This window comes from Carassius auratus, unplaced genomic scaffold (assembly GCF_003368295.1).
Source record: "Carassius auratus strain Wakin unplaced genomic scaffold, ASM336829v1 scaf_tig00033295, whole genome shotgun sequence".
In the NCBI taxonomy this organism is placed as follows: Eukaryota; Metazoa; Chordata; class Actinopteri; order Cypriniformes; family Cyprinidae; genus Carassius; species Carassius auratus.
Window position 1 is genome coordinate 9979 of NW_020526067.1, and position 72089 is coordinate 82067.

The following is a 72089-nucleotide window of genomic DNA, read 5'->3' on the forward strand; positions in this document are numbered from 1 at the left end:
CTATGCTGTATAAATAACGAAGCGTTTAATATAAGAGATAAATGATGAGTTTAATCCCGTTTATTATAAACCTGCTATCAGATGCTTCATTAGTGGCCGGGTTTCTCTACAACGATTGATCTGAGAGTTTAAGAGCGTTTTCTGAGAGTCATTTTACGATCGTTCGTTATTGATTCACGTGTGTTTCCCAGAAATGCACTTAACACAATCTCAGTATCTGTGCTTTAAGAGCTGCTTAGAGTCGCTGTCCGTTTGTCAAGTGCTGAAATCTCATCTTATAGAGTGACTCGTGATTGTAGCACACGCTCGTTTACTGAAATGTTCATCTAATGCTGTGTTCAGACTCTGTCAGCAGATTGTCATTTGACTGACAGCTTCTGATCAATGTGGAAGCAGCCAAATATCTCCAAATGAAATGAAAACTCGGGTTTATCTTTGCAACAATACCCTTCAAAAGGCGTTCGGATGAAGAAAAAAAGAGGATAAAGGGGCTTGGATCAGATCGACTCAACTTGTGAATTCATCAGTAGTCAAGTGATCTCGATCGAGCTTACACTCGGGGCTTTTCCATCACTTCTGATGGGAATCACTGACTAGCTGAAGTGATTTTCTCTCAATCCAGGCCGACGAGACACCGATATTGCCACACAGTGTCCACTTGTGCTTCTGCTGCGCTACACTAATGCCAAAAGAATGGTACAGGAGAGTTTATTCCTCTGGGTTCAACCACAGCTGAGTCCATCACTACAGCACTAAAAGAGTGTCTTGCTGTCATCCTTCCAGAGGATCAGAAGAATAAACTCATCTCCCAAGCGTATGATGGAGCCAGTGATGAGGAGCGACACTGCAGGGGTTCAGAGGAAGATGAAGATGTGGACCCAAATGCCCATTACATCCACTGCTATGCACATCAGCTCAATCTGATCATGAAACAGGCCACTTCTCACAAACCCAAAGTCATCATCAATCAACATCATGCCACATGTGGACTTCCTCTATGCCAAACTCCAGAAGAAGGACACAGATTCAGTTCACATTTAGAGGAGCATCCAGCAGTTCCAGCAGGACATACAGAAGATCAGGTCACAGCTGTATTCCTCCTTTTGCATTTGTTATTATTATTATTATAATTATTACTCCTCCTTTGCAGAAATTCTCTCCATTCGCTGGTTGACCAAAGCAGTGAAGGTGTTTCTCAACCGAAGAGGTGGCGGTCATCAGTCCAGAGGTTCATGAACGGATCACAGCAGAGCTAAGTTTTTATTGCAGTCCATGTTAATCTGCAGGATTTCATAGAAAGCTATCAGAGGAAACTATCAGAAAGAGAAGTTCAGCTGCATTGATTCATTTACCCTCCACGGGCACTTGTCTTCTCATGTCTTTGATGATTTTATCATATTTGTGATTAAATATTGTAGTAAAGAGTAGATCTTTCAGTTAAAGACATATCTATATAATATAAATATAATAATAATAATAATAATAATAATAATAATAATAATACACATTTTCTCCCCTGCAGGGTGGCCACAGGTTCTTAAAAAGTGGTAAATGTAACTTGTTTATATCTGTAGACACGCTTTGATAGATATGTGTGGGATTAATGGGAGGAGTATATCTTAATATTACTGAAATATTTAAGAAAACATATTGTAAAGTCATCAAAGGCGTGAGAAGATATTTAAAATTACCCATAGAAGCTAACATTTTTTTTTTATCTATGTATGCATTTATTTATTTTGATAGCTCCCTCTTTTTTTTTTTCTTTTTTTTTTTAACAATATAGCCAAAAGTGTCAATAATAAGGATTCAAGCACAGTGGCTTTTGTTGATGATACAGTTATACAATGGCCATGTCTCTTTTCTAATAAGAATCTTTAGGTGTCTCGTTTTAGAAATATTATTCCATTTAATACATTAACTTATTCTAATTTTATATTCACTTTCCTTCAATTGGGCATATATTCAGTCATAGTTGGCAACATATGTTTTCAATATCATTTGGATATAAAAATATTAATGATAGTATGTATTTTTGTATTTTAAAGACACAGTCTTTAAATAGTGATCTAAAAGAGTTTGTTGTGTGATTTCCTCTAGTGGACAACATTAATATTACAGCCTTCATCTCTGTTAGCTCCCCGAGCAGCTGAAATTCATCAAACTTGACTTATTTACTCAGAATGTCTTGTCCATGTGTATGAATTTCTGAGAATTTATGGATCCAAACTAGGGCTGGGACAACGCGTCGAGGTCATCGATGACGTCGACGCAAAAAATACGTCGACGCAAAATATGCGCATAAACACGATATAAAAAGGGCGAAACACCAAAGTTTCACGCGCGCTCGCACACTCACAGTCTTCAAACTACGCGAGCGCTGTCTTGCTCTCTCTCTCTTTCTCTCTCTCTCTCTCTCTCTCTCTCTTTCTCTCTCTCCCTCGTGCATATTAACCAAAATCATTAGAAACGATAGAAAAAGGGCGAAACACCAAAGTTTTCACTCACAGTCTTCAAACTACGCTAGCGCTGTCTTGCTCTCTCTCTCTTTCTCTCTCTCTCTCTCTCTCTCTCTCTCTTTCTCTCTCTCCCTCGTGCATATTAACCAAAATCATTAGAAACAATAGAAAAAGGGCGGAACGCCAAAGTTTCACGTGGAGCATTGGGAGAATTTTTTTTTTCTCCATGACAGGCTGCTGGCTCCCACTGTTAATTTTTGTTATTTTTTTTATTTTTTGGAAAAGCACTCTCTGTATTAGCTTAAAGCCCTCAAGTTTACATTGGTTACTGTATTCTTTCAATTGCTCTAAACAAGTATTTTGGGTGACCTTTTTTATTGAATGCTAGACATCAAGTTGTTGTTATTTTCATCTGAAAGAAGAACTTTTTTTTCAGTAAGCTAGGCCCTATGTGTTCAGTAAGCTTGTTTCAGTAAGTTATGTGTTTTCAAGGCTTCGGGATTTTATTGAATGCTATCTCTAAACAAGTGCAAAGTAATGCATTCTTAGTCAGTCTTTTATTTTGTAATTTTAAGAGCAATAAACATATATTGCAATGTTAAGGAATTCATGTTTTTTTTCATTCAGATATGTAAATCAACATGTATAAATTGTTAGTAGTCAATTAATGGGGAGATAATCGAAATCGAATCGGTCTGAAAAAATTAATCGTTAGATTAATCGATGCATCGAAAAAATAATCGCTAGATTAATCGTTTAAAAAATAATGGTTTATCCCAGCCCTAATCCAAACACTGACACTGATCTCTCATAATCACCTGATAAATGGATATTTACTGTCCTGCGTTACTAACAGTTTAGTTTTTCATTTTGTGCAATGCCTCTTCAGTCCCTTCTGTTTCTTCTGCAGTGGAAAGATCAGTTTTGTAGATAGTTTTTGTTTTATAGGATTGGTAACAGCCCTATATTGTCTTATATTAAGTGAAATTATTAATAAAATGTAAATGTAATAGAATTTGATATGAAAGATGATGCATGCATTTAATTACGGTTAGGGAAAATGCCCTTTGAATAGGTTAAAAATGACATGGAAATCAATTTAAATAAATTTTTGTATGCAGTTTTAAGTCATATACTGTAAAACAATTTTCCAACAACAAAATCATGGCCAGTGAAAATGATAGCAATGCTAGTAGATTTGGAAAAATTGTTAATGTCAAGTATATATCCCAGGGAGTTAATAAAATGTAGGAATATTCTTGTTATTTTTTAGCATATTTAGTCAACCTTATCCTATTATAAGTTTCAGTGACTAAAATTTTAGTTTCATTTTGTTCAAAGAAAAATTTACGTTAAAGCAGTAAGATTATAATGAATCACACAGCAGTATTAATTTTGGCAGCCATTTTTTATTTTTTTTATTTTTTTTATTTTTTACACTGTTCTAATCACATAAAGCTTACAAATAAAGTGTGTCATTCTGCCATCTCCAGCAAAGCAGTAATCTCAGATATTACAGTAAATGATCAAATAAATCTTTGGCCAGACAACGATTCATTGTGACTGCTGCCAAAATATTTTCTAATCAGAAAAAACAATCTGCATCAAATTTCAGTATATCAGCATGATGAAAATTTGTATTTTTTTATGTACACAAATTGTTTCTCTCTTGATTTTCACACATCTCTTATAATATATATATATATATATATATTGGTTTTCTCCAAAGGTTTTTTCTACATCATCTGATGTTGTTTGTGCCCCCTTGGTTTAGGTAGTCAGGGACAATTTCCATTTAGCAGTATTGTTGATTTGACTGCCCTAACACTATTAGATGAGAAATACTTGAAAATAATTGTGCTGAATAATGGCACTACTCTCTTATTATAACTGAAGTGAACATTTTTCTTTTACAGTTACTGCTTTTTTGTGTTTTTAAGCCTTGCCAATTTAAACAGTCAAGTGCAAGAAGATGTAAAAGAGAAGTCAATGACGTAGTTGCACTTTGTGAGATGTTTTATTTGCACGCAACTCACAAATTTAGTTCACTTACACGCATTTTCTTGTTCTTGAATGAACAAATACACACACATTTATGTTGAAATGCTTGTCTTGTTGACTAGTACTCACAATCAATTATGCCTGAAGTAAACAATGAGGCTATGTATTGGCAACAAAGTCACGATACACAATGACACATATTTGACAAAAACATGTCTGTCATATGAGAATTTTAAATGCCAGTAAAATTTGACAATTCGTTCCCCCAAATACTTAATGTTGTCTTTTTTCTTTGATTTATTTTTTAAAATATTTATTTCTGGCCATTGTATGCCTTTAATTGGAAATGACGGTTTAGAATAGACAGACAAGCTTTGGGTGAAGAGAGAGGAAAGCGGGATTGGCAAAGAACGATGATCCGGGATGAGTGCAGTGGCTCTGTATGTCAGCGCAGTAACCGTGTGTTTTTATTATTATTATTCTATGTCTCATACACATACGTTTGCATATGTAAAAATAATAATAGCCTAACTGAAACTGCAGCAAGTGATTGTCTGTCACTTTAAGACTGAATGCAAGGATTCTGTTCACAGCTTAATGTGCTCTTTTTATTTTTTGTACATTACTTGAATGATTGTTAGCAGCAAAAAAAAAAAAAAAAAAGACAATTTTAAAGCAAAGAAAGAGAATCCTGCACTGTAATTGTTTAATTTCATTTGCAATTTTTCATGATTGCTTGAAGGAAAATTAAAAAGTAATTCAATTACTTGCACAGCCCTATCTTTTATGTCATTGAATTTAATTTGAGAAACCTTGCACTTCTTAAAGTTCACCAAAAATGAAAACTTCTGTCGCTAATTCCTTCCCCTCATGTAAACATGCTGCGTAACTAGTGTGTGTTTTGCTGCATGTTTGACTTTCGGGAATATGCTGTTTATGTTCACAGAAAAAAGATCTTCATTTCTGTTCCAAACATGAACCAAGGTCTTCGGGGTTTGAGACGATATGAGGTTGAGTTATTAATGAAACATGTTTCTATTACTTTTTATTTATGTCATTACATTGATTTTGGGTGGGACCAGTGAATTTTTGGCAGACCAAGTAAGAATTTGAAGCATTGGCCCAAGCAGGGCAGTAGCAAAAGTCCTTAGCATTAAGGCCTACAGCTGTTTTACAGTGGAATTTACATTTGAGTTTCTTTCCTGACTTTTTTTATTGTAACAAACATGTCAACGTGATATGTGACTTTAATGAAAAGTTGAAATGTTCTTTTATTTTATTGGCTGTTTGCAGATAAAAGCCAAAAATGCTGTCTCAAATGGATGAAGAAATCATGACATCCCTTCGTGGTAGGTATTCAGGTTGGCATTGGAGGGATTGACATTACAAATCCCACAATACGCATGACTGCCCTGCACTGAACATTAGTACCAGTATTTCTGTAATGCTGGCCAGCTTTTACATGTCATCCATCTGTCCAGTGCCACAGATGCACAAAACAAAGGTTTTCCCCTTTTCCCCTTTACTGTCACATAGAGCTCCCAGAAATGATTAAATGAATGAAGGAGTGTGTGCAGTGTGTCCCTCATCAGGAATGTCTTCCTCTAGTACTGTGCCCAGTGAGATTGAAATGAGACCCATAGTTAATTCATAGATGTTTAGAATGCAGAATCTCTACCTTTTAACTTCATGGTAAAATGGATCAATATTAAAGTCATCCATCTGTCAGAACAGCAAGCAAGTCATTAATTGAGTCCCTTTCACATTTAATTGCCTTTAAATGGCTTCAAATTGATTGAAAGATTAAAACAAACCAAATGAAATGACAGTTCAGCACTGTAAGGCTACAAGAGTAACCACTAATTTTAACTCCATAGTGAAACTTACAGACTACATTGTTTTCCCCCAAAAAGCTTGTTTTATGCACTTTACTGTAATATTGGGATAAAATGTATTCCTCATAGATACATCTCCCTAATATGTATTACTTTGTCAGTTGAGTCTCTCTTTCTCTCTCCCTGCTGCTCTTTATTCAGCACTCTTTGGCTGAAAGTGCAGTGAGTGTTTTCTGAAGAGGGTCTTCCAGCAGCTGAACAGATCTCACAGGACCATTTCTGCCCAAGAGCTGGCTGTTCTGGAGACCACCCTAACAGGGAAATCTGTGAGAGGGCCCCCCAAAAACAGCTGGATGTTGAAAAAGTTCAGGCCATAACAGGTCTGCAATTTTGAGCTAATTTTGTGTCTGGAAAATTGTTACTGAAAATGTTAATTGTACAGTAGCAGGATTGCATTGCATTGCAGGATTGAGTATTGTAATCAATTTCATGTTTTGATTTTGATTCAAGCTTGCCATTTAGTTCAAATTATGATTCAGTTGTATATAGATTCATTTGAATATTTATTTTGGACAGCAATGAAAAGTTTTGTAAAGAATTTGAGAGAGACTTCTTCTTAAAAGTTAAAAAGCACAAAGCTAATTGCTATTTACTGAATAGAAGGGATGCTTTAATGATTCATTGTTTTGATATATTACATTATGTTCGGCCTATATTATAAACCTAATCAATAATTGACCTTGTGTTTTAGTGGAGTCACTTTTGCTCAACAAGGCTGTATTTATTTGATCAAAATACAGAAAGGAAATAAAACTCTTAGGCTAATGCAGTTTCTAATATTGGTTTTCTAATTTAATATATTTTAAAATATAGTGTATTCCTGTAAAGCAAAGCTGTATTTTCAGCATCATTCCTCCAGTCTTCAGTGTCACATGATCTTCAGAAATCATGAAAATATGATGATTTATTATCAGTGTTGAAACTGTTGTGCTGCTTAATATTTTAATCATTGATTATGCTAATAAAAAGTAAAAAAGAACAGCATTGATTAAAAACATAAATATTTTCTAACACTTTACTATAATTTTTTTTATCCATTTAACACATCCTTGCTGAATAAAAGTATGAATTAAAAAAAGTAATAAATAAGAAAGAAAAAATGTACTGACCCCAAACATAGTTTGAATAGTTGTGTATATTGTAACACAAAATTTCTATTTTGAATAAACCCTGTTCTTTTGAACCTTTTATTTCTCAAATAATCCTGAAATAATGTTTTTCCAACATTATAAATTAGCATTTTAGAATGATTTCTGAAGGATCATGTGACACGGAAAATTCAGCTTTGCTTCACAGGAATAAATTATATTTTAAAGTATATTAAAATAGAAAACTTTTATTTTAAATTGCAAAAATATTTCACAATATTATTTTGTGAAATAATATTCAGTATTATAGATACAGCCTTGATAAGCCTAAGAAACTTCTTTAAAAACTTTACTGATCCCAAACTTTTGTATTATACTGTAAAAATGTTTTCTCAGGTAACTTAAAATGTAGATAATTTAGTTATATCAAGGGTCAAATCAAATATAAAGAGCACATTAGAGTTAAAAGCTACACATGTTTTTGTGCATGCACTGTTCAGGTCTGGTATAAAGAATGGTTTTGCTCAGGTGGCTGAAATGTTCCACTAATAGAGAAATGCTTCAGATGGTAGTTATCATGTCAGCCAGTATTGCAGGTACCAGATGTGATGACCAACATAACCTTCAGAAATCAACTGAACAAATGTTTCTAGCCTTTATAATCAGACTGGTGTGTTGACAACTCATCTAATATATTTGATATTTGTATGACTTGCAGATGTCGTCTGGATTTTTTTGGAATTAACAAATTTTCAGGTCCTTAATTTTAAAATGTCTTCCTCTTAATTTTACAGATATTAAGCCGACTATGCATTTTAAATGTATTCTTTATGAGGACAAGTCATTTTGAGCAGGAGGTCTTCATCAGGCTACATCACTTGTGAGATGACTGAGGTATTTAAAGCTCTTAATCAGCTGAGTAGTTCTTGAAATAAAGAACAAGGGAGACAATCTTTAGTGTGTGGGGGTCTTCCTAACGTCTTATTCCTTAATAAGCAGACTTTTTACATTTGTGCACCCGACACCAGGTTTTGGGAGGTACATACACTACTTGTGTTTTGTCTGCTGTTCAGAATGTACAGGTCAGATTTGTATTGTAGAGATGTTATTTATGTGATTTCAGAATCCAGCAACATCCTCACCAAGAAGAAGAGTTTGATGCGTACATATGAGGAGCCCTCAAATCAGCAACAGTTAAATATGGCAGGCTACTATATATGAAATTAAAGTAATTAAAACAAGTTTTATTACAAGTGTAACTGTAACATGATTGCTAAGAATATAAATATAATCCAGCACATTACCTTGTTAATGGAAAGACGTCTGTTTGCAGTAATCTTAGTAAAAGTGATCTACAGTAATAACAGTGTCATCTGAAGAGGAAGGGGATCCAGGGAAAGTCACAAACGCTATGCCATAATGACACAAGACACATATGTACAATATTTTATGAGCTCACTTACAACAGCTTTTAAAAACCTTTTTATTGGTATAAAGTGCACGGTGCAAATGGACAGACTTAAAAGTTATAATTATTTTAAATGATGGTATCATTATTTGACACTGTTCAATAGTTTTATATAAATTTGAAACATTTACTCGATTATTTCCCATGTAAAATAGCTTTGTATAAAGATGTGGTAACAGGTTGTCAGTTAATTGCCAAGGCATTTCCAGAGTTTGATATAGATGAAATGTGTATCCAAAATATGTGATAAATAAAGACAAGTTAAGGATCAGCCACTATGAATATGTTTATTTATTTTATGAGACCATTCTCTGAACAAACTCCCAGATACATTTTATGTCTTACACTTTGTGTCTGAAAATAAAGAAATAAAAAAACATTTCTAAAAAACAGTATGATGACAACTCATAAACTGACTCAAAAGTGTTAACAACTGATGTGTGAAACGAACAAACAAATTATTATTTATTATTACAACAGAGGAAAATAAATAGATAAAAAAGAGGAATCCAGCACATTGGACACCTGTAGAAATTGGAAACGAAACAGTGTCTATCACTGTAAAAAATATCTACTTGGTTCTACTTAAAATCATAAGTTAAGCAGCTGCCTCAAAATTTCAATTAAAAACAAAATGGATTAATGAATTGATTTAACTCATTATTCTGAGTCTTGTTAAGCTGTGAATTGTCTTCTGTGAGTCAACATGACTATACAATTATAGTTGTTTCAACTTTGCTATGCAAGTTCAAAATAAAGTGAACTCAGTAGTGAGCATTCTGTTAACTTATCCCCATGAGTGGGTTCAACGTAGTAATTTCAATTAAGTTATGTCTTTGAATTAGGGTATCAAGTTTAAAGAATGTCTTGTTTTAACTTAATTATAAAAATATATATTTTTTTTCAAATTAAAACCAATGTTAAGCTAATACAAGCTATACATAAACACTTCAATCATCTCAAACTTGCAATCAATACTTTTTTTGGTACCAAACTTCAGTTGGGTGCAGGTCACATAATGAGGCTAAGTGGGTTGTGCACAATCATGGGGAAGACTGCTGGTCTGACAGTTGTCCAGAAGACAATCATTGACACCCTTCACAAGGAGGGTAAGCCCCAAACATTCATTGCCAAAGAAACTTGTTCACGCCAACCCGACTCATCTTGTCTGACGGAAAAATTAGGCACCCCCACAGCAACAACGCCAGTGTACATTGAACTCAATTTGAGTCACATTTAACACTCTTGAAATGTATATATGACTCCCTCCGTTTTGGGAGTTAAAATAACACTTTCGAAAGTGTGAAATATGTACATTTTAACACTGAAAGAGTTTATTTGTAAATCCAGCATGGTGTTGAAATGTACTCTGTGCGTAATGTACATATTTCACACTTCTGAAAGTGTTATTCTAACTCCGAAACGGAGGGAGTCATATATACATTTCAGGAGTGTTAAAATTGAGTTAATTGTGTGGTGTTCAGGTTCAGGAGTTCAATGTTCAAGTAAAAAAATAAAATACATACATACATACATACATATATGTATAATAATCCACAAATCAATGCGTGTTTACAATTATTTATTTAAATTGAAACTATAAAAATGGGGGCGGGGGGGGGTGAATCATTTCACATCCATTTATCAAAGCTTTTATTAACAATTGAAATGTCAGAGACAAGTATCAATTACAATACAATAATAGTTTACTCAAAACATTTACCCAAAAATGTTGTCAATCTTCATGTGGTTCCAATCCTGTATGACATACGTGTCTTACATGTCTGTGGAATGGCATGAGTATAAGTAAATAACAATTCAGGTGAACAATTTGTTTTAAGGGTTATTTCGCCCCCAAACAATAAAAATGATGTCATCTTTATTTACCTGACTGCTGGTCTCTGTGCATGAATGTGCGTTGTGACCAATCAAGATGAATAAAAACACAAAATAAAATACAATCTATGTGCTTTTTTCTCTGAGGTAAATACATCTGTTGTGCTCGTTGCAACAGGAAGTGATCACGTTCATCTGTCGGCTGTCATGACAACCGAAGCTCCAGTCCGGAGTCAGTGAAGAAATTACACATTTTGGGGATTTCCATGCTTAGTTTTTTATGTAATATTTTTATTAATCTTGATTTTTTTCAGAACTTGTGTGCAATTCAGTGTGAACTGAACGAATAGTGTCTCATGAGCACACAGTCATGCACAGAGACCAACAATCAAGTCAGGATGTTTGTTAAATAATATGAAAAAGTTCAGTATGTTTCTCACCAAACCTTATTGTATACACACACAACACTTGGAATATACATCACATGAGACATAAGACCACTCTGTTATACTTTGGCTTCTATTTTAACAGCTTGATGTTATTCGCCATTGACTGACATTATATGGACAAGCATATTCGGGACATTTTATTGAAATCTCCTTTTGTGATATGATATAAGACAAACTTCAAGGGTAAGTAGATGATTATTTAAATTTTGGGGTAAACCATAACCCTTATGGAAAAGCATTTAAATCACTGTAAAAATATAGATTTTTGTTGTAAAAAGAAGTCCGTCTTACTGGAAAATAAGTTGTGGTTCCTGAATTCCATGTTGATCTCAATGCGCTGAGGCAGGGCTCCGTCTATCAGAATGAATGCACATAAATGGGACAGCACATAAATAAATGACAGTACAAGCATACCAAAAAAATCTAATCTAATTTGTAGTTCATGCTACCCACGTGTAACTCATGCAGTATAGAGAGTTTGAGGACCGTATATTGAAAAGTTATTTACAAATATATACAAATGAATATATATATGAAAATATATGAATATATGAAACAAACATATACACACACATACATATGTGTGTGTGTGTGTGTGTGTGTGTGTAAAAATCACACAAATCCAATATACAGATACATTAACATTATGAAAACCTTTTAAATGAATGCTTAATGTAATCACAAAATTTGGTCACAAGACAGACATGCAAGAAACAATGAAATAACGTAAATTATATTGCTATTTTAGATTTGGGCCGTTTATTGGGTTTGATTTGACATCAAATTTAATCTGTGAGAAACGTTTCAGATCGTCTAGGCACGCACAGCATAAAAATATCATTATTACACAATATTATTGTATGAAAAACATAGTTAATGAGGTAAAACACTTACTCGGTGTTCATCTTCAGTTCTCTCTTCACAGCAGTTCAGTCAATGTACTGTTTGAGTACATGAATTACTCCAGGATATTGGGTTGTTTGAACTCAGAGGGAGTGTCAGCCACATTAAAAAAGTTAACAGCTTAAGTCATTTGTGGATTAATGCGTATTAGAGACGCAAACCGTTTAAAATGATTCAGTTCGATTTGGTGAACTGGTTCAAAAAGATCCGGTTACATTGAATGATTCGTTCGCGAACCGGATATCACAAACTGCTTTGATTTGAACTCTCTCACAACAGACACGGAAGAGAAGACAATGCTGAATAAAGTCATAGTTTTTGCTATTTTCGGATCAAAATGTATTTTCAATGCTTCAAAATATTCTAACTGAGCCTCTGATGTCACATGGACTACTTTGATGATGTTTTTCTTACCTTTCTGGACATGGACAGTAGACCGTACACACAGCTTCAATGGAGGGACTGAGAGCTCTCGGACTAAATCTAAAATATCTTAAACTGTGTTCTGAAGATAAACGGTGGTCTCACGGGTTTGAAACGACATGAGGGTGAGTCATTAATGACATAATTTTGCTATCTGGGTGAACTAACCCTTTAAGTTACTTCTGGTCTCTCCCTTCTCACAGCAGTTCAAATCTGTGAGAGACGGCTCGGCTCGTTAGGCGTGCACAGCATTTAAATATCGTCATAAAGTAAAATTATATAAAAAATGCATGTAAACGAGGTAAAACACTTACTTATGGTCTTTTCCTTTGATAAAACCAAATTCCCCGTCTTCTCCCCGTCGTGAGTGAAATAATATCTCTCTTGGAGAACAGCACATAAATATCGCTATAAATCAATATAGTGTTATTAAATACATATTTTAAATGAGATGAAAACACTCACTTTCAGAATTCCCTCATAGAAAATAACTCACATCCTCGTCTGTTCTGGTTCGGAAGAGTATAATTGTTGAATACAGTGGTTATTTTGTTTTCTTTGTGCCCAAAATACATTCTCATAGCTTCATAGAATTACAGTTGAACAACACATGGACTGTTTTACCAATCTCCTTGCAACCTTTCTGGCTCTGGGAACATTTCAGTTATGCTGCGATCTATGGAGAGTTAGAAAGCTCTCATGTTTCATAAAAAATATCTTAATTTGTGTTCTGAAGATGAACAAAGGTCATGGAATCACACAAGGGGGAGTAATTAATGACAGAATTTTCTTTTTTAGGCCCACTATCCTTTAAAGCTGTAGAATATGATTTGTAGACCAGATCATCTTTGAAGCACCACAATATTTAATTTAAAATGCTATTTTGACACACATTTTGCCTTGCACAAATATTTGTGAATTGAATGTTACAGAAGTCTATACTGTGATTTCGATTAATTTCAGATAATTGTTCACCTCTAATGTTAAATAAGCAAATAGATCTGGACATTGCCCAAACATAATAAACATCTTACAAATGGAAATACAGCCTCCAGTAAAACCCACGAAGAAGAAGAAAATGAAAGTAACTGCAGAAAACACGCGGATAGAAAGAGAAAGCGTTGTTCGTTAGATTTGATTCATGCCATGTCCTAGAAAACATTGTTCATTTTCAAGCTTAAAGCACAGAAAAAAAGAGTGTTTCAAATGCTTATAAATTCTCTTCTTAGTGGACAAGACTGCAAGTAAGTTTTCAGAAAGGGGTTATTCAAAACGAATGTGTTTCTGAAGGTTTTTCAGTATTTCCGCTTCTGTTTTATGCTGTTGTTTTTGTGACGCGAAATCATTGTGACGCTGTTTTTAAACCAGCCATTTCTCATTAAGATCATCTGGTTATTCTACATGGCAGTGCATTTGTTTGTACCTTACTTTATTTTATATAGTGTGTTTTGTTGCTGTTGCTGCTAACTGAACATATTTCTTCATCTCATTAACCTCATCATCTCCAGGTCACACTGAACAGCAGATTGTTGTCTCAAGCCAGTGCTGATCAATGACAGTTTAGCTGCAGTCTGTCAGAGAAGAGAGGAAAGATGAGTCTCTCACACAAACAGAGGTAAGACTGAGTCTGAGAATCACTTTAAACACTGCTGCAGTTTCAGAGGTTTGCTGGAAAAAACTAAACCTCAACAAACTGTGTTTTATATTTACAAATGATTTGCACAACTTCAGAGCTTCATAACTTCCTAATTAAAAAATAAACAATTACATAAAAATATTAAAAAAGTAGAAAAAGATGATAAATATCTGAGAACTAGGAATCTAAATTGTAATTTTACAATCACTCTTCAGCACTGGATATGTACTTTGTAAATTACTTCACATTAGTGATTTTGATTTTTAGGGCCTAAATTATTTTTCAGACATTAAAAATGACTCTTAATTTAAAGGGTCATATGATGCTTTTTATTGCTGTAGAAAAGTTTATCTTCTCTCTTTCTTTGTGTCATTAGTGTAAGATCAGGATCACATGTGTCTGTGAAGAGTGACCAGTCAAAGGGTAACATGCCGAACTTCAGTGAGAAAAAAACATCTATCAAAAGGTATTTATTATCTTTGACATTATAAAGTTGTGTTGGCTTATTTCTCCACTAAGATTCTTGTGATAGAAATGAATGAAATAAAACAATAAATGACTGATTTCCTCTTTATTGAACTCAGTCTGGAGCTTCTTTCCAGTAACACAATCACACAAGCAGACACAAGGAGGTATAAATTAACCATGAGAAATAGATCATGCAGCCAAACATGAATATGTCTTTCCATCTATCCATAGTCATAGATGAACAAATGCATGTCTATACTGTGCTTCATTACCATCCTCAACAGTGAAGCTCTTTACATGAGACTGAAGGAGCTCCTGTAGTAAAGTGTTTTGTTCTTTGTGTCATTAGTGTAAGATCAGACTCACATGTGTCCAGCTCTGTGTCTGTGAAGAGTGACCAGTCAAAGGATAAAGGACCATTCTTCAGTGAAGAAACAACATCACGAACCAAACGGTATTTGATGTGTTTCTTATTTTTCTTTAAACATAGACTGTGTCAGAAAGTGTGTCGGTGAATAATTATCAGAAAACTACTTGTAGTCCATAATTGTATTACTTATTTATTGTTTTTCTCTTTGCTAAAATCTTTAAAATATACTTTGGTCATATATATATTTTTTTCCTAAAAATGCAGTATTTAGATTTATTTTATTTACTATCAGGTTTCAGTATGAAACATTAGATCCAGATTTACAGTCTCACAGGAACCACAAGAATTTTACAGACAGTCTCCTGCAGATCTTCCAGGTAATAAAACACATTTCCAAGAATATTTAACAATTATAATAAACAAATATGTGATTGAATAAGAGTGTGACAGAACTTTTATTTCAACTTTTTCTTTTTAAGAACCTATAAAATAAGAATGAAAGCCTATTTTTATTCATATTTACAACAAATTACTGTTTGTCTCATCTTTATTTTTGATGAATATTCTTAATTACTTAAATAAATAATTATGAGCAATTATAGGATTTTTTTCTCTCATTCATTCTTTTCTTTCTTTGTAGGATCTTGAGAGCAAAATAATCACATTTCTGAAGAAAGAACTGGAAAAGTTTAAGAAAATATTACAAAAAGAGAACTTGCAGTACTTTGTGAAGGACTTTAATGAGAACAGATGCAGTATGAAAGAAGCAGCTCTTGATCTCACGCTCTACTTCCTGAGAGAGATGAAGCAAGATGAAGCTGCTGACACTCTAGAAGGTGAGAGACTCGTGATCATCTGTCAGAGTGTCACTTATAAATGTAGGAGAGAAGATATGATTAAACAATATCTGTATTTTTGTTTCTGTTTAGATGAGCTGTTCTTCATTCATCAGCTAAAGTGTAGCCTAAAGAAGAAGTATCAATGTGTGTTTGAAGGAATTGCAAAGCAAGGAGACTCTACACTTCTGAAGAACATCTACACAGATCTCTATATCACTCAGGGTTGTAGTGAACAGGTCAATACTGAACATGAGGTGAGACAGATTGAAGTTGCTTCCAGACGTCATGAATCACAGGAGATACAGGTTGAGTGCAAACATTTGTTTGAAGCACCTGAACAAGACAAGCAGATCAGAACTGTACTGACAAAAGGAGTTGCTGGCATCGGAAAATCAGTCTCTGTGCAGAAGTTTGTTCTGGATTGGGCCGAAGGAAAAGAAAATCAAGATATCAGCTTCATATTTCCTCTTCCATTTAGAGAGATGAACTTAAAGGAGAAAGACAAACTAAGTTTGATGGACCTTATAACTCAGTTTTTCCCAGAGACAGAAGGACTGAACCTCACAAGAAGAAATCAATTCAAAGTCTTGTTCATTCTTGATGGATTGGATGAATGTCGACTGCCTGTACACTTTAAGGATAATGAGACGTGGTCTGATGTTTCATCACCAGTCTCTCTGGATGTTCTCCTGACGAACCTCATCAAGGGAAATCTGCTTCCTTCTGCTCTCATCTGGATCACCAGCAGACCAGCAGCTGCCAGTAAGATTCCTCCTGACTGTATCGACCGGCTGACAGAGATACGAGGATTCAATGATGCACAAAAGGAGGAGTACTTCAGAAAAAGATTCACGGATGAGAATCAGGCCAAAGAAATCATTGATCATGTTAAACAATCAAAGAGTCTCTTTATCATGTGCCACATCCCAGTCTTCTGCTGGATTTCAGCCACTGTTCTCCAGAACATTTTAGAGGAGAAAAGAAATAATGTTGTGAAAAACAAGCAGACTGATGATGCCTCCAAAACACTGCAGGAGTCAAATACTGAAGACACTCCTAAGACTCTGACACAAATGTACACACACTTCCTCAGATTTCAGATCCAGCAGAGCAGACGAAAGTATGATGGAGAACATACACCAGATGTTTCCTGGGATAAAGATGCCCTCTTTTCACTGGGGAAACTGGCATTTGATCAGCTGGAAAGAAACAATGTGATCTTCTATGACACAGATCTGGAAGCCTGTGGTATTGACGTCTATAAGGCATCAGTGTACTCAGGCATGTGTACCCAGATCTTTAAGGAGGAAACGGGGATCACTCTTGGTACCATGTACTGCTTCGTTCACCTGAGCATTCAAGAGTTTATTGCAGCCCTTTATGCACATCTGTTTCTAGACATCAACAAGAAATATGTGTTTGATCAAGACTCTACAGAACAGGAAAACAAAAGTGAAACCATGATTGATTTGCTCAAGACTGCAGTGGACAAGGCACTAGAGAGTGATAATGGACACCTGGATCTTTTTCTTCGATTCCTCCTTGGTTTGTCACTCCAGTCCAATCAGAGACTCTTACAGGGTCTGTTGACACAGAAAAATAGAAATGAGCAGAGCAAAAAGGAAATAGTTCAGTACATCAAGCAGAAATTAGAGTCGAATCTGTCTCCAGAGAGATCCATCAATCTGTTCTACTGTCTGAATGAACTGAACGACCAAACTCTGGTGAAAGACATTCAGACCCACCTTAGCAAAGGAAGTCTCTCATCTGCTGATCTTTCACCTGCCCAGTGGTCTGCTTTGGTCTTTGTGTTGTTGACATCAGAGGAGGAGCTGGAGGAGTTTGAGCTTCAGAAATTCAAGAAATCAGACGAGTGTCTCATTAGATTATCAGCAGTCATCAAAACCTCCAAAAGAGCTCTGTAAGTTATTGTTCTTTGTTAATGTTTTGTAAAATTGCATTAATCTACATTGATACATAGCAGGTTTGGACAACCCTGATCTATAGTGATTATTAATCATATACCAATTATAAGTATATATCTTTGTTAGGGTTAAATAATAACACACATTGTTTAACTTTATTATTATATTTTTTAATATAAAGAGCAATTATATTTTACTAGATTTACATGTGATTTATGTAGAAATTTCTGTTTTCAGCAAACTGTTTAGTTACAGAAGAAGCATGTCATGTTATTATAAACCACATTGTTCCATAGTTATTTCCACTCCAATATGCAGATCAACTTTCATAAACTTATGCTATAAAGAAGATATAGAAACTCACCAAGATGGTAGAGCAGCACTTATATATATATATATATATATATATATATATATATATATATATATATATATATATATATATATATATCATTGCCATTAATGATATAAGCTTATTATTCATATACATATTTTATTAAACTGAATACAAGCATGCTAGTGTCAATCTCTGGTTCATGTTTTGTCTTTATTGCCCTTATTTGGTCCTTCCTGTTCCTGTTCCTTTTTGAGTGTATTTGTCTCCAGCGGTGTGTATTAATTTATTCCCAGGTGTTTCCCATTGGTGTCCATGTATTTTATAGTGCGTTCTGTGTGTAGTTCTTTGTCAGCCATCAAACGTCATTCTTCAGTCAAGGCCGCCGGCCGTGGCTCTCTCTGGCCTGCTGGTTGCGCCAAAGACAAGCCGACCAGCCGCCCAGAAACCAAGTCTGCCTGTGGTTCCCGAGTAAAGCTGGCCGTCTGTTCATGTGGCAAGCCTGCCGGTTCCTGCTGTACCAAGCCCACCAGTCGTTCAGCACTCTAGTTCGCCAACCTTCCCCCCGATCCAGAAGAGGAAACTAGGGAGGAGGAGAAGGGTGTCATCTCCAGCCCCAAAGCTCGCTCCTGTGCGATCCCCAGCCTTTGTTAATAAAACTATTTTGATTTATTCACTTCTCATGTCCTCCCTCCTTCGATCCCGTGCTCCTCATGTGTGAAATGTGACAGCTAGTTTGTTTTATCTACAAGATTTGAATGAATACAATTCTATTAATTATGCAGTATATATGTTTTCTTCTGTTCATGTAAAAATTGTTGGTATAAATTTAATTTTTGTGTTTAACAAATATGCATCTAACTCTGTGATTTTATTTCTTTCTCTTGTAGGCTAAATGATTGTGGCTTAACAGACAAAAGCTGTCCAGCTCTGGCTTCAGTTCTTGGATCAGATTCCAATCTGAAAGAGCTGAACATGAACAATAATAATCTGCAGGATTTAGGAGTGAAGCTACTCTGCACTGGATTTAAGGATATAAATTGCAAATTGGAGATACTGAGGTAAGTTCTACCAGAAAGACTCGGGAGATAGAATGATGTACGAAGCATACATTTATTGACAGCTCAGCGAGCACAATTATAAATTTCTTTGGCGGAAGGCCCCGTCCATGGTTCATAATCCGAGGGTAGCGAATCCGCATTTCCTGCCTGAAGACGAAGGCAGGGGCGCAGCCGACCCCCCCTGGAAGGTAAGGACAGGACCATCCTGGTGGTGGTGGGGAGGGTGGAGGTTGTTGTCGCGTCAGCATCTGCGAACTCAAACATGTGTAAGTACGATCTTTTATACAGGAGTATAAAGACATGATTGGATAATGATGAAGGTAATTAGTGACGAAGTGATTGAGTCTTCCTGGCAGAACTTAGGCTAAAGCTTCCATTTCTACCAGAAAGACTCGGGAGATAGAATGATGTACGAAGCATACATTTATTGACAGCTCAGCGAGCACAATTATAAATTTCTTTGGCGGAAGGCCCCGTCCATGGTTCATAATCCGAGGGTAGCGAATCCGCATTTCCTGCCTGAAGACGAAGGCAGGGGCGCAGCCGACCCCCAAAATTAGGTGGATTATGAGACCTCCAGACGGGGCCAGCCTTCCCCCCAAAAGTAGATGAAGTATACCCACCAGTTGTGAATCCTAAGGTTCCTGGAAGATATAGAAAGAGAGTTAGCATGATCAGTATAATGACGTTAGATTAAACCTCTTATAAGTTTTTTTTTTTTTTTTTTTTTTTTTTACAGAAATAGCCGCAATAGGCCAGACACAGACAGCCATGATAGGCAGACACAGACAGCCACAATGGCCGACACAGACAGGCCTCGATAGACCGACATAAATAGCCACGATAGGCAGGCACAGACAGGCCTCGATAGACCAACAGAAATAGCCACGATAGGCAGCACAGACAGCCTCGATAGACCAACAGAAATAGCCATGATAGGCAGACACAGACAGGCCTCGATAGGCCGAACATAAATAGCCACGATAGGCAGCACAGACAGCCACGATAGGCAGCACAGACAGGCCTCGATAGACCAACAGAAATAGCCACGATAGGCCAGACGCAGACAGCCACGATAGGCAAACGCGGACAGGCCCCAATTGGCCGAACATAAATAGCCCGATAGGCCAGACGCAGACAGCCACGATAGGCAGACACAGACAGGCCCCAATAGACCGTACATAAATAGCCACGATAGGCCAGACACAGACAGCCACGATAGGCAGACGCAGACAGGCCCCGATAGACCAACATAAATAGCCACGATAGGCCACACGCAGACAGCCACGGTAGGCAGACACAGACAGGCCTCAGTAGACCAACAGAAATGGCCACGATAGGCCAGACGCAGACAGCCACGATAGGCAAACGCAGACAGGCCTCGATAGACCATACAGAATAGCCATGATAGGCAGACACAGACAGCCTCGATAGACTGTACAGAAAAATAGCCATGATAGCCAGACACAGACAGGCCTCGATAGACCATACATAAATAGCCACGATAGGCCAGACGCAGACAGCCACGATAGGCAGACGCAGACAGGCCTCGATGGACCGTACAGAAATAGCCATAATGGCCAGACACAGATAGGCCTCGATAGACCATACAGAAAAATAGCCATGATAGCCAGACACGGACAGGCCTCGATAGACCAACGGAAATAGCCACAATAGGCCAGACGCAGACAGCCACGATAGGCAGACGCAGACAGGCCTCGATGGACCGTACAGAAATAGCCATAATGGCCAGACACAGATAGGCCTCGATAGACCATACAGAAAAATAGCCATGATAGCCAGACACGGACAGGCCTCGATAGACCAACGGAAATAGCCACAATAGGCCAGACGCAGACAGCCACGATAGGCAGACACGGACAGGCCTCATAGACCGTACAGAAATAGCCATGATAGCCGGACACGGATAGGCCTCAATAGACCATACAGAAATAGCCACAACAGGCCAGACGCAGACAGCCACGATAGGCAGACGCAAGACAGGCCTCGATAGACCATGATTAGCCATGATAGGCAGACGCAGACAGGCCTCGATAGACCGTACAAAAATAGCCACGATAGGCCAGACACAGACAGCCACAATGGCAGACGCAGACAGGCCTCAATAGGCCGTACAGAAATAGCCACAATAGGCAGACACAGGACAGGCCTCGATAGACCGTACAGAAAAATAGCCATGATGGCTGGACACGGACAGGCCTCGATAGACCGTACAGAAATAGCCACGATAGGCCAGACACAGACAGCCACGATAGGCAGACACGGACAGGCCTCGAAAGACCGTACAGAAATAGCCATGATAGCCGGACACTGATAGGCCTCGATAGACCGTACAGAAATAGCCACGATAGGCAGACACAGACAGGCCTCGAAAGACCGTACAGAAATAGCCACAAAGGCCAGACATGTACAGGCCTTGATATACCATACAGATATAGTAACACCACCACCAGTAATTGCATGAATTTACCTGATTAGTTACAGGAGAGCTTGCTGAGCGTCGATAATGGTTTTGAATCAGGTCTGATGTATGATTCAAATGCTGAGGAAGACCATCTGCCCATGATCTTAACAGCTGATGTAGAGATCCCTCGTTCAGCTGCTGAAGTAGCTGCCCCAATTGAATGAATGGCCAGTAGAGAGAGGGGGATAGATTGCAGCTTTGAGAACAGTGGTTAAGTGAGTTCTAAAACAGGCCTTGGAAAGGGGTGCTCCGTTAGGTAAAATAGAGACTGGAGCGTTTTTAGAAGTTCTAGGTCAGATTTTAAGAAATTTCACCATGCAGAGAAGGGACAGAATTTATTATTGATTTTAGAATTGTTAAGATGACACCAGAACCTTGCACATCGGTTTAGAGTGCTTGAGGAGAGTGTGAAGAATTTAGGTCCGAATCATAGATCTGAAGGAAATGCTGCGAGCAGGATCAAATTGATTAGTTTGAAGTGAATTCCCCTGGAAGCATACCCGTAGAAGGCAGATGAACACTGCCTCGAGAGAATATTGAGGTACTTAGAAAGAAAGCCGTAGAAGATGGAAGTAATTAATTTTGCAATATGGGCAGGGTAATAGGCAGACATTTGTCTTTAATTTGTTGGAAGATTTAGCTAACCCCTTAAGTAGTAATAGAACTGAATAACCAAAAGCTTGAAAATTAGGATTATAAATTTTAGCGTAGGTTAGATGCTGGCAAGGAGTCTGCGAATAGATCTTTAAGACTGCGGTTTTTTTTTTTTTTTTTTTTTTTTTTTTATTATTAAGACGAGAAAGGAGCAACGGTCGAAATTAGAATAGGAACGCAAAAATTGGAAGGAAAAACATTAGAAAGCGGACCATGCAACGTGTAGGTTTGATTGTAGAGGGAGTGACGCCTTAGAAATGTGATTTCCAGCTGACGTAAGCACTTCGTTTAATATTATGTCTGCTAACGGAGGGCAGACTGAAGAATCCGGGTTGGCTGAGGGCACAGCTGTCTGAAAGTCTAAAAGTGTAAAGTGAGGCCGCAACAGCCGAGTAAGAGTGAATGAACCAACACCAGTAGATGCGCGAAATAAACAAGCCTTGATTGTAGCTTAACCCCTTAACTGTCACTCCCCAATTTTTTTTTTTTTTTTTTTTATTATTATTATTATTATTATTATTATTATTATTATTATTATTATTATTATTATTATTAGTTGACGTATCGAAAGTTAAGTTTAAAATCCGCATAAATCGAATTGACTTAAGCTTACTAGCACACATTGCTAATCTTGATGTAAACAATTAAACATTGTTTGTCTTAGTAATCTTATCGAATTCTGAACATTTCCACTCTGTAACGAATAATTTTTTCTGATGACGTCAGTTTGACAGCATGAGCAGAACCTCCTTAACACGCCCCTCCAGCCGTTAGTTTGCTATGAGTGCTGGGGCTGTCACACTGCACTTTTCTCTCCATTGACTTCCATTCATACGCATGCGAATGCGTCGGACCGGAAGCGCAAGCTTATGCGAAAAATTTCGCATTTCGCTGCATTCCAAAGTTCGAGTTTGGTGAACTCTGACCTGGGAATTTGCATAACATGAGGATGTGGACCAGTAGAAGAGCGATACATTGCTTCATGACCTCTCTGTACGAAAATTCAAAAAGGAGGAAGTGCTATATAACTTTAGCTGTTGCGCAGCGTCCTATTTTATATAATACATTAAAAGATTTATAAAATAAAAAGATGCATGGTTTGTAGTGTCGACGGGAACAGATGATACATTGGAATGAGGACGTTTTATAAAAGGTTTTTTTTTTTTTTTTTTTTTTCCTTAGGGTGTATATATTTATAGAGAGATACAGAGTAACGTTACAATATAATAAGACGCTTTCGACGCCGTCGCAAAAGACACAGTACAAGCAAGCACATATTAATCCATCTTGTGATAATTGAGGGGAGACCGTTTTATCTTGCTCCCGCCCATATTCGCAGTGGCGTCCGAAATAATTTCGCACGTTTAAACAGTGTTGCCAACTTAGCGACTTTGTCGCTAGATTTAGCGACTTTTTTCCAAAAGCGACTAGCGACAAATCTAGCGACTTACAACATACAACTTACATACAAGTATAGCCGAAATCACAGTACAATCATTATCTTAATCTTATGTGTATGTGATTTCATTAGACAATGTCATGAATAGGATTTTAGTGCAGAGATTAACATCTTTGAGAGCTGGTTATGTAGTCTTAATAGACGCGTTTCAGTTATTATAATATTAATTCCGTTGTCGGACAACAGAAACATTCAAATATAATGAAAAACTTTTATTGAGAATTTTGGCTGCTTTAAAACGCAGTACATGAGCACATAAAGGACAAGATAATATGACGCACTTACGTCATGAATATGCTAATTAGCATATGACGTCATCTAGCGACATTTAGCGACTTTTCAGGCAGGATTAAGCTACTTCCATTGAAAGAAGTTGGCAACACTGCGTTTAAAGTCTAGTGAGACCACGCCTTGAAACGGAGACCAGGAGCACAAACAAACCATGCCTGCTAATTAATCTCCAGTTTAAACCGAATATATGTCACTACTCTGGAATAAGGTCAGCAGCAACTCGTGTCACGTGGAGTTATATGCCTGCTGACTGAGCCGAATCTTACCTACGACTCAAAAGAAAGGGTCCATATACGCTTCAGCTTGGTAGATCCAGTGTTCATAATGCAGTCCAAGAGTAAGCCATGTGAAGATGAGGTAAGAGCAGCGGTCCCTGCATCTGCAACCATAGAATCCCATTAGAGTATGAACTTTTCAGGAATAAACGCAAATGAAAAAGAGTGAATAAACAAAGATTAAAGCATAGGATTAAAACAGCGAATCTCAAGTGTGCTAGACAGCATTTTTTTTTTTTTTTTTTTTTTTTTTTTTAATATAACAGAAATGCGAAAAATCTTTATCAGTATAAAAGATTGTAGCGTTTATGATGAGCCTTAAAGTGCTTCATTACGGAGTAGTTATTCAGAAAATTGCATGCACTATGATCAACATCTTAATTATGCTGTGCAAGTCTGCTAGATAAACAAGCACGAAACGCCCAGTGCTTTATTTGAACGTGTGAGTATAAATCCTTGCAGAGAATAAATTAATGCCCAGGCGCCGCAAGTGCATAGAACAAATGATACTTATAATGCTGTAGACTGTTGAAGTGATGGAGGCGAGATGCCGAAGAGACCGGCAGCCTTAATTCTGTCTGCTGGTCCGGAGAGACTTCATTCGTGCAGGTTCACGTGAGCGTACAGATGAATATTTGTTGATTGAGACCAAAGTCTTTTCAGGTGTTGAGACCCAAGCAGCACTGACGCGATCTCGGAAAGCACCGGCGTTGCCAAGACTTTTTTTTTTTTTTTTTTGTGGGTTGCTATTTCTGTCCTTGGTTTGAGGTGACCAAAAATATATAGCCCCTAGAATGTGAATTCTACCGATGAATCCCTTTTGAACGCGATTGGCGGTTTTGAGAAACCTGGCAACCCTGGCCTGGAAGCACGCGGAACTCCGCCAATGTTCACATCCTCTGCCGAAAAAACTTGTAAATCATCCAACACAAACGACTGCAGATAATCACCGCGACACGGAGCTAAGTCAACGATCCCGTGTGCATTTTAGAGGAACGTCGAACTCTAGATAGTTTGCGGGGCACGAACTTAATTACAGCAAGTAAATGAATAAAGCAACAGCTTGAGCAAAGACAATCGCGTCGGAATCTGTGGTTGTTGTCGCGTCAGCATCTGCGAACTCAAACATGTGTAAGTACGATCTTTTATACAGGAGTATAAAGACATGATTGGATAATGATGAAGGTAATTAGTGACGAAGTGATTGAGTCTTCCTGGCAGAACTTAGGCTAAAGCTTCCATTTTTGTGACCAATCCTAGTGTTTGGTTAGAATTCAGATCCATCTGTTAACATGGACCTCGTTAATTTGCTACAGATTTGAAGGCAGAACTGCTTCAGCTCAGTGAAATTATTTGGCTTTATTCCAGCATGAACTCTACGTTGCAGGTTCTAACCCAGCATTTCAATGTGGTTTAAGAGTGGACTTATGTTAGGCCATTTCAAAACTAAAATTTTCTTGTTTTTCAAACATGAGGTTGTTTGTATGTTGTAGGGTTGTGCCGATAGACGATAGAATCTCTCGATAGTCAAGACGATATTAGGCTCATTCTCCTATTAATGTATTAAATTATAGGCCTAATAATAATAATAACTATTATTATTTTTATTAGGCAGCCTTTTATAATTTGGCTATCAAACTGCCCAGCTATTTCACTTCAGCACCAAATTTCACACACACAAACACACGTGCGCGTCAGTGAAGGAGTTGTAACGATTTGACTCGGATAACTCGTTAAATCCATGAAATGAAAGAGATAGAAGATAGAAGACAAACATGTTAATAACCAATAACAGACAATTCATGGACACAGTTGGTCCTGGTCTAAGAAAAAGAGATGGAATAATATCCTGAGGACAGTTAGTTGGTTTTTGGTGACCAACAACTTCATTACACGAGGTGAAATCAATAGGTTCAAACTCTGAGCAGGTAGAAGAACATAATGGAACATCATACAAACAGTATATTGAGTTAGACAGCTGGGATCTTAATGTTGTGATCTTCTCAACAAAACACTTTCCAAAATCATAGAAGTAGACGACTCTAGAAAAGAATGCAGAGATGGATATTAGACAGAGTTAATAGTAGAAAAAACAACTTGAGGTTTGTGAAAATTGTTTGTGATAAGTTCAGACAAATATTTGCTTTTTGTAGCCCTTACAGCTTTCTGAAACATGTTATAGAAGTTCCCCAAAACTTCATAAGAAACCTGCAATCTGTCCTTCTTCCATTTGCATTCAGCCTGTCTACAAGTCCGTCTCAGATTGTGCATAGTGTGTGCACCAGGGCACAGGTACAGGCTTATGAATTTTATACTTCAAGGGGGCAATATAATTCATTATGTCAGCACAAGTATAATTAAAAAGATTAAGATGTGCATCAGCATCCAGATTAAGCAGAGTAGAGTCCAACTCCAGTTAGTTGCAGACTTAATGGCAGGCTACAAAAAAATCTTCACTAGAATGTAAAAAAGCACGTCAAATGTGTCAGCGATGGATTTCTGAGGCCTCGTAAGAGGACAGTACAAAGAACTGTGATCAGAAAAGATGCACTACTTATTTAAATGTTTGAAACAGAAAAACCATGGGTTAAAATCAAATCAAGGGTATGACCATGGATATGTGTTGGACCAGAAAATCCTGCAGAATATTGTTTCGAAGCACAGAAAACAAATGTTAAAATCGCCCAACAGCATTACTTTACTAATGCCAATATCCATGTGTGCAGCACTTTGGTCAACATCTGTTGTTTTAAATGTGCTATATAAATAAACATTGTATTGTATTATAAAAGCTGTTTTTGAACTAACTAGAAGGTTTTGAGTTCTTAAACATACAGGATGTTTTTATAGTATGTTGACACGTTATGTAAAAAATAATCAAGAGAAATGTAATTTCTCAGTTTATGACCCCTTTCAGTAACTGTAAACTGAAGGATCTCAGGTGAGCGGATGTGTCTTTAGGCCATTTTGAATTCAGTTGTACACTAAATTGCAGAGTAAACTGACAAGGAACAAAACTAATTAACTTCATGGATTATTATTGTAAAGGTAATTTCTAGAAGAGCTCATTACTTGTTACATTTGACATATTACATAACCTTTAGTATTTGTTTAATGATTGCATAAAGTCATATGGCCCCTTTAATGTTAACTTCGACCTTTCCTAATGCATTATTAAAATCAAAAGTAGTGCTTGTTAACATTAATGCACTGTGAATTAACATAACCTAACAGTGAACAGTAGGGGTGTAATGATTCACTCGTTTTCTCGATGCATCGATTACAAACCCTGACGATTCATATGCATCGATCTTGAAACATGATTTTTGAATCGTGAATCGCCAATCTCGGACAGAAATCGATTAAAAACGCTAAGAATCAAATGAATCTCAATTTCCATAGCAATTCAGTGCTTTCAAAATATATACACATTAAATTACTACACGCAAAAATTAATGGAGACCTTGAACAGTGTTCGTGCCTCTTATCCGCCTGAGACTGTCACAGGTTTGCACAGACATCTGGCGCGTTTTCTCTCAGAATCATCATTCGCTGATGGAGAGGAAAAGTTAAATAGCTACTATAGCATTTTATTTTCTGAAAATTAGATAAAGAAGTTTTCACACTGAAAGAAAGTGATCTCGCTCTCATAGACATGCCAGGCTATATCTGCAGCTAAACTGAATTTATTACAGTACAGAAACTATAAAGTATACTTTCTACCTTATTCTGTGCAGAAAATTAAAATAATTGATAATTAAATGTAGCCTAGTATATAAATCAATCATAAAATTGCCATTAGGAATAAATTATCGATTACAAATGATTGATTATTGTCCAGCAGTGTATTTGATTTCTTACAGCTAATTAAAAGTAATAAAAAAGAAGAGAATTCCTTGTAAAAATAATAATAATAATAATTAAATAAATAATAAAAATAATAATTATGATAATACATAGGCTACATACATAAAACAATTGTATTTGATATTTCTGTCACTTCTGAAATGATGGCTACGCCCCTGGTGTGACAAAATGTTAGCTTATACATAATACTCTTAAAGCTCTTTTTTTATCTTTATCTTGGCTTACATAAATTTTTACGTATGCCATGTCATGCCATACCAACATTAAACTAGCATATAACAATGGACAAAATGTGTTTTTTTTTTTTTAACCTATGGTTCTCTAACCATAAAGGCTACTGTAATTTGCCCCCTGATTTAGCATTTAAAGAATCCTGTGAATGCACTTAAAGAGTGCAGAATCGAAACATTATAATCGAATCGAATTTAATTGTGAATCAAATCGAATTGAATCGTTCTAAATTTGCAGAAATCGTTCTTGAATCGAATCGAAAACCTGTGAATCAAATCGAATCGCTGCCTACCCAAAGATTCACAGCCCTATTTTCATTAACTAACGTTGTCAAAGATTAATTAATACTGTAATAAATGTATTGTTCAATATTCATAATTAATATGTTAACTAACATTTAATTTAACCGTATTGTAAAGTGTTACCATACTTTGTATTTGTAAATTCTCCCCTCGTGTTCATCATTCTAGGCTGCGTGGTTGTGGTCTAACAGAGGAAAGCTGTTCAGTTCTGGCTACAGTCCTGATATCACACTCCAGGCTGAAAGAGCTTGACCTGAGCAACAATAATCTGCAGGATTCAGGGGTGAAGAAACTCCAGAAAGGATTAGAAAATACAAAATGCACATTGGAGAAACTCAGGTGAATGTAATGAACCATCTTTTGGTTTTTAACAATAACATTCTCTTTGGATCAAAATGCAAATGTTACTGTAGTAATCTAAAAAAGAAAGACATGATCAGATGACAAAATGTTTTTTTTCTTCTCTTATTAGAAGAAATATATTAAACCTTTTTGTAGTAGTAATATTAATTTATATAACTTTGAATAAAATAAACCTTTTCTAATAGACTTTCAGACTGCAGTATCAGTGAAGAAGGTTATAAAGCTCTGTCTTCAGCTCTGAGATTAAACCCTTCACACCTGATAGAGCTGGATCTCACAGGAAATGATCCTGGAGAATCAGGAGTGAAACAGCTCAGTGATTTACTACAGAATCCAAACTGTCAACTCAACACACTGAGGTGAGACCTGATGAAATAATGCCAAATAAATGATACGCATGTGAATTATAGTATTTGACTAATTTAGTAAGGTATACAATTTGTTGCATCAAAAATGTTGAAAATGATCAAACATGAAAGATCAGATGCTGCAGCTGCTGTTGTTTTGATGATAAATGTCAGCACAGTTCAGTTGTGTTAAAAGTTACAGCTTAATCAGACATTTTGGGTCACTAGATGTGCTGGTGTTCAGTAGTTTGGTGTCTCAATTAACATTTATGATTGTGTTATTGTGGACATTTCTCATGATAAACATATTCAGTGTGATTTATTATCCTGATTGTTTAAATGTTACTGAATGCACTGTACATTAATTTCCATCAAGCTCAGATTCACAACACTGTAGATCTACTACAGCAGATCTATCACAGACCACAAACATGTAATGTGTGTCAGGAGAGGATCAGTGATAACACACACACACACACACACACACACACCCAGACACACACACACACACGTCTGAACCTGCGGTTCCTCTCATAATGAGCAGAATTACTGTTGCATAAACACAGACATCAGTTAAATAAAACTATCCAGAGCAGTGGTGGGCGATATGAGCTAAAATTCATATCACAATATTTTACACTGTCCAGGAGATATCAATATTATATTGTGATATGAGAAAAAAATAATAATGGCAAAATATTTTAACTTTACATAACTAGAAAAAGTGAGCGATTGGACATAGACCTGAAAAGTATTTTTTTTTTATTGTTTCATTGTTTTTCTCAAAAAGTGGGGCCTGTAAGAATTAAATTAAATTAAATATTGTGTTTGAGTTGGCCAGTGGTTCCCAAACTTTTTCTGTCGGGCCCCTCTTTTGTAGAGAAAAATATTTTCAAGGTCCCCCCACCCCTTCTTCTTCTTTTTTTTTTTTTGAGAGTCTCTTACGCTCTCCAATGCTACATTTATTTATTAAAAATACAGCAAACACTGTAATATTGTGAAATATTATCAATTTAAATGATCTATTTGAATGTTTTAACATATAGGCTTCTGTATTCGTGTCTGCTGTAGACGCTTAGAGCAGAACCATGCATCGTTCATTTATATTTCTACATGACTCCCTGCAATACAACTCTGATTCATCAATCACACATCTAGTCGTCTGTTATTGATACAACCACAACTGCTACAACTGATAACTGAGTGCTAATGTTGAGCTCATTAAAATGTGTCAGATTAATATTTTGTGTTCAATTATTTACTTGGCCACATGATAAGTGGTGAAATTATACAGTGTAGTCTTTATCACCCTGCAGAGGTTTATTTGGCATAATATTCTGCTGACTGTACACTGTCTCTCAGTTTGGGAACCACTGGAGCAGGTGATCTGTGCTCTATTAGTTTGGTATTTTACGATGATCTGTGTGTTTGATTACTAATGTCTGTGTAGCACACAGAGGACAAAAACATTCAGCCTCGACTCTTTATCATCATTTGTGTTAGTCCAGTGTTTGGTGAATTCTGCTACATAATAATAGGAAGAGCCGGCATCAAAAGATCAACTAAATATATCACTATGAATGCTTAGCTGTCACAAGCTAGTTATCTCTTTGCTAACTTTCCTCATCTCCTGCTTAAAAGCCAGAAAGAGCTTCAGATTTTTGAGAATCATGATCTAGTGAGCTTCTGCCCCGGAGTTTATTTTAAAGAATTTACTTTTGACTTTCTTAAAAACGATTTGTATATTTAAATGTTCAACTGTTTTAACTTGAACTGTACTTTTCGTTACAAACAATGTTTGACAATCTTTAAATGTTTTGTGATGTAATGCACATTGAATTGATTCCAGCTTCATCTTCTCTTCTGCAGGTGTTTGGGTCCTGCTGCAGATGAAGGCTGTCAGTATGTGACTGGAATTGTGGGTAAAAACCCGTTACTCCTGAGAGAGCTGAATCTGAGTGGACATAAACTAGGAGACACAGGAGTGAATCAGATCTCTGCTCTACTGCAGGATAAACACTGTACCCTCAACACACTGATGTGAGTATCTTACATCATTTCACATGTTACATGACTAGTAATGTTACAGTCATCTATTTTAATTCTCATTTGAGTCCGACCTCACGTTATAAAGCTTGGAAGAGCCAAGACATTTTTTTTTATTTTTATTGCAGAATAGAACATGGTCAACATGCGTGACACAACTTAACTATATACAAAACCAGGGTGTGCATATGTATAAAATAAAATAAATAAATAATAATGAATAAGTAAATAATAAATAGATCAAATAAGTAGGGGGGGGTGGGTGGGGGTCAGTTGTGCACAAGCACAGATCTAAGATTCGTGGTTTGAGATTTTTGGTTTGGCTTTATTAATTCTCGCTGTTGTGTATTCCAACAATGCAATATTTTTGATTTCTATAAGCCACATTTTAAACACTGGGGATGTGGGTTCATGCCAGATTTAAAAAATGATCTTTTTGGCCACAGTTAGAGACGTGTGAAGGGTCCTTCGCTGGTTAACATTCAGATTGAGCTCAGCATCATCATTCAACAAACAAAGACTGGGATGTTTGAAGATAACCACGTCACACAGCTCTGTCAAAACTTGAAAAACCTGATCCCAGAGTTCACCAACATGTTGACACTCATAAAACATATGCATATAAGTCCCCACAGTATTTGAACTACAGATTGAGCAGAAAGGGGTAGGCAAGCGCTTCATTTTGTGGAGGACATATGGAGTAGCGTAAGCCTTGTGAATGAGTTTATAATGTATTAGTTGGTGAGCAAGATTTTTGGACATCGTTGGAATACTTTCCCAAATCCAGTCCCAGCTGGGTTTGAAAGGGGCAGATCCTTTTCCCATATAGTAGTGATGGGGAGTGTGCCGCAGCACTGCTTGAGTGATCTGTTATAAATGAATGTCACTGCTCCTCATGCCTGAGAATAATTCACACAGTCCAACAGAGGATGAGAGTCCAGATTACGGTTCCACGGTACGACATATGCACACATTGCCCTTCTCAACCTTAAATACAGAAAGTAGGAATGACCAGGAAAATTGTAGCAGTCTTTCAGGTCTTGAAAGGACCTTAATCTGTGATCGTTGAATATATCACTCAAGAGCCAGGACATTTTTAATATAACTCTGATTATATTTGTCTGGAAGAAGAAATTCATATTCTGAATGAATTTTTGTGTGACTAAGTTTCAGTCCTGATAAATTAATTCATTATGATCAATGTATCTCTTATTATTGTAAAACATTGATGCTTTTGGATTTAAATCTTTAACAAATCAAGCAAACAAACGTCTGCTTTTATCATGTTTGTTTTGTGATCGCGCTGGTTCCAGTGACTTATCTCTTATTAGTTTTCTGATAACTTCTTTGTTGGTGAAATGATGGAGTTTGACGTTGTGTCTAACACAACTGAACAGAACCGGTCCAGACTGGGCTTTATTCTGTGCAGGCATTGCTTCTTCAGTCTGACCTGTTTCAGAGAAATATTACTGTACTTCACATCTACACACACAGACAAACCTACAGTTTTATTTAGATGTGCAAACTTGAATCTGTGTAGCAAAGCTGATCAAGTCACTGGACAGAGCAGAGCGAATGCATTTACGTTGTAGTGATGTTCAGACCAGAATCAGTATAAACACAAATACACAGCAGTCAGGACTTTATTTTAGACAATATGATCAGTTTTAGACAAAAGATGAAATAAGAATTATATGACAGAAATAAAAACATATGAAAGATTTTAACACCTTTCACACAAGGTTGTCAGGATTTTCAGCACAAATTGTACACGAATTATGAGAAGTGTCAATTATTTGATTAAATGAACAAGTTTCGAAGACCAAATTGTGGAAAATTATCCAAAGGTGTTGAGATACTCTTAGATACACAGTATTTTTCACACAATTTACTTATCTGTATACCGCTGTTTTCACGGTCATAAAAACGGGCTGATGACTTCCTTGTTCTATGAAGCCTTTCCTTCAGAAATATGTAACGAGTTTTGATTGTGCCAGCGGTTCCTGTGTTGTGATTCGACAGCAGCTGAGCGCACGCGGCCCTCCTGAAAACGTGATTGGGCGAGTTTTGGACTAGTTTTGAGAAGCAAGTGGGCAGGATTTGTTTTGAAAACCTGGCAATCCTGATCTGAACGCACGTGCTGGAGATGTACTTATAATCACAGAACGCTTTTACTGACGAGATGCACATGAAAATCGCATTCGTTTTTTTTGCACAGCCCTAACATCTAGTTAACAAAGCTAAACAGCATTGCCCTTTGTGTAATAAGTTACAGAAACTGTTAAACGCACCAACTTAAATAATAAAATACACTTACCGGTTGTGGTCCATAAACAACGCCTTCTCCAGACAAAGAGGGAACTGCTCCATCTTTCAGGAATAATCTTTGTGTGAATCCGGCATTAAACTGATTGAGATTGAGGAAGCTGTCCTCAGCAAGCTGTCATTAGCTAAATGTGCTGCAAATAGTTTTACATGTGGATTATAATTTTCGGAAACCTATTTAAACATAAATTGTAACACAAACACAGCTCTTCCTTCTTCTCCGTCGGAGCGCAACAAGACCACGCCCCCTGTTTCTGTATTCCTGTGGGCGGAGGTTAGTCAAAAAAATGTTTTAGTGACATCATTACTGCAGGAACTAGAGGGCTGTAGTCCAAACGGGTCGTTTTTTGTAGGCAAATTCTGTTAAATCAAATATCTCGCTTGGCATTGAACTTTGAGCTTTAGAATTTTACAGATATTATTTATACTCTAACAACAACATTACACAATAACTAAAGTTTGAAACCTGGGATCACGAAGAACAGGACCTTTAAAATATCTTGAGTTAAATTTTCATTTCTGAACAGAATTTTCTTTGTTTGTTATATATAAAAGCTATTTTAAAATTTGTGTTATTTTTAAGATGCTTCTGTAGTTGATCCTGTATCTTAATTACATTATAAATCACAAACCTCTTTTTCTCTTTTTTTTCTTTTGGTCTGAATAAAGATTCTCTAGACTTGAAATGTAACTAATATCCTCAATATCCTAGTTTTTTATGGCTGTGTAATTATTTATTTGTATTGTTTTCAGGTTTCAGCAACATTTTATTTATTGCAGTGTATGGTGTTAACACATGATGAATTACTCCCACATGAACATAACGTGTCTGATTCATTGTGTTTTCTCTTTCTGTCTTCAGTCTGTGTGGATGCAGTATTACAGAGAAACAGTGTCTCATCCTGACTTCAGCTCTGAAATCAAACCCATCACACCTGAGAGAACTGGACCTGAGCTGTAATCAAATAAAAAACACAGGACTGAATCACTTATGTGACGTACTGAAGGATTCACACTGTAAACTGGAGATATTGAGGTCAGTAACATTCACAGACAAGAATCAAAATGATGAAAATCACTTTGTTTAACTCTTATGTGATGTTCAAGGTCTTTTGAGACCCCAAATGATGTTTGCTGAAATAAAAACAAATGTTCCCTTTATCTAAATGTCATGAGACTTTGTACGGTTGTCAACACTTGGTGCTCTACAAATAGAAAATTAAATTGGATTGATATCTGGTTGTGTGTTAGTGTGAAAAAAGTCACTCTCTGGAGAGCCCAAACAGCACGAGTGTCGTCCCCAAACGAACAGCACATAAGAGTTCAACAAAACACTTTATACTCAATATCTCATGATGAATGTGTTCACATTATATTTGTGAAAGATCTTCATCTTAATGATTTGTTTGTAAGATGATCTCTCTTCCTCTGTTTGTCTCTTTCTAGTCTTTATGACTGTGACATTACAGATGTTTCTTCTTTAACTCAGTCTTTGACAAACACAAAAGCTCTGCAGTTTCTAAAAGAGATTAATCTGAGTTATAATATGATTGGAGACTCAAAGCAGAAGCTCATTGATGTGCTACGAGACTCAAACTGTGAACTGAGGTGAGTAAACTTCACTTTGTGATATTAAAGAGATTCATTTACCTCTGATATCTGAACAAATATATACTTTCAAATATTAGTGAAAAGAGTTGATCAAATGATCATCAAGCTTTATTTCAAAGGGTTTGTGTCAGAATGAAATGTAAAGTTGATAAAAATGTTGGACACAAAGGAGGAAAGAGAAGAAAAGCAGACTGTCACAGCTTTCTACAGCAACAGCTGCTTTATTAATGAGATCAGTAATAGTGAATCATTAGAGTTTGAAATAGATTTGTTCAGATTGTAGGAAAACGCTGGTAAAATCAGAGCAGATTCAGCTTCAGCTCACAGTCGTCCAGCATCACATGATCAATGTCTCTGTCTCTTGTGTGTTTTTACTTTGACAAGCAACACGTCACATTACTTTACACTTACTTTCTGTAAGAGATAATGTAGCTCCAGCCGCTTGTTATCACAGAATAAACCCGACAGGGTGATCAGGACTTGTGTCCTCCTGAAGAGACTTATTCTGTGATAACATCCGGCTGCATCTGCATTATCACACTTATTATATGCTTTCTTGACACACAAGTGAAGAATTAGACACAATTTAGATTCAGCTAAACACTTCTGGTCAGTTAGCAACAACTTGAACAACAAGACACACTTTGAACAATGTCTCCTCAAGTCTACTATTAACAGGAATCTCCTGCGGTTTGGTTTGAGGGTAAATCCAGTCAGTAACTGAGGCACAAGCTAATAGCAGTTGTGTTTGAATGAAACGAGTGAGAGCGTGGTGCTGTGATACGAGAGAAGTCAAAGAAACGCCCGACTCAAATACCGTATGACTGTGTGTTATTCTGCTGCTAATGACACACACCTAATGAATAACACACCTCCGAATGTCACCACTGACCAATCAGAATCCAGTATTCCAGCGAGCTGTCCAATCATTTCACTTCTTTACTGAGACCAACACAAACATGTTTAAACTAGAGACAAACAGCTTCAACTAGAGACACATTTAACTGAAAGATTTGTGTTTTAAGACTAAATCACATTTGTGTTTGTTCCTTGTCATTTATTATATTTGGTGTAAACTCGCTAGTGTGTGTTTCTCTTTATATTGACTCAATAGAGACACAAACAGAAAGGAATTCATGTTATAAATGTATTATATTTAAAACACAAATACTGTATATTAAATACATATTCAAAATCGGGTCATATATTAGTCTAATTATGGGACTCTAATACAGTTTTACTTAAAAAAAATGTTCCTTAAGTATAGTAACTATTTTGTACTTTATTCTGCTGAACTCTGATTTATCTTCTCATTTCACCTTACAGAGTAGATACAGATCCATCACCAACAGATGCTAAATGCAGTATCTCATAAAGTGAAGTGATCTTGAGAGGAGCAGTAAACATCAGCTGAAGATCCACAGAAGAGCTTCACTACTGTGTCTATGAGGAGAAATAAATGTGTGATAAATGTGTAAATGTGATCCATACAGGTGAAGAGACTCAGACTTTACAATCAAATAATGCAGCATGTGTGTTAGAAACATGATATTGAATGATTAATGTTGCTTTAGTATTCAAGCAGATGATCATTGTGTTTAATGTAAAGCTGGAACAGAGGAGGAAGAAGCTCAGATGAGTCTGTCTGGCTCTTCAGTTTAATAATATTTCTATTAAACTCATTCATAATGATTCAGATGTTTAAATGTGATTGTCAAGTGCAGCACTTAAATGTGTCAAAAGATATAAAGCATATCTACAATGTGTGAAACTTATCTCATGTTTTCTACACATTGTTATTCTATTTGACTTTATATTTAGTTGTGTGTCTGTTGTTAATGTACAGATATCCAGTATATAGTCTTTGTTCTGTGGATGGAGTCTCTCCTTCATCAAATCAACTAAACATTTTCACAAGTTAACAGCATTGTGTCTTTCACTCTCCTCTAAATACTCAAACACATTTAGTCTTTTTAACACTTTTATATTTTCATGTAATAAAATGCCACATACAGTTAAAAACAAGTGAAAAGTTTACTTGTCTGTTTTAAGTATTATTAAACTGTTTTAAATACAGGCTAACTTGTAGACATGAAACATAAAGCATCAATACCTCATGCATAATAACAGAAATGTTCCCGTTATATGTACAGCATGTATTTTTTTTATTTATTTTATTTTTAATTTTTCTCAGTTAATATATTTCTAAAGGTGCTGTACTTTCTTAATTGCGCCGCATGAGTAGCTGTTGGTCAGAGATGTTTTGGAGCAGAAGATCTGCAGGATTCTGGAGGTTCATCATGTGGAAAGTTGATAGTTAGGTAAAGTGCTTCTGTCGTTCTCTAACATTCAGATCTGTAAAGTAAGGTGGAAAGGACACAGCTCTGATACAGAGTCATTCTAGTGTTGGACCTCCACATATGTTCAGTGTTATAAAGCTGTTTCTGCTCTTGCTAATGCGTCTCTTGATGTCATTGTCTGTCCTCCATCATGTCTAATGATGAAGCCCAGGTCTACAAACTCCTCATTTCTACAGAGGTCTGCTCCTGTACTTTAATTGCTGAGGGGTTTGAGGTGTTCAGTGTTATCATCTCTGTTTTCTGCTTGTTGATCTTGGAGTCTAGTTGTCTGAGTCCAGATGTTTTCTCTGGTGAGGGTGTAAGAACAACAGCTAATCATCAGTGAAGTCAAGATCTTCTCTGGATAATGCTCGACTTAAACAGTAGACAAACACTTCATGAGTCAACTGTCAGCTTTCCTCACAACGGAGAGCTCAGACTCAGATGTTGATAAAATAATCTTATAATATTCATACACCAGACAGTTGACTATCTAGAGTACAGTATGCACAGTGTGTAGTGTGTCATTCAGGATTTCATTTGGATATAAATTAAATCCAAGCAATGGCTATTTAGTTTTATTAATGAATCTAAATGAAACCATCAAATGTTCAGCAAATGAGCTTAATGAACGTTGATCCTTGAGCAGCAAATCAGCATATTAGTATGATTTATTTTTTCAGATCGCAAGCAGGACAAACAAATATAACTGGGACTGTCATACACACACTGTGAAACCTGACAAGTTCACTTAACTCAACCCGTTGTTGAAATTGTTGAAAATTGTTGAAACAGATTACATCGATCAAGTCAAATTAACTTAATATTTTTTAGTTCAATAAAATATATATATTTAAGTGTCTGTTACCATACACTGTAAACCCTAATAAGATCACAGAACTCTTAAGTTTAAAAATTACATTACATTAAAAATTACATTTCCAGTTGCCTTAAATTATCTCAGTTATCTTATAAATATTGATATTTCTCAACTTGTAATTAGAGAGTGCTTCACTCAAAATTTTCTTTATTTTTCAACTCATTTAATGTGGGAAATACCCTCAAATACAGTCTATTGTTGTCCATCCTAAACCTAACCACAGGCTCTACTCTTCACCACAACGGTAACACTACAAAAACAACATAATAGAAACCTTTGTAAGTTCTGACATAACACAACATTTAAGTACTAACTTCAGTCCCTCTATGTTAATCTTGTGTAAAAACACACAAAATAACACTTAATTTCTACATTTATTTTCCTTGTTTTCTGATGCAAAGCATGCTGGGAACTTGAAAACGCAATAATTTTAAAGTTCACCTTACTACAACAATTTTGAGTTTACAGAACTTATTTAAATATTTACATTTACAGACTGTGGGAGCGAGGTCGCTGTGTGATTGGCTGACAGAGTGATCCTTCCACACATGCATTGATTATTACACCGAAGACAAACATGCAGATCAACCGTTTTTGTTATGAATTGTATCCTATTTTCTGTTATTATGTATAGCCTAATAAAATTAGTGTAGTATTTAAGGTTAAATGGAGAAAAGGGTTTTAAATTCAATGCAGAGAGGCAAATTAAAGTCATTTTGTGGCATTTGTTTACCCACTCTAATAAATATACATCTATGTACCGTATTTTTCGGACTATGAGTCCAAAAATACGTCATGATGAGGAAAAAAACATACGGTAAATCGCACTGGACTATAAATCGCATTTATTTAGAACCAAGAACCAAGAGAAAACATTACCGTCTACAGCTGTGAGAGGGCGCTCTATGTCTTCAGTGTAGACAACAGGAGAACTGAGCAGCATAGAGCGCCCTCTGGCGGCTGGAGATGGTAATGGTAATGTTTTCTCTTAGTTCATTTCTCTTGGTTCATGTCAAATTAATTTTGATAAATAAGTCGCACCTGACTATAAGTGGCAGGACCAGCCAAACTATGAAAAAACGTATAGTCCGGAAAATACGGTAGTCTAGTTGCTCAAAAGAGTATTGCAGGTCATAACTGCTTGCTTATTTTTAGGTTTTGCATTTGAATAAATATTTAGTTTCAAATTATAAATTTTAAAAAGATACTAGTATAAGCACACAAGTGAATATTAATGCAATAAAAATACTGAATTTAACCCAAGAAAAGTACAGTAGGCCTATTCATGTGAATTGATAGTGAATCAAGAGATCGAAATTGATTAATGGTCATCAGCATCGTAATCGTATCAAATTCTTTCTATTTTTTCCCTCTTGTAGAAACACTATTGTGACAAAACATATATTTAATGTAGTCTCTCATTCACCACTATAGAAGTTTACCCAACTATGACAACTTCTGCTTGAAAATATGAAAGGGTTGTGTAACTACATTCAAGATAAATTAGTTAAATGAAATAAAATGCCTACATGTGCACTGTTCAAAGTTTATCACTATTAATAATAACCTTAATAAGTAGCATGATTATCATATAGTGCTTTCTTAAATATATTCGCAGTAACAACAACAACAAATATAATATTACAACTTACATCTTACATTATTTTCAGATATGGACAAGGGAAAGAAGAGAAGAGCCATCACTGACTTTTTTGAAGGGTAAGCCTGTTTATTATTATTATTATTATTATTTTAATTTCAAGATTCTTCTGGATTTTTATTTTAATTTCTGCTCTTTAAAAGTGACTTGGTGTGTCCCAGGCTTAAGACACTTAATCAGAAAGAAATATGTAAGGAAAACACTTTGAAACATCAGATTGGTATGTAATATTTATTTCTTGTAGCACACAGCCTAAGAGGAGCCTCATCGGTAAAACGCTTAACCAGGACACTCAAACAGCACAGCACTTACATTTATCACCCAGGCTACAAGAAAAACTAACAGACCTGCCCCAATCCAGGACAAACCCCAATACAGACAGACCAGCCCCAATCAGAGCAGACCAGACAGACCAGCTCCAATCCAGGACAACATTAGTCAGCACATCCACAACAAACTGTTCACATCCAGCCCAGTCCATGAGCACAGCTTTGTCCCTGCTTACTAGTACAGACAGGGTAATACACTTCAGCAAGCAACAGCTTGAGGCATGGACACAGCAGTACTCCCCTTGGCTATACTTAAATGGAAATAACGTAGGATGCATTCAGTGTTAGGTTTGTTATTGGAGTGAAGGAAATATGAGGAGGAAAGAAGGGAAATAATTCATATGATAAAGACAGAAATTGTGAACATTAATGTTCAGAAGCTTTAGAAGTGTATTCAAACATCTCATGATTTACCTAAAAAAAATACAGGATTGATGGAAAGAATATAATTAATTTCTAAATGTCCTAGTTTGTCATATACTGCTCCACACTCCAGTCTCGTGTGTGGCATTAATGCACCTTTAAAATCAGCCACCAATCAAATCAAAAGAAGAAGAAGAAGCTTTCCTACAAGAAAAATCCTGATCCATCCATCCTGATCGCTTCAGTTTGGCGGTTTTCTGAGGTGAGTAGTTCGCTATTTTTTCACTCAGTTGTAAAATCCTCCTTACTCCTTTTGTTTTGAGCAAACTCTCAACATAGAAAACTGTAACATGTGGAAATACTCTGATGTTATGAATGCGCTAAATAACATTAGAAATGTGTTCAGATTCATAAGGACAAATCACAATGTTTGATAAAGATGTGTTTCTATCAGCAAACAGTCAGAATAAAGTGAGCTGATCTGCTGCTGATCCTGAATGTCTTGTTTAATGAGTGTTTATAGTCTGAGACTCATCAATATTATCAGCTGATCAAAATCCTCTTTATTTCATGATAATAGATCCTGTTTTCAGCTCATTCATTATACTGATGACTTCAGATCTGTTCATTGACACATTAAGATCATTTTATTGCTGTCAAGATCAGAAAACAACACGGTTATCAGTTATTGTGACATTACAAGATGGAACTATCACAACAGCATTTCTTCATTAGTCTGATAAACCATGTTTCATATAAAACACAAAACTAAAACACATTCAGTTCAACTCAATTCAGTGGTGCTTTATTTGTACTTTGTAAATTTGTAAAATTATATTTCTATATTTATTCTTTCACTTTCTAAATTCTTACATTGCTTACATTTGGCATCTTTTAATTGTTTTTTTATATATTTATCTGTCTGTATATTAATGAAAGAGATGATGAATAATAATAGATAATGGACTTATTGATTATTATTTTTTAAGCTCACAAGTACGAACAAGTGAAGACGAGCATCAAATCATCATGAAGAAGATAAATCTGCAGAGACAGAGTTTACTGAAGGACAGAGAGAACATGAGAGATCTAGAACCCTGCAGAACCAAACACACTGAAGAACAAACAGGTTGTGTTTATTCTTCATCCTTCAGTAATGAGGCTCAAAAATGTTTGTATATGTATATAAAGTCTGTCTGAGAGAGAATCTCCTGGAGAAATCAAAACAAATGAACACAACTGCACACAGAAGAAACATACAAATGTAACTTAGTTCTTATATTTATAACATACAGCCCAGTTAAGCAACATGACACGACCAAGAGAGTGAAGTTTTCCCTGGAAACCATGATTGAAAATTTGACATTTTAAAGCGTTAAAATGAGCAGTTCATATACATTTTAGTTCAATATTTGATATATTGTCAAAGTTGTTTTTGCTCCATTTGGTTAATGAAAAACACTTCCAAACGCTTCTCTGAGCAACACACAGCAGTGTTTCGTTACTGAAGGATTCGTGTTTGTGAATTTTGAATCATTTGAGTCAATGATTCAGTGCCTCATTTATAAAGACATGCCCTGTGTTTCAATGTTCATACTATCATCCTAAATAGTGTGTGAGATTAGAAGAAGTGTAGAGAAATATAATGCAGGAACCAGTTAAATGTCCTGTTAGTTTTTATCATATTTAGTCAACCTTATCCAGTTTAGTTTTAGTCGACTGAAAGTCTCAACATTTTAGTCTAGTTTTTGTCAATGAAAACTTGACATTTTAGCAGTAAGGTTATTATTAATTAACCACACAGCAGTATTAAGTTTGGCAGCCATTTTTTAATTCAGTCTTAGTTTTACTCAAAATGTACATTTTAGTAATCATATTTAGTCAACCCTGTCCTGTTTTGTTTAGTCAAGTTTAAGAAAATGAAATGTAAGAACATTTTAGTCAGGTTGTATAATAGCTAAACCCATCAGAATTATTTTTTCTCTAAATTATAATCGTAAAGTTTGTTGTTATTTGAGAAATGTACTTTTGTGTTTCAGGTATTGCTCTTTCACCAGTAAACACAAAGCAACAGAATGTGGACTCATACACATGGTTTATTTAATCTCATGTAATGTGCTGATTTATTAGCTTTTTATTATATAAAATAACACCAAAGACTTATGCACTCAGTCTGTCTATAATATGAAAACTGGTGAAACAAAGAAAAATATGATAACAGTGAAATCCCTAATAGTTATTCCACTATTTCAAATTGCAGCATTGCATTGTCAGTGACAGCATTTGAAGATTGATTTATAAAAATCATTTCAGGTTTAAGAAGTGTTTCAACATTGCATCAACTACTGATGAACACATTGATTTTTATTTGAATCATCACTCTGTTGATTATTTAACCATGTGTTACTTTGTATTTGGAAGGCATTTGTCTTTCAAACACATTAAAACACACAAATTCACAAACTTGTGTCATCTGATCCTCTTTCACCAAATATATTTACTTGAAGTACCCCTGGGATTTAAAAAATATATATTTTAATAATTATCACATTTGCATGTTCATGATTCTCTGATGTTGGTTATGTCCACATGACATGCAGGTAAACAAATGAAATGTTAAACTTTTTTTAGTAAGATTTTATTTTATTTTGATTGGTTTTACAATTATTTATTTTAATGTATCATTTTTTTATTATTTAATTAATTTGCTTTTTATTAAAGTCACAAACCCTAGTTTGAGAAACCTTGATGTAATGTAATGTTTAATGCACTTCATAACAACAAATGGAATATATATATTTATTAGTCATGGGCCTGTATGAGATTTTGATGGTATGATAACCTTAAGCAAACATAACACGATTTCACAGTACTGTTTGTTACAGCTCTGAAATGATTGCGAATCATGAGTCAGTTTGGGAGTTCGGAGCGAGTTCGCGGATCATTTGAGTCAGTTTGGGGATCGCGAATCATTTGAGTCAGTTCGGGAGTTCGGAGCGGGTCCGCGAATCATTTGAGTCAGTTTGGGGATCGCGAATCATTTGAGTCAGTTTGGGAGTTCGAGGCGGGATCGCGAATCATTTGAGTCAGTTCGGGAGTTCGGAGCGGGTTCGCGAATCATTTGAGTCAGTTTGAGGATCGCAAATCATTTAAATCAGTTCCGGAGTTCGTAGTGGGATCACAAATCATTTGAGTCTGTTTGAGGATCGCGAATCATTTGAGTCAGTTCGGGAGTTCGGAGCGGGTTCGCAAATCATTTGAGTCAGTTTGGGGATCGCGAATCATAGCTGTATATGGATAGGGATTTTTAACTAATTTAGTATCTAGTTCTAATTACGTTTTCCACGCGTGTTTAGTTGCGATATGTGAACTTTTGTTTTAAAAACTGTGTTATTTTTAAATGACTGGGTTAAAAACTGGACACAATAAATATTTTGATTTGAGCAACATACAGAATGTTAGAAAAAGAATTAGTTTATTTTTTTTCTTTGATTTGTTTCCTAAAAATAAAAAAATAAAGACTGACATCTTTATTTAACCTAAATCTGTTATAACAGTTATTTAATTTTGTTATATAATTCATATACATATAATTTATATAATTTCATATCATTTAGTTATATAATAATAATCATACACATAATTTGATTTAATAATAACCCAATCTGAATCAAAACAGAATGTTCTGACAAGTTTTTTGAAATTATATATATATATATATATATATATATATATATATATATATATATATATATATATATATATATATATATATATATATATATATATATTACTGTATTTTTATGTCAATATGGTAGAATATTATCCTATTTAAATCAAGTTAGGTCAAAAGTAATCTAAAGTAGTCTGATTAAATTACCTAAAATGTGTAATGAAATGGATTATGTTACTAACTATAATTTTTGTCATGTAATTTTGAATCAGTACCGGATTACAGTTTACATAGCTAGGCTATTTTAGTTCCCCTCACTCCACAAAAATCCTTTCTATTAACAGTATTTAGAAAAGATCAAGAATTAAAAATATAAGAAGCTATTAGCAATACAGACGACAAGCCAAAACAAATTCATTTAAAACAAAACGAAACTGAAACCAACATTGGCTCTCTCATTCGACACAAAATCTAATGTTTCCGTATTTGTGATGTATTTGTATTTATTATGTACTTCACTCACGTTCAAATATCTATGTAAAACAAAATGTTTTGCATAACATCACGTGGTAACACTTAATGGCACAGATTTTACTACATATTTAAACTGCGCAGTGTTTATGTATTTTATTATGATAATGAAGAGACTGCATTGTCAAAGTAACTGTGTGTGCATGCTGCCCCAGCACAATCACTTGATTTATTTATTTATATATATAAAAAAAAAAATTCTGTGGAACTGTGGAAACAACTTCTCAATTTAGTCAAAAAGATCATCGTAATTGTCAACGGTTTGCCTTTATTTGTGCACATTCACAATAAAAACAAATCTTTATGCTTAAAATAAGCCTAAAGAAAAATAGGATGCCGCTTTCTGTCGTTTGGTTTCCTTTTGTGCTGCACATACTAGGCTACTTGTTGCACAGTTTTTTGTTAATTTTCTTAATTTCTTAAGTAAAAATGTATTTATCGTATAGGCCTATTTATTCATTTTATATATATATAAAATGTAAAATATGTCAATGTTTTGTTCGTTATCTGGCTCGGCTCGGTGTTCATCTTCAGTTCTCTCTTCACAGCAGTTCAGTCAGTGTGTTTGAGTAAATTAATTACTCCGGGATATTGGTTGGTTTGAAAAAAAGTGAACAGCTTAAGTCATTTGTGGATTAATGCGTATTGGAGATGTGAACCGTTTAAAACGATTCAGTTCGATTTGGTGAACTGGTTCAAAAAGATCTGGTTACATCGAATGATTCGTTCGTGAACCGGATATCACAAACTGCTTTGTTTTGACAACAGACACAGAAGAGAAGACAATGCTGAATAAAGTCGTAGTTTTTGCTATTTTTGGACCAAAATATGTTTATATTTTAACTGAGCCTCTGATGTCACATGGACTACTTTGATGATGTTTTTCTTACCTTTCTGGACATGGACAGTAGACCGTACACACAGCTTCAATGGAGGGACTGAGAGCTCTCGGACTAAATCTAAAATATCTTAAACTGTGTTGTGAAGATGAACGGAGGTCTTACTGGTTTGGAACGACATGAGGGTGAGTTATTAATTACATAATTTAGATTTTTGGGTGAACTAACCCTTTAAAGAAATGTTGTACAAAGATTAGATTAGATTAGATTCAACTTTATTGTCATTATGCAGAGTACAGTACAGAGCTAATGAAATGCAGTTAGCATCTAACCAGAAGTGCAGGAATATAGTGTTTTATATACATATAAGTGCAGAGTAAGTGAAGCTATGATATACAGAATGTACAGTAGAGTTGCTATAAACAGTATTGAGCAGAGTACAATACTGAATGCAATGAAGGGATTAAATACACATTATGAACAGAGCAATGTAGGATTAGATGTACATTATGAACAGCAGCAACGTGAGAGCAGTGGTAATAAATACAGTTGGATTGAGTGTGCAAGCGTATTGTTAAACAATGTATTTTATGCAAAATAACAGTAATGCAATGATATTTTTATAGAAATAGTTTACTGTGCTCTGTACAGAAGTACTGTGAGGAGTGCAGTAAAAGAGCAGGTGCAGGTTAGATTGGTGTTGTGGAGTTCAGAAGTGTCACAGTCTCGGGGAAGAAGCTCTTCTGAGTCTACTAGTGCGAGAGTGTAGTCTCCTGTAACTCCTGCTGGATGGAAGGAGGATGAAGAGTTCATATTGAAGATGAGAGGCATCCTTGATCATGTTTTGAGTTGAAACTGTTTGAGTTAAGTCACTTGTCAGGTTTTACATTGAAGGGTGGTCTGATGATCTTAATGAGCTAACGCTCGTAATCTTCCCCGATGTGTTTTATTTCCTTGTTTGTAGCGTCAGTGCGTAATGTTACACATCTGAGCAATTAAAAAATGTGAAATCTCTCGAGGTCCACCTGCAATTTACAAATATGGATGAGTGCAGGACCTTCAGATTTTCTGTGTCAATGAGCAGAAAATGGTTGTTCGCTCAACGGTCCTGAATTAATTAGTTTTAATAATTGTCTTTCCATTTACCGTTTTTTTTCTTCACTTATTGCATTATCTATGTTCTTGATACTTGAAGGTTACACTGTTGTTACAAGTTACTCCTGTTGTATTAGCACTACAAGTGCACTACATGTATAAATTAAGTGTTTTTCTATTTATTTTTTTACTTATTGTCTTACCTGTGGTCTTGATAGTTGTTTATCTAATTACCTTTTATGTGTTACACTGCCCCTTTACTGGTTTTATATACCTTACTGTAAACTGTACACATTTACCTCAATGTGATGCACAAATAATGAGATACAGAATGGATCAGTTTTGTCATTTATTGTTGTAACAGGTGGTATGCAATATGCACAACAATGATAATGCTGTTCATGCATAGGCAACATTTAATGTAAGGCTGTGAAAACAATTAATAGCATCCAAAATAAAAGTAGTTTATGTAAGGTACATTTCTGTATATGTATATAAATGCACATACATACACGTGTATATCACCCTCTTCACATGAACCCTGAGGTGATCTATCTGCCGTGTTTCCTCCACATCTTCTGCATCCAGCTGCGTCCTCTGGTGAATGCAGGTATTTTCACTTCTGCACACACGAGTCCAACACTGTCTCTGTCACATCCACCATCTGCCAAATCCAAGTCTCCAGGTAATAGTTTATTAAGAAGGCCATTATTCTCAGCCACATGTTTGTCACAGACATGACCTCCCCACATGAAAGAGAGAGATGCTTGTGGTGTAATGCCAATGAGATACTTTAGGATGAATTGCATTTAGTGAGATACAGTCTGTGTCAGCACACATCAGAAGAGAAGACATTGAAGAAGCCCAGTGTAGTAAAAACACGAGACAAGACAAGAGTGTCCGGTGAGAAAATGAAAGTTCAACACACAGACGAGAGCACACACACGTTCACACAATAACAATATACACCAGTGTCAGGAATACTGACATAACCAGGAATAAACCAGACCAAAATGACAGTCCTGACATTAATAAAGTGTGCGGTGTAACAATGACTCCATTGCTAGTGGTAAAAACAACAACAAAAGTTAAACGTGTTTAGTTTATAACTTACCACGTATAACTTAATATTTCACTGGAATCTGACTCGAGGGGTTTGTCAGTCTCTCAACAGTGACAAAAAGAGGACGAGTGTTATTTAAGTTACTGTTTATAAGGTTTGAGAAGAAATTCTGTCTAGCTGTGGCTAGTTTCACATTAAAAGCATGAAGGCTGTCTTTATAGATGCAATCGTGAATTTCAAGTTTCGTCTTTTCTGCATTGTCTTTTCATCGTCTGAACTGCTGTTGATCTTCTCCAAACTGATTTCTGTCTGTTTGTTTTCTTACTGACTATGATTGGAGCAATATCATCAATAACATTCTTAACTTTTGAGTTGAAGGAATCAAGGAGAATATCAACAGAGTCTGCAGAAATGCTTGGTGTTAAAGATATAGCCTCCATAAATAGTTCACTTGTGTTCTCGTTAATGCATCTCCTTCTGACAGAGACAGATCTAGATTCAGTGGTAGCAGAGATCAATATATCAAAGAAAATACAGAAGTGATCAGATAGTGCTATGTCTTTAATAACAGTGGATGAAATGTTTAGACCCGTACTGATGATTAAGTCTAGAGTGTGTCCATCTTTGTGTGTGTGTCCATCACACGCTGAATCAGGTCGTATAACACTGATAAATGCATGTAATTCACTAAATCTATCATGATCAAAGAACCTTTTGTGTTGGGATATATTTATATCTAATGTGGTTTGATCTGTTGTCTTGACAAACAGCTTCGACATCAGCATGTATATTATTAGATGAATGTGGTCCGTGTATCTTTTAGTAGTTTAAAGTCTTATTTTTTTTCTTCTGCTTATATGATTTAAACATTTTTACTTCCACTCCACACAAAATGCCATATGAAAATATGAGAGAGCACACAGTTACAACAAGTGATCTGTTCTGGATCCATAAAGCAGTTGGAGAATCTGTGAAATCAGTCTGAGAGGAGAAACTATTTGATCAGACACGAAGAACAAACCGACTGAAGACAGTTACAGGAGAAACCAGAGTCAAAGACTCTCAGGATCTCAGGATCAAACACTGCTGTAAGACATTTTTAACATCTATATTTGGCTCAGCTTATTTCTGTTGAACATGACAGCATTGATCTCCAGGAAGCTCAGAAGAGCTGATGATCTTGTGCATCAATGCTGAATAAATAGAGGGTTATTTAGCTGACAGGAGAGTTTGACTTCACTTTACTACAGAGCAGCCTCACATCAGCTCATCTGTCTCATCTCTCATTACTGATCCAGTTTGTCTCTTCATATCTGTGGACTCAAACCGCTCAAGATGTTTGACACAGTTTGCTTCTGGTTGTGTTCGTGGCATATGCTTGGTGAGTTTGAAATGTGTATTTTTTCTCTCAAATATGTGTGTTTGTTTTTCTAAATATCCTTTATATAAAAACAGTGAAGCTCAAACAGCAGCAGCTTTAGTTTCAGTCGTGACGTGATTCTCATCTGAAGAGTTTTCTGTGTATGAATTCAGCTCAAATCAACTTCAGTTCCTGTGTCGGCAAATGGGTTTTATTCAAAATCACCACGAAGATTTTTTTCGTTTTGTTGTTTGGATATTATTAGTCCAAGATTTACATTTCACACTGTTTACTTCAGTAAACCTTCACCTTAATCTGTGACAAACTCTGTTTGTGTTTGTTCTTCAGGTGTGTTTCTGATTCAGATGAAGTGAAGTCAGTGTCTGTGATGGAGGGAGATTCAGTCTCTCTACAGACTAACACTGAACTACAGACAAATGATGAGGTATTCTGGACATGTGGACACTCAGAGACTCGTATAGCTGAAATTGATAAAGACACTGGAAGATTCTCCACATGTGATGTTCTTGATGGGAGATTCAGAGACAGACTGAAGCTGGATCATCAGACTGGATCTCTGATCATCACAAACACCAGAAACACAGACTCTGGACTTTATCAAGTGACCATCAGAGGGAGAAGATTGACCACATACAGATTCAATCTTACTGTCTCTGGTGAGTCACAATTACATTTGTGTCATTTGTGCTGACAGTTTTCATAAAAATATTTTCATGAACCAAATCAAAAAGCAATAAAAATATATTTAAAAACATTTATTCAGAGACCATAAAAATGTCAATAGTGCTCAGTGCAGTATAACTTCAGAATGATCTTTATTGTCAGTTGAAGTATTTTTACACACCTAACACATTTAAAAGAAGGTCCATGGTTTAATGTGAGATACAGATGAATATTTAAGTTGATGTAAACTCTTCTCTCCACTGCGTCGATCTGTCATCCTCCATTCAGCTTCAAACTGCATGTAACATATACGACAGTCAAGACAATCAAATTCTCTCCCAGATGATTCACTCTTCCTATTATACCTGAACTGTAAATAAAGTGCGATGTTTTTATTTTATTTTATATAAAATAACTTTATCTTGCCAGAGTTTGGTGCTGTTTCTAAATCGTGTTACTTTCTGCCGGGTGTCTGTTATGTTAATGAGGAAACTTGCAAAGATGGGAATTCTGACGCGTATGTGTGTGTTTATGAAATCATTCAAAGCCAATAAATTAGCAAACAAACAATGCACACTCCTCTCACACAGAACAAGAGACGGCACATACAGCTCTGGTGTTTGTGTTTCAAAGGCTTAAAATCAGTTTTAAAACAAAAACACGTCTTAAAAATGTGTGTCCATGCTACAAATGTAGTCCCTCATTTAGGAACGAGCTCCTCGTTTTGTCCCGGCTGGTCATTGTCTCCTCTTCACGCCTCGTGGTGGTGTGTAAAGATCACAGTCATCCAAATGATGAACAACTATTACCGTAAACAATGTATTTTGTGGCACCACAAAATAAATGATGGAGCATAATATGAAACTATAGACTTTTTATTTGGTCCATCCGATATATACAGTCATATCACACAGCCCTACCCTGAAGTGATCTGACTGTGGTCTTGAGGTCTTGCCGTAATGAAGTCTGTCAAGAGTCCGGACCCGGTGTTCCTCCCTCTCACCACCAGAGGGCGCCATTTCCCATTATCCCGGACTCATTCACCTTTACTCCACACACCTGGACACAAACTCTCCACGCCTTCTCTCTCACTCACACACACACACACACACACACACACCTGTTAGCCCTCTCACTCTCACACACACACACACACACACACACCTGTTGCCCATTGTCACAGAGGTGCTGCATAATTGTCTTCCTGTGGGGAGGACTAGCCGAGCCCTTCACATCAATCATGTCGAGGCGGTGGCTTCCACTCACGAATCCGCTCACGAGCCTCCCGAGGTGGCGGCGTCCGTTCACGAATCACGAAAGAGATATTTGTGTATATTTACTTCAATAAAAAAAAAAAAAAAAAAAACTGACAAACCCTGTTTGTGTTTGTTCTTCAGGTGTGTTTACTGATTCAGATGAAGTGAAGTCAGTGTCTGTGATGGAGGGAGATTCAGTCTCTCTACAGACTAACACTGAACTACAGGCAAAGGATGTAATATTCTGGACATTTGGGCATCAACATACTCTTATAGCTGAATTTGATAAACAAGATGGAAGATTCTCCACATGTGATGTTCTTGATGTGAGATTCAGAGACAGACTGAAGCTGGATCATCAGACTGGATCTCTGATCATCACAAACACCAGAAACACAGACTCAGAAGTGTATGACGTAACCATCAGAAGTAGGAAAGAGACCATGCACAGATTCAGTATCTCTGTTACTGTCTCTGGTGAGTCAGATTTACAGTGTTATTTCTGCTGCTGGTCTTCATAATAATGATTCACAAATAATAATTTATTTAAAATCACATTTATTGATGCATTTTTTGTTAAGTCTATTATTTTTCTTTTGCTCATTATTGTGGGGCTTCCCAGCTAGAATTTTTTTTTGTTCTAAACATGTTCTAAGAACATTACCATGGATTGTTCTAACAATGTTTTAAGGGGGTAGTTTTATTTTTGCTCCCAGAACGTTCTCTCAAAAGATATGATAACGTTCTCTTAAAACATTCTAAAAATGTGTATTAATAACATTATTAAATGTATGCATTTAGCAGATGCTTTGTTTTAGCAGAGGTTTTGATGTTTGTTTAAAAGTAATAATTTGGTTTGCTGTCACCATAATGGTGGTAAGTGTTGGCTTTAGTTGTGCAATTTAACACTTGACTTGTTAGTGTTGTTCTTCAGCTGCTGTAATCTTTATTATGGCAAAAAAGCAAGATAACGTGATTAGATGATGTTGTTTGCTTGCTTGCTGATGATTAAGACATTCATACACTTATTATTGATGGGTTTGTGTGTCTAACCCTTCTGTGGTTCATGAATAATGTAATTTTAAAAGAACAGACAAAAGTCCATATGTTAAAAATCTGCAAGATCGTATGCATTGCAACACATTTGCTATAGACACTAATACTAAATTAATATCATAAATAAAACTCAGGATTAAATCAGTTGATCAGATCGTTTTATAATGCAATTTTTAACATCAGCAAATAACCATCACTTGATTACATTTTTTCTCACTGTTTTTGCCATAACAAATATAGTTACATCAGTCAAACAATGAAAATACTCAAACTGTCTAACTACTGATTAATAGGCTACTGTAGAATTAACAATAAACTATATAAAACAGATTAACTTAATAATAATAATAAAGAAAAATGTGTGTTTTACATGAATTTAGAAATGTTTGTTGACCGGCTATTTATTTATTATGTGGTTTTACTGTTTAGATGGTGTTACTGTCTGGAAACAATGACAAATATTTTATCCAAAATCTGTGTTCACGCCACCTTATACAATTACTAAAGTTCATTAGCAATTAATATTTTTATGAAAACATGTTTTAAGTTGTGATTTACCATCACTGGCACGTCATCGAACCTTTGGTCATCGCAGTCCCAAGGGGTGTCCCCCCAGGCGTCCCTTATTTTTCTGTATTGAAGGTGGCAACCCTAGATCTCAGTGACCTTTGAGCTGAGTATGGTTGTACAATGTTATCATATTGGTTGGTGCGAGCCAATTAATTGCCTTAAAAACAAACAGTAAAACTTTAAACTGAATCCTAAAAGGAACTGGGAGCTAATGCAAGGAGGCCAAAATGGAGGTGATGTGCTCGCTCCTCATAGTGGCAGTTAAAAGATGCGCTACTGCGTTTTGTACTAACTGATGATTGTGGGAGGCCAAAGTAGAGGGAATTACAATAATCCAGCCGTTATGTAAAAAAGGCATGGATAATTTTCTCAAGTTTGTTAAAAAACTTCAGGTGGGAAATCATTTTGAGCTGATAGAAACTATTTTTTAACAACAAAACTAATCTGTTTGTCAAGGCAGAGTTCTGAGTCAAGAATGACACCAACATTTCTGGCATAAGGTTTGATAAATGGGGTGAAGTTCCTAAATGTAGTACCACATTGCATCTTGCCTTGGGAGAACCAAGAATAATCACTTCTGTCTTGTCACTGTCTAACGGGAGAAAGTTGTTAACCATCCAAGTTTTGATGTCTTCGCGACAGACCAGAATAGACTGTATTGAGTCCCTAGATTTTAGAGGCAAGTACAAAAGAGATGTTATGCTTTCTTATGATGTCACCCAGTGGGAGCATATACAGGCTAAAAAGCATAGGACCCAAGATGGACCCCTGAGGGACCCCATATGAAACAGAAGCAGAGGATGAGGAGAACATGCCAATAGATACTGAGAAAGTCCTATCATTGAGATAGGAACTGAACCAAAGTAATGCAGTCTCCTTATGCCCACCTGCTGATCAAGGAGAGTAAGGAGGATGTTGTGATTGATGGTGTCGAAGACAGCACTAAGATCCAACAATATCATCCAAAATTATCACCTGAATCTAGTGTAAGGAGAAGATCATTAGTTACTTTGAGCAGAGCGGTTTCAGTTCTAGGAAGTGATCTAAAACCTGACTGAAATGTTTCTAGTATATTGTGAGTGTATGTATGTTTTCCTCTCAGAGCATTCCCTGGTCTTTTCAAGGCACGAAAAGGCTTTATCCCGACTCTTAAAAAAAGTCCTTCTAGGTCAACACCAATCCAGTTTTTCCTGCTAAACAGAAGTGTTGAACAGATCCCAAAATCCTCAGATGAGTTGATTCTTCTGCAGGCTGGACTAGGACGGAGGACTGTTGCATCCCAGAGGATGCTGATCACTTCAAGTTTTACAAATGAATTTTCATTTATCTAACAGCTGGCATAGTTGAGATTTACCCCTGGTTTAAGGCTAATCCCACACTAAATGCATGTTTGAGCTGTCTTGACTAAAAATAACTTGCACTGACATCTTAAAATATGTTAGTGTCATTTTGTCTCAAGGTGCACAGCAATAATGAAGCTTTCTCTGTCATTTTTATAAAACCTGCTTAAATATCCTAATTTAAGTAATGCCTAGACTGAGCTTTAGCTAAGCCCTGTCTGTGAAACCAGGCCTTAAATAATGTATTGATTCAGCTTAATTAGGCTCACTATATATAAATTGTCTCACTATATTGAATAGTGTGATTTTCTTATCAAGCAAGTCTCATCTTAAAAGAGTTTGGCGTGTTTAATACCAGAAGAAATCTAAACTATTGTTGGAGACATCTTCAGGAATGGACTCATTGCTATATAAAGCTGTTGGTAAGATATCTTGGTTGATTTGTGATTGTTTCGTTGTGACTTCAACTTTACACATCAGTCCACTGGATTGTTCCTTTGAGAAGCATCTCCGCTTTGAATGTTTTTTTTCTACTCTTGAACCTGTCTTAGTTTGTCTAACTTGGCTATTCATACTAATTCTTTAATTGGTTGAAGACCATTATTTTGTGTTACTCATACTAATAGAGACACAACTGACAGCTGTTTTTTAGGTAAAAGGATCCTGGAGAACCTACAGATGAAGAAGTGGCATCTACTTCGACAGAAATGAATCGGAGTAGTGGCAATGTAAGTAGTAATTCATATAATGGACGATTACGTATGGAAACTATGAAACGATTTCTCAAATTTGATCCTGTTTTATATTCGTTTTTTTTATCCACAGTTAGGGAATGAGTTGGATTCACCTTCAGCAGTTATGGATGCCAAGGTAAGACCAATGCAGGACTACTTAGTATCATTTTATAGAAAGAAATCTTTATTTAACAAATCTTTTATCCTTACAGATTCATTTTCAGATTAATTACTTATTAAATGTAATTAATTTTATTTGTTAAAGGTATATTATACGATTAAGCCAAATCATAATTGCTGATTGTTCCTTTTGAAATTGTATTTAAGATTATTTGATTTTTTTTTCTTCATTGAATGATGTTTTGAAGAGCTTTTTATCATTGTTTAAAGCAACTGCATGTCATATTCTTATATGAAAATAAGTTTAGCTTCAAATGTCAATTATACATTGGTTTGGTTTCTTCTTTATATATACAGAAGCTGGTCATATAATTAGAATATCATCAAAAAATTGAGTTCACTAATTCTATTCAAAAAGTGAAACTTGTATATTATATTCATTCAACTAAGGAAAATCCCATACATGAATGTATTAACTGACATGAACTAACAATAAGCAATACATTTGTTTTAATGCATAAGTACATGCTGAAATTAACATTAACTAAAATTAATAAATGCTGTACTAGTATTGTTCATTTGTAAATGCTAAGTTCATATTAACTAATACAGTTAATTAATGTTAGCTAATGAACCTTATTTTTAAGTGTTTTTAATATATATACACCATATATTATTAATATAATTGCATTTTTTTATGTAATTACATAATTGTCATCTGTAATGGTAATCACCCAAGTATCATTTTGTTTGAGGTTTTTCTGTGTTTTAAGTGTTTTCCTGCATTTGTTTGTGAGGTTTCTTGTCCTGTGTGTTCTGCTATGTATTCAGAAGACTTTATTGAAGCACATGAAACTGTGGGGAAAGGTTATTATTTTTATTTTATGTTTTGTGTTATCATGACATTTTTTTGTTTAACCTACAGTCCTTCCCATCAGTTGTTTGTGTGTGGCAGTAAATTTTATTTAGCTAAACTGAACTTCTCTCAGAGCTGACGATGGACCAAACCAATATTTAGACGTAACAGGACCTTTTTTACACTGGCCAAAAGCTAAAAAAGCCTTTTCTCAAGCCTTACAGACACAATCGACACACTTAAAGAGGCAATAGACCCTTCAGCCATTTTCATCCTCTGTGTCACAAGAGAAGACATGTTCTCCCGAGGCCTGACACAGAAGAAGTCCTCTCCGAAGAATCCCCTCAGAGTCTCTTTCATTGGAGATCCTGGGATAGATCGAGCTGCTCTGATGAAACAATTCCTGACCGCTGTGTGTTTGTTCTCAGATGAAGCACCATTGCATTAATTATGCAGTTTTATCAAATGTAGTCATCATCTTTACTAACTTCAGTGCATTTGTTTATTAGTTCTGACAATTAGTTTTTTTCACAGAAATGATGACCGGAATCGAGGAAAGATTCTTTGAGGGAGAGAGCACTGGGAAAAATCTGAAGTATTCAGTTACAGACTTTCAGAACGACAATTTCAGGAAGGTTTATTAGCATCACAGCTGGGTAAAAAACATTGATGTCTCAATTTTAATTGAATTAAACTTATTTGTATGTCCCAAGGATCGATCTTCTCTTTACAGCTGATGAATGAACAGAACATTATAGCACATCTCTCATCCATTAAACCACAATAGGCTTTGTGCTTTGTTACTTTTGATAAGAAACAGTCTCAGATTTCGACTTCTGTCCATCTTATCTTGAAATGTAACCAGTAAATCTGACTGTGGTGCTCTCTATCTAATGCAGTGACGATCACGCAGTGTGTCTCAGGTCAAGTGAAGCGGCAGCATGCAGCACTCTTGAAAGATCACGTCTTCCTCTGTTTTTAACACCAGTTACGGGCTACAGTGCCAAATAAACATGAATGAATGCCAAAGGGTCTGTAAACAGATACAGGACAATTTACTGACATTAATCCTGTCACATGTAATCGCTCAATCAGTGCTTCAGCCGTACTTCACAAACAGCTCGTCAACAAGATGTCATGTTTCTCATCAAATCCATATTCAGAGATCATGAACTTGGTAGTTTAAGGCTGTTATATAGTCAGTTTTGATAATCAGTGTAATTTTTGTTTTGTTTTTTATAGTTGAGCATTTTTATAGTATTTAAACACCTATGTCTGTAAAATAATTTACAAATGCTTTTTCAATCTGACAGAGATTAAAGTTCCATACTTAGCCTTTTGTTTCAAACAAGCACTTTTATTAAGTTAAAGTTAATTTATCTTTTTCCTGGATGTATTATTTGGTGTAGTGCTGTTGTTCTGCATTCGTCTGTGTGAATCCTCTCAATGCTGCAGCAAATGTGCAGAGGATTGGAAATCTGTGCCTCCATCAAATGATGAAACTAAATCAGCCTTTATTTCAGCCGTTATTTGTTCCTGCTCACTTTACAAAAGTAAGTGTTGTTGCTTGCATTTTAGTTTTGTCATGATGTCTTTTGAGTCAGAGCAGATAGGGCTTGTGGAAAAGACTGAAGATTGGGATCACTTCACACTTTTGAATAGAAACTTGTTGTGGGAAACCTCTAAAACAATTGTAAAATAGTATATTAGGGGCACTTTAAAAATGTGAGGTATTGTCAGTCCAGGTTCAGAGACTGTTAACACAAGTAAGGTTGCAGACATAGATGTGTGTGTTTTCTGCAGAAGAAGGGAGCAGCAGTAAGGAGAGCAGCGTTGAAGATGACAGCGAACAGCTGGATAAAACAAACTGCACTAAAGGAGATGCAGAACAAGACAAGATTTCATGCAGTGGATTACTGGTCAGGGACATGTCCCCATTACTTCTGCACATTTGATCCTGACTGTCAGCTTCGATATGGTCAGCAGAGTTTCTGCTTGTCTCTAGTAAATGCATGTTCCTGTACTGTAACCTACACAGCAGCTAGAGACAAACACAGAGTTGCTCAGCATTATGAGGCCGGCGGAGAGCAATAGCAGAGACTTTGGTCCTTCATGAGATCGATTCTTACTGTAGTTTAATCACTATACTGTGGACCCTCTGTTATGTTGTTAATAATGTTAAAAGAATAATGGTGCAGTAGCTTTTGGATATTTGACTGTTTTATTTTTATTTTCTTTATTATTGACATGTATTACAACAAAAGCAGCCAAGATGGCTGCCAAATTGTTCCAAACTCTATTCAGATGTGAAAAAACTGTACATCAATACACTGTAAGCTTCAAAGCAAAATAAATTCATTATGCTGTTCAGTCTTTATGCTTTGTGTTTGTGCTTTGCTTTTTTAACCTAAATTGATTTAGTTTTTTAGTTTTTTGTTTTCAATTATAAAATACAAAGCAAAAGTGAAAAGGCAGTCAAAATGCTTTTCTTATTTTAAATGTATATATGCTATGTAAATATGTTAAAATACCTTATTTATCTGTGATTCGTGTCGATGTGCACAAGAGAAAGGGGCGCTCGAACGGAGTACGTCCTCTAAAAGATGCCTTTTCAGAATTTGCTGCAGAATAGAGGGACAAAATGTGCTTAAACTGATTAACATTAGATATTAAACGATTATAAAGTAATTTGAATCATCTAACTTTTTTGTAAACATTAGAAACATTTTAAAGTAAGTAGTATAAATGAGTACACCTGACCACATCTGAACATATAAAACATGTCCTAGATATAAAGATTCATTTCTAAATTGAGTTTCAGAGGGGTGTGATAATTCATGCTGTGTACTGTAACCTTTCAACAGGATGAAGTGCTGAAACCATTTCATACTGCATTTAATGGAAAATGAATGAAACTGACAATATATTAAACTGACAAAGAGTGATAACAAAAAGCTTACACAACAACTCTTTAGGATCATAGTTACAGCTATTCAATGGACACTTTTCACATTTCTGTAGTTGTCAGAACTGATATAATTTTGGCTGGGTAAACAGAGATACTGTTTAGTGGAAGTATAACGTTAGTGGTAATGTAGCAGGATATAACTATGTGATATATAAAATAAAATAAAAACAAACAGAAAAAAATCTCTTCTTTATCAAAGTGATTTTGCCATCATATGGACAATATTTAAAGCATAAGCAACTCTTTATTACCACATTTAGTGTTATAGAAAAGTACCACCATTACTTTGAATGAATTTGAAACCAGAAATGCATCATGTAAGAGTAAGAGTAAATAATATTTATAATAAAAAATAATAATAAGTACTATGCACCCAGTTGTAAGGAAGGTTGTAAATGAACTAATTACTCTAGCCAATGCTGTCACGTCACGGGACAATCATGTTTGGATCAAACTGTAATACTCTGCTTCACAATGGTAAGGTACTGCCTAAATTTCTGCCATACTCATTGAATATCTGTCCATGTGAGAACAGATAAAGGCAGATCTCTCTCATCTCTCACACTTTTTACAGTCTAATGATTGAGATTCGAGTCTCAAACAAGATCTTTCTTCTGTGTTCCTGGGGTTTATCTTCATCAGATCCAGCAATGTCTCTGTCTAAAAGCACATATATCTACATCACAGCAACCAGAGATGATAAATTCAGATTATAAGATAAAAATAACTGGACATTTTCTATTTGTATGTAGAAACTGAAAGTTCATTATAATTAATGGAGTTCTGAACTAAATCAGTGAATCATACATTTCATATATCTTAATTATTCATCATAACCTACAGAATAACTGAATGAAATCCTTCAATCTGAATTCATAGACTATTGCTGTAATGAAAGAAATGTAATTATGTTTCTTCAAATAAAAACAGGACTGTATATAATTCTGTTATATAGCATATAATCATTATCTTTCAGACTGATATGTTTGGTTTGGATTATTTGATATGATTTGTCTGTCATTATTCATTAACCCTTCAGAGTAGTCAAATGTATCAGAAGGAGGTGAATGGAGCAGATTGAGAGGGAGAATGTGAAGAAACAGCAGGTGGCGCTAGTGCACTGTTTTAGTTTGGGATCTGCTGTTAGAAGGAAGAAGAAGGAGAAAGCAGGTGTGTTTGTGCTTCACATTCCTGTCCAATTGGTGGCGCTGATGCACGAGATCTGTTGTTAACCGGACTTTGATTTTCTCCAAGATGAAGTCGTGTCAGGTGACAAACATCAATCGTGAAGATCGCACAGGTGTTTAACAGCGATCACAAACCGGAAGTGTTTGAAAGACGTCTGGATTCTGTTCCTGCAGCACAAGATCGTCTGAACTACTGCAAGTAAGTCTGAATACTTTCACCATTACACTTATTTAGGAGAATGATGAACGCATTTCAGAGCTGGATGAAGCGGGATTTGTTCAGTTATAACTTATACCTGTCTGTCGACGAATAATAAACCACCGAGAAACAGAAAGATATTAATAAAACAAGCCGTTTAAAGATGATGAATGTTAAAACATTTTTACAAGTCTTTAAAAATAAGCAATCAGAATAATTCCAAAAGTGTTGTTTCATTTCCTCCTTGTTCCATTTTAAATCGCGAAACCGAAAGTATTCTGTGATCAAATCAAACCTGTTCTTCCGGATAGAGAGACGATAAACACGAGCAAAACAAATCTTCTTTTAAACTTCTTAATGATCCGATAGTAATGTGTATGTAAATAAAGACGTGTGTTGTGAGTGATCTGAAGAGATTATTACATGGCAGTATATTTGTAGCATATTTGATTTGTATATTGATTGCTTGATAACTCAGAGATTCAGCACTAGTTATTTTCTTCATCATTTGTTCCTCTGAACTCTCATGATCTTGATCTGATTGTCATGTCCAGGTCATGATGAGCATCTGATCGTCTTCAGAGACACAAAGATCTCAGTGTTGAGCTGTTCATCTGCAGTATGTCAGAGAAGAGAGGAAAGATGAGTCTCTCACACAAACCGAGGTAAGACTGAGTCTGTTTTCAGAGAAAAACAACAACTCTTTTCAACAAGCAGTGTTTTCTCTCACTGTTGTCATGTCAAATGATTTGCAAAACAAAGCAGAACTTCCTCTAAAGGTGCTTAGATTGTCTCGGGTTAAAAACAGCTAAAAACTTGTTAAATATCTAATATACAGGAATATTTGGGGAAGTCGTGGCCTAATGGTTAGAGGGTTGGACTCCCAATCGAAGGGTTGTGAGTTCTAGTCTCAGGCCGGCAGGATAGTGGGGGTAGTGCATGAACAGCTCTCTCTCCACCTTCAATACCACGACTTAGGTGCCCTTGAGCAAGGCATCGAACCCCCAACTGTTCCCCGGGCGCCGCAGCATAAATGGCTGCCCACTGCTCTGGGTGTGTGTTCACAGTGTGTGTGTGTGTGTTCACTGCTCTGTGTGTGTGCATTTCGGATGGGTTAAATGCAGAGCACAAATTCTGAGTATGGGTCACCATACTTGGCTGAATGTCACTTTCACTTTCACTTCACTTCACTTCACTTAAATCCTGTACAATCCCAGAATTAAAATTTTTTTCACTTTACTTTCATTTAGTGAATAGAAAATTTAAATAATATGGTAACTTGAGCAAGTCAAAATAATCATTGCAAACTGAAGTATCTTTTGCTGTAAAGTGTTAAATGAACTAAAATGAGTAATAATTTCTTCTGGCTCAAGTTGTAGAGCATTGTGTTCGCAGCGCAAGGTTGTGGGCTCGATTCCCAGGGAACACATGTTAGGAGAAAATGTTAGCCTGAATCCAATCTTTTTATTTTATTTTATAAAAATAGCATTGAATGGCTCAAAATATTATGGATAGGCCTATAAATATAATATTAAGGTTAGATAATCCACAAACTAATTTCAGAAGTAATCTCAGTGATTTGACTGAAGCCATGTCTGTAATTATTTAATATAACACACTGAATTCCTGAATTCCTTAATTTTGCCTCATATAACAAGTCTGTGAAGGGCATCATTGCATTAATAAAACCGGTACTTATACTACAGCAAAAAATAAAAATAAAAAAATAAATCTCATTCAGTCTCATTTATACTACTCTCCGTAGATTTCATCCTAAATTTTTACGTAGGCACAAAAGCTAGATTTTGCCCAAAAGTTTTCAGATTTATAAAACCATGGGCACACCAGAACCTGCACAAACATCTCTTTATAAATCCCAGTCAGGTGAAGATTGTGCATGCGTGCATCTCCAACTCATCTCCTCACCGAAATCACCATATATGGAGCTTACAACGCCTTGTTTTACTATTCATAACCTCATCTGCATATCATTTACATGTGAATTCCCCTTGCACGTGACACCATGTGTAACACAGAGACATAGGGAAATGGTATCCTTGCTATGTTTTAGAATAAATATAAATTAAAATATCCATAAAAACAAAATGGTTTCAAATAGTTCTCAGATATTTTAGATGATCTCATTCTTTTACATTGGCCAAATAATTTGGATTATTTCAAATTAAATATATGCAGTTTGGCTGATAAGATAAACATATTTTAGCAAGTTTAGTGGAAACCGATAAACGTATATTCATTGCAGCGTATTGTCTGATTCGACGTCGTCACTGACAAAGTATTGTAAAAAGGAAACCTGCAAATCTTACCGTTTTCTCCTAGTTATGTCCTCCCAATATAGTGGAATTTTCATAATGTTGTAGAGACGACTTTACACAACATTAACACCTCCGTGCAGCTGTGGTTGTACAGTAATCCAGCAGTGTTAGCCATAATATTGCAGTAAGTGTGCGTCATCCATCATTGTTCTCGCTAAAATATTTCTCATAACATGTGATCTGACTCTGTAGTTTAGTTTAAAGATTAATTATTGAGCACCTATAGCACTCCTCGCTTTAATAAAAATAACGTCACAGGAAAATGGTTTATTGTAAATGAAATTATGCAAGTATGTTGTTTGTAAAATTATTTAGACCTAATTTCAGTGTTAATCTCTTTTAATGCGAGTGGGATATTTAATGTAAATGTGTATGTCAACATGAAAACATAGTTTAGAGTCATCGTTTACTTCATTAATTTTCTCACTCCATGAAAAAGAGTTTGTACGCATGGTTTATAATGTTCGTATGGTGCGTACATATTTATGGGAAGTTTATTTTTAATAAAACCCGATATGTGTGTGTAAAAAAAATCTGTATGCAATTTCTGTGCTTATTTTGTGTGTACGCAACATTTATAAATGAGACCCCTGGTCTGTATTCTGTAGATATGAAGCCAGAAGAGATGTGTTCCAGCTTTCAGTAAAGATCAACTCTTGCTTGTAGAGATTAAGACATGATACAGTAGTGTCCCAAATCAAAAAGATCCCACTTGTCATTCGTTTTAGATGACAGGTTTACATGGTCTTGAAGGATGATGCAGATGAATTTGATTTTGATTAGTTGGTTGATATAATGGAAGAGCGCATCAGAAGTGTCTGTGGTGAGAAAGTGAACGATGCTGAAGCTGTAAATAATGAAAGGATGGGTGAGTGTTTAAGCTGGGGTCTCTGTCACTATTGCTGGAGAAGATATAAATGAGGAAGGTGAGAGAAGTGAGACGACTGAGGAGAATGAAGCTGAATGTGGGACAATGGTAGAAATGAAGCTTGTGTTAGATGAGGATGATACTGATGGAGAGCTTGGACTCTACTGTGATGGAAGGGGACTTATACTTTCTCTCTTTTTTTTGCATTGCGATATTGTAGTTTCTTTTTTGAATCTATTAAATTGATTGTATCAAAGTTTTAAAAATGCTTCCACTATCTTCTTTGTGTCATCAGTGTAAGATCAGGATCACATGTGTCCAGCTCTGTGTCTGTGAAGAGTGACTGCTCAAAAGGTGAACCACCGGAGTTCAGTGAGAAAACCCCATCAGCTACTGAAAGGTATTTCATGTGTTTGTATTATGGCACTAGCTAATTTCTCCACTGGGATATTTGTGATAGAAATTAACTTAATAAAACAATAGATTGCAGAACAATATCTGCTTTCCTTTTCATTGAAGTCAGTCTGGAGCTTCTTTCCAGTAATACAGTTACACAAGCAGCAGCAGCAAGTCATAAATTCACCATAGAAACATGAATATCTTTCCATCTTTCTATTATTCGTGTCAATTGTTTTTTCCTTATAGGACAGAAAAACTTACATTTGTACTTGAGTAGAACCTTCTCTTTAAAAGAATTAACTTATAGCTGCAGCATTAACAGCTGAAGTTTGCTCTTTGTGTTTGATTAAAAAATATAGATTTGTTTAATTGTCTTAACCACATTTAATTTTATTCTCCATTTTAACAGTCTGCATTATGAGACATTAGATACAGACTTCCAGATTAACAGGAACCGCAATAATTTCACAGACAAACTACAAGGAATCTTCCAGGTGAAAATAATATTAAATGATTATACTTATAACAAATAAAATGGTTATTGGACAATGTTTATGGTTTCTTTTACAAATATTTTTAGTTATGGATCATATATTTTGGACCAAATTAATGTGGATTTGGTTTAATTTTGTTCTTTGTTTATAGGATCTTGAGAAAAAAATAATCACATTTCTAAGAAATGAGCTAATCATATTTAAGAAAATACTACAAAATGAAGACATGCAATACTTTGTGAAGGACTTTAATGAGAACAGATGCAGAATGAAAGAAGTAGCTCTTGATCTCACGCTCTACTTCCTGAGAGAGATGAAGCAAGATGAAGCTGCTGATACTCTAGAAGGTAAGAGACTCCAGTGCTGTCAATTAATAATTTTATTTATAATTATAATTCCTTTAGACTTCCACATTCTGTTCTGAACATAAACCCAGAGACGTAACAATCTTTTATTTCTGTGTTTAGATGAGCTGTCCTTCATTCATCAGCTAAAGTGTAGCCTAAAGAAGAAGTATCAATGTGTGTTTGAAGGAATTGCAAAGCAAGGTGACTCTACACTTCTGAAGAACATCTACACAGATCTCTATATCACTCAGGGTTGTAGTGAACAGGTCAATACTGAACATGAGGTGAGACAGATTGAAGTTGCTTCCAGACGTCATGAATCACAGGAGATACAGGTTGAGTGCAAACATTTGTTTGAAGCACCTGAACAAGACAAGCAGATCAGAACTGTACTGACAAAAGGAGTTGCTGGCATCGGAAAATCAGTCTCTGTCCAGAAGTTTGTTCTGGATTGGGCCGAAGGAAAAGAAAATCAAGATATCAGCTTCATATTTCCTCTTCCATTTAGAGAGATGAACTTAAAGGAGAAAGACAAACTAAGTTTGATGGACCTTATAACTCAGTTTTTCCCAGAGACAAAAGGACTGAACCTTACAAGAAGAAATCAATTCAAAGTCTTGTTCATTCTTGATGGATTGGATGAATGTCGACTTCCTGTAAACTTTAAGGATAATGAGACGTGGTCTGATGTATCATCACCAGCCTCTCTGGATGTTCTCCTGACGAACCTCATCAAGGGAAATCTGCTTCCTTCTGCTCTCATCTGGATCACCAGCAGACCAGCAGCTGCCAGTAAGATTCCTCCTGACTGTATCGACCGGCTGACAGAGATACGAGGATTCAATGATGCACAAAAGGAGGAGTACTTAAGAAAAAGATTCACGGATGAGAATCAGGCAAAAGAAGTCATTGATCATGTTAAACAATCAAAGAGTCTCTTTATCATGTGCCACATCCCAGTCTTCTGCTGGATTTCAGCCACTGTTCTCCAGAACATTTTAGAGGAGAAAAGAAATAATGTTGTGAAAAACAATCAGGCTGATGATGTCTCCAAAACACTGCAGGTGTCAAATAGTGAAGACACTCCTAAGACTCTGACACAAATGTACACACACTTCCTCAGATTTCAGATCCAGCAGAGCAGACGAAAGTATGATGGAGAACATACACCAGATGTTTCCTGGGATAAAGATGCCCTCTTTTCACTGGGGAAACTGGCATTTGATCAGCTGGAAAGAAACAATGTGATCTTCTATGACACAGATCTAGAAGCCTGTGGTATTGATGTCTATAAGGCATCAGTGTACTCAGGCATGTGTACCCAGATCTTTAAGAAGGAAACCGGGATCGTTCTGGGTACCATGTACTGCTTCGTTCACTTGAGCATTCAAGAGTTTATTGCAGCCCTTTATGCACATCTGTTTCTAGACATGAAGAAGAAAAGTATATTTGTTCGTGAGTCTGCAAAATGGAAATATAAAAGTAAAACCATGATTGATTTGCTCAAGACTGCAGTGGACAAGGCACTAGAGAGTGATAATGGACACCTGGATCTTTTTCTTCGATTCCTCCTTGGTTTGTCACTCCAGTCCAATCAGAGACTCTTACAGGGTCTGTTGACACATGAAGAAGACAATGAGCAGAGCAAAGAGGAAATAGTTCAGTACATCAAGCAGAAATTAGAGTCTAATCTGTCTCCAGAGAGATCCATCAATCTGTTCTACTGTCTGAATGAACTGAACGACCAAACTCTGGTGAAAGACATTCAGACCCACCTTAACAAAGGAAGTCTCTCATCTGCTGATCTTTCACCTGCCCAGTGGTCTGCTTTGGCCTTTGTGTTGTTGACATCAGACGAGGAGCTGGAGGAGTTTGATCTTCAGAAATTCAAGAAATCAGATGACTGTCTCATTAGATTATCAGCAGTCATCAAAACCTGCAAAAGAGCTCTGTAAGTTATTTAATATATTTTGTCATGTTTTGTTCTCATCTTAAAATTGCATTAATCTACATTGATACTACGGGTGAAACGGTTCAACTTTTTCACGGTTCGGTTTGTATCACGGTTTTATGGTCACGGTTTCGGTACAGTTCGGTATGTGCTATGTTTATGGAAAAACTATACTTTCAAACAAAAGTAAAGAAAGTAGGAATATTCTAACTACAAACAGCACAAATAAAAACAATGGAGATACAAATAAAATATTTGTATTAGATACAATTGTGATTTTTCAAGGCAAGGCAAGTTTATTTATATAGCACATTTCGTACACAATGGTAATTCAAAGTGCTTTACATAAAAGAAAGTAAAATAATCATGAAGGACAAAAATAAAATAAATTTTTAAAACTTTGAAAATGACTTAAAAATTGACTTATTAAAATGAATTTAAAACAGAAATAGAAAATGATTTTACATAAAATTCAGTTAATATGTAAAATACAGTGCAATCAGTTTTGACATTGCACAGTGCTCATTCAATAAATGCACAGCTAAACAGATCAGTTTTGAGTCTAGATGTAAATGTGAATAGTGTATTAGCACATCTGATCTCTTCTGGAAGCTGATGCCAACTGCGGGCGGCATAGTAGCTAGAGGCGGACTCCCCTTGTTTTGTGTGAACCCTTAGTATTTCTTCCTGACTCGATCCTAATGATCTGAGTGCTCTGTTAGGTTTATATTCAGTGAAAATATCTGTAATGTATTTCGGTCCTAGGTCACTGAGTGACGCAAGGCGCAGTGCAAGTGTGATTGCTAGTTTCAGTCCGGCGCTGTTCGCATTTTCCCGTCCAGCGTCACACAGTGTGCATTGACTTTGCTTATTACACACAGGGATGTGCATCACACAAATATGCCAAATATTAAAAACAAAAGGATTACAATGAAAATATTATGATTGTGTAGGCTACATAAATATAAAAATGTAATGAAGAATAGTCATTGCGTGTAATAGAATTGGGCTACCTATTTGATATTCAGCCTATTACAACTAATAATGATGAATGAAATTGGTGAATTAATTGAACAATTGTGCCAATACACACAGACATTTATTAACTGACTCATCGCGCGGAGCTCTAGTGGATTCCTGCTTGTCCTGTAGATGATCTGCTCGCACACTTTAACTTTGCGCACGAGCAGATAGTTTTTTTCGCTTGAAGTGTTCAGCTTTTCCGACAACAAATTCCACCATGTAAATAGAGACCCGCCATGGCACGAGTGCATCTCACTCTTAAAGTTAATGGGAGATGACACTCTGATTGGTTTATTGAACGTTACGCCCATTACTTATTAAGAGAATAGGGACAACCCATTCCAAAAATGCTCCCCAGCGCATGGACCGTTTTCCGTCGTTAAAATGGCAAAAGTGGATTTGGACATGTCCTGAGTGCACCTGCGCTGTGCGCTTTAACCTTTGCATTTAGATCATTAAAATAGGCCCCATAGACCAGTAAAATTACTTTTAAAATCAATCCTAAACCAGTAAAATTACTTTAAAATCAATCCTAAATGTAACTGGAAGCCAGTTTAAGGACCTGAGGGCTGGTTTGATATGCTCAGATTTTCGGAGCAGGATATTGAGGGGAGTGTCAAACCAAGCAGTGACGAGGAGAGTGAAACATGTGTGCTGAACACTGCCCTATATTATTATTATTATTATTATTATTTTTATAGGTAGCCTGTTTTTTTTTGCACGCATTTTTGGCTATTTTTCTCTTCGATAATTTGCAGATGTCGGTGCATACCTACACTGAACAAAATTATAAACCCAACACTTTTGTTTTTCCCATAAAATCATGTGACATCAGGATGTGACGTTTAATGTATGAGTTGAAAACGCTAGGCATGTTAACTTTCACTTAAGGTGGTGAACAATCTCTGCTTCAGCGCAGAAGTGAGGAACTAGCGGATCTCTCCTTCATTACAATTGGCAATTTTTTTTCTTTCCGCAAACGTTGATCTGCCTTCAAAACACCTGGTAAAAGAGTCATGCGATAACATGCATTATCACTACAACACACCCTTTACAGCATTAGTTCTGGCTTTTGTTCACACAGAGCTCGTTCCGGGACTGAACCCGGTAATGTTATTAGGTCCCCAACCCTGGATCAATCCCAGGATGTATTTGCCTTTACACAGAATGGGAACTGGCAATTTACTGGATTCAACGTTCCGTGTGAAAGGTTCTTTAGGCTGGCCACAATAAAAAAGCCACTCTGAAATGTGCAGTTTTACTGTATTGATTATTCGGGGAGTTGGGGCTGGCTGGGTGTCTGAAAACCAGTCAGTATCTGGTGTGACTACCATTTGCCTCACACAGTGCTACACATGTCATTCTGATAACTTTCCGCTATCCCATCATCTTTATTTTACTAACTTACTGCATGCAGAAGGTGACCCAGCTGACCTCATCAGAAAAAAAACTTAACACTATATGCAGTTCAACTTCTTAAACTACTGCTTTAAAGAAGATATACTCTTGCATAACCTCAATGCATAAATTATTAACCTCCACAACTCCACCCCAAGAAACTCATCAAGATAGAGCAGCACTTTTAAATATATAACTCATTGCCATTAATGATATAAGCCTATAATTAATTTAAATTTAAGTTTTATTCAAGCATGCTAGTTTGTTTTTATATATAAAATTTGAATCAATAACAGAAAATGCACTGCATATATTAGAATTGTAATCTAAAAACAATTGGTATAAATTTTTTTATATTTATCAAATGCATTTCATGTATCGATCCTTGTGATTTTATTTCTCTTTTAGGCTAAATGATTGTGGCTTAACAGACAAAAGCTGTCCAGCTCTGGCTTCAGTTCTTGGATCAGATACCAATCTGAAAGAGCTGAACATGAACAATAATAATCTGCAGGACTCAGGAGTGAATCTGCTCTGCACTGGACTTAAGGATATAAATTGCAAACTAGAGATACTTAGGTAAGTTTTGTGACAATCAATAGTTTTTTATTAGAATTCAGATCCATCTGTTAACATGGACCTAGATAATTTGCCACAGAATTGAGGACAGAATTACTTCAGCTCAGTGAAATATGCAGGCTTTAATTCCAGCATAAACTCTACCTTCCAGTGCCCTCATTTATCAACAGTGTATACTCAGATGTGTGTGTAATGTGTGCGCACAATGCGGATAAGAGATACTCCACTCCAAAATGAAAATTAACCCCCATGTCGTTCCAAACCCGTAAAAGATTTGTTCGTCTTTGGAGCACAATTGAATATATTTTGGATGTAAACCTGGAGGCTTTAGACTGCCAAGTAAAACAGCAATGTTGAATAAGGGTTGAATAATTGTGACATAGCTCTGTTATTAAAATCTTATAACTTCAAAATAATACATTATAAGATTATTGTAACGAGATTAACCTCCATATCATCGGGAAGAAGGAGTCGGGAACCGGCGCACAATCAAAACTCATTTTAATATCCAAAATAAACACAACAGCGCGTCAGCCCCTCACGGCGACTGACGCGCACAAATAAAAGCCAAAACATAAAACTAATGTCCCAGGCCTGGTCCTCTCTCGTCCTTCACGGTCGTCACTCCAGTTTTATATCCTTCCATCTCCTACGTGGGACTCAAGACCGGCGGTGGGGCGCAGGTGTAGCTCATCTCCAATCACTACACCTGGCCTCACTCCTCGTTCCCACGCCTCTCGGCCCCGCCCCACTCGCCACATACCCCCATCGCCCCTCGCAGGCCGGGGGGTACCCTCGAGACTGCGCTCTACTCCCCCCCCCCCCCCCTTCCCTCCGGGGGGGACCGCTCACGGGGACCTGCAGGAACCTGGGGGTAGGACAGACGAGGCGAGAGAAAGGAGATGGAAGGAGGAGCGACAAGGACGAGAGAGGGGAGAGAGAAAAAAAAAAAAAAAAAAAAATCCGGTTCCCAGACGCACTGCTGCTCGGCCCTCCACCAGCTGGGTGATCTCCTCCGCGGTGCCTGGCGGTGGCACTGGACGGCCCTCGGCGGACGGCGCGACACTCCTCCGCCGCCCGATGGACGGCGACGGCTCCTCCGATTTTGGGCAGCGGCAGGAGTCCCCCGTTCCCTGCCCCTCCGGATTCCGTCACGGAGGCGGCAGGCTCCGGCCCCCTGGCGAACGGCGCCGACTCCTCCGCTCCCTCACGGACGGCAGCCGCCCCTCCTTGTCGTGGGCGGTCGGCAGCGAGCTCGCCCGTCCCCGGCAACTCGCTCCAGCCCACCGCCTCGAGCGTCCCTGGCGGCACATACCTCGCCTGCTCGAGGGCACCGCGGATTCACCACAGCGGCGAGGGATCTTCAGCAGCGCGTCCCTCCTTCTCCCGGGCTTCGGCACCACTGTAACGAGATTAACCTCCATATCATCGGGAAGAAGGAGTCGGGAACCGGCGCACAATCAAAACTCATTTTAATATCCAAAATAAACACAACAGCGCGTCAGCCCCTCACGGCGACTGACGCGCACAAATAAAAGCCAAAACATAAAACTAATGTCCCAGGCCTGGTCCTCTCTCGTCCTTCACGGTCGTCACTCCAGTTTTATATCCTTCCATCTCCTACGTGGGACTCAAGACCGGCGGTGGGGCGCAGGTGTAGCTCATCTCCAATCACTACACCTGGCCTCACTCCTCGTTCCCACGCCTCTCGGCCCCGCCCCACTCGCCACAATTATATATTGACATTATGACTTAATTTATGACTTTTAACCCTCTGGAGTCGATTAACGCGGATACGCGTTATGAGTCATTTTCTCCTGATAACCCCGAAAATAACTTAAATTACACTTTCAGTTTTAATCGTACAGATAAGAGCAATACATCAATCAAATCTGTAAAGGGTCTACTTTTTTTGGATACAGACATAACAACAAAATTTTGTGCACTTATAAAATAAAGATAACAAACAAGGTGTGCTGTCTGCAGCCTTTGTCTCTGCTGATCGTCATTAAAATGAACTTTAACTCAGTGAATACTCAACGAAGAGACATGAGAGAGAGATCTATAGAAAGCCTGACATGTCTACTTTTAAACTAAACAAGTGCCGCCGAAAACAGATATTCTGTGATAAAGTAATCCATATAAAAACAATGCAATGTCCGTTTTTCAATTCTCCCTTCA

At 36.4% G+C, this 72089-nt stretch overlaps 2 protein-coding genes across 2 annotated transcripts in view; both read left to right on the forward strand.

The window, feature by feature from the left end:
• The first annotated feature begins 13792 nt into the window (after positions 1–13792).
• LOC113081169 (protein NLRC3-like) lies at positions 13793–17893 on the forward strand. The gene is made up of 8 exons (XM_026253223.1): positions 13793–13812; positions 14031–14137; positions 14535–14624; positions 14743–14790; positions 14976–15080; positions 15289–15373; positions 15637–15832; positions 15926–17893. The coding sequence occupies exons 2-8, from the start codon at positions 14115–14117 to the stop codon at positions 17758–17760; spliced, it is 2382 nt and encodes a 793-aa protein (XP_026109008.1). The 5' UTR covers positions 13793–13812; positions 14031–14114; the 3' UTR covers positions 17761–17893.
• A 43241-nt stretch (positions 17894–61134) lies between these two features.
• LOC113081167 (NLR family CARD domain-containing protein 3-like) overlaps positions 61135–72089 on the forward strand; it is a 35782-nt gene continuing 24827 nt past the window's right edge. The window contains exons 1-7 of the mRNA XM_026253222.1: positions 61135–61178; positions 64013–64117; positions 64526–64610; positions 64762–64957; positions 65078–65979; positions 66022–66908; positions 69738–69908. Coding sequence (XP_026109007.1) covers positions 61135–61178; positions 64013–64117; positions 64526–64610; positions 64762–64957; positions 65078–65979; positions 66022–66908; positions 69738–69908 — 2390 coding nt within the window. The remainder of the gene's footprint in view (positions 61179–64012; positions 64118–64525; positions 64611–64761; positions 64958–65077; positions 65980–66021; positions 66909–69737; positions 69909–72089) is intronic.

Coding starts and splice junctions, on each gene's coding strand:
- LOC113081169 (XM_026253223.1), top strand. CDS start 14,115: ATGAGTCTCTCACACAAACAGAG. Junction 15,081..15,288: donor ACAACATCACGAACCAAACG/GTATTTGATGTG, acceptor ATTTACTATCAG/GTTTCAGTATGAAACATTAG. Junction 15,374..15,636: donor GTCTCCTGCAGATCTTCCAG/GTAATAAAACAC, acceptor CTTTCTTTGTAG/GATCTTGAGAGCAAAATAAT.